Source organism: Pleurodeles waltl, chromosome 5, assembly GCF_031143425.1.
Source record: "Pleurodeles waltl isolate 20211129_DDA chromosome 5, aPleWal1.hap1.20221129, whole genome shotgun sequence".
In the NCBI taxonomy this organism is placed as follows: domain Eukaryota; kingdom Metazoa; phylum Chordata; class Amphibia; order Caudata; family Salamandridae; genus Pleurodeles; species Pleurodeles waltl.
Genome location: NC_090444.1, coordinates 1,398,579,583 through 1,398,651,671, shown reverse-complemented (window position 1 = coordinate 1,398,651,671; position 72,089 = coordinate 1,398,579,583).

Sequence of the window (72,089 nt, the reverse complement as noted above, 5' to 3'; positions counted from 1 at the left end):
ATGAGGCCCATGGGCCCACTCACTGAGGCCCATGGGCGGACTATCGAACGCACCTTCGGCCTCCTGAAGGCCAGGTTCAGGTGCCTCCATATGACAGGTGGTTCCCTATTCTACTCACCAAGGAAGGTGTGCCAGATCATCATCGCCTGCTCTATGCTTCACAATCTTGCTTTGCGACGCCAGGTGCCTTTTCTGTAGGAGGATGGTCCAGATGACGGTGTTGTGGCAGCTGTGGAGCCTTTGGACAGTGATGAGGAGGAAGCAGAGGAAGAAAACATTGACCACAGGGACTCAGTCATACAGCAATATTTCCAGTGACATACAGGTGAGAACACTTTCTTGACTACTACATTTACTTTCACACTTCTACCTTTATCCTGTCTGTCAATTTCAAGCAGTATTTGGTAACTGAGTTGTACATTTCCATAACGGTTTCACAGGTGTATTTACCAACGTGTGTCATCTACTTGCATCCTTCATGGACTTGTGATGTGTGACATAGGTATGTTGACATTACATTTTCGAATGGATTTTGTCATTGTCATAGCTAATACACATTTTCAAAATCACAGACTGACTCCAGAGATTTTTGTGCTTCAAGGGTGTTTATTGAAGTGCTAATTATTGGAGGGGGTGGTAAAATAGTGATGGGTGATGGTGGAGGAATGTCCATGGCAGAGTCCAGTCTATTAGTCTCACAGGTGCACTGTCCATTTGGGCATAGGAAGTGGAGCTGGGGCAGTTACAATATGGACAGGGTTACAAAGAGGGACAGTGGGATGACAATCAGGGTGGTCTCATTTCTTGGCGGGTGTCTTGCCATCGTGCTCTGTCCTGTTCCTGGATCTCAGGGACCACTTGCGGGGTGGTTCTCCATCTGCAGGGGGTGGGGTGCTGGTGTGGTGGTCCTGTGGCGGAGCGTCCTGTCCACTAGCGCCGGCGGAGGTGGTGGGCAGTTCTTCGTCCATGCTAGTGTCAGGGACCCCTTGGAGTGCCACGGTGTCCCTCATGGTGTTCTGTATGTCCTTCAGCACCCCTACGATGGTGCCCAGGGCGGAGCTGATGGTTATGAGTTCCTCCCTGAACCCCAAATACTGTACCTTCTGCAGGCGCTGGGTCTTCTGAAACTTGGCCAGGACCGTATCCATCGTCTCCGGGGAGTGGTGGTATGTTCCCATGATGGAGGAGAGGGCCTCGTGGAGAGTGGATTCCCTTGGCCTGTCCGCCCCCTCTCGCACAGCAGCCCTCCCAGTTCCCCTGTGTTCCTGGGCCTCCGTCCCCTGGACCGTGTGCCCACTACAACTGCCCCCAGGTCCCCGTTGTTGTTGGGGTGGTGGGTTATCCTGGGTTCCCTGTAGTGGTGGACACACAGCTGATTGACGTGTCCTGGGTATGGAGGTATGGGCCCGCTGGGTGGGTGCTGTATTGGTGTTTCCAGAGGGTGGAAGGTCAGTGTTGGGCTGTTCCTGTGCGAGGGGAACCGACTGTCCCGAGGCCCACGATGGTCCGGGCTGGTCATCTGGATCCAGTTGGCCAGAGCTGCTGTCATCACTGTGGGCCTCTTCTGCAGATGGGGTAGAGATGTCTGGACCCTCCTGTCTGGTGACGTTAGGTAGTGGTCCTGCAGGGGTGTAAAAGCATGATTGTTGCATCTGTGTGTGTCATGGTGTGCAATGGGTGGGTGAGCGTGTACCCCAGTGCTAGCATTCCTGTGTGGGGGCTTGTGTGATGATGGTTAGGGGCTGTTATGGGTATGTGCAGTGGGCATGCTTTAGTGATGGGTGTCCATGCTTTGTTGTGTCATGCAAGGCTTGGTGTTGGGATGGGTGGTTTGTGTTATTAGTACATTAGTGAGGAGTTGGACTGATAGGGGAGGGGGTGAGGGTGGGGGTGTGTGGTGTGATAGCATGCAGGTAGGGTGGGGATATGATAGTTAAGATTTGACTTACCAGTGTCCATTCCTCCACTGACTCCTCCGAGGCCCTCTGGATGCATAATGGTCAAGACCTGCTCCTCCCATGTTGTTAATTGTGGGGGAGGAGGTGGGGGTCCGCCGCCAATCCACTGAACCGCGATGTTGTGCCTGGAGACCACGGAACGCACCTTCCCCCGTAGGTCATTCCACCTCGTCCTGATGTCCTCCCGATTTCTTGGGTGCTGTCCCACTGCGTTGACCCTGTCCACTATTCTTCGGCATAGCTCCATCTTCCTGGTAATGGAGGTGTGCTGCACCTGGGATCCAAATAGCTGGGGCTCTACCCATACGATTTCCTCCCCCATGACCCTGAGCTCCTCCTCCGAAAACCTGGGGTGTCTTTGCCGTGCCATGGGGTGGTGTAGGTGATGTGTGGGGTGGTGTATGTGGTGATGAGTGTGGTGATGTGTAGTGGTGTGTGGTGTTTTGTGCGTGGATGTTGTGTGGGTGATGGTGTTGTGTGCCTCTGTGTGGTGGGGTTGTCTATGTTGTGCTCTCTCTCTCGCCTTCGTCTATACTTTTTGGTCGTAGGGGTTTGTGGGTGATGTGGGTGTGTGTTTTTTATTGTAATGGGTGTGTGGGAGTGGTGTTTGTATGTGTATCAGGTGTGTGTAATTCGAATTGTCCAATGTGGCGGTGTTTTGGAGATGTGTGTGTATTTTGAGCGCGGCGGTGTGTACCGTCAATGGAATACCGCGGCGTGGATTTGTGGGTCGTAATAGCATGGGTGTGTTTCTGTTGGCGTGACGGTGTCGGGTTTGTTTTCGCCAGTTTATCACTGACCTTTGGTGTGGTGGATTTGTGTGGGTGTCTGAATTTCGGCAGATTCCGAGATGTGGGTCATAATGGCTGTGTCGGAATTCCGCGGCGGTGTATTGGCGGTCTTCTGCACGGCGGTAAGCGGCTTTTTACCGCCAATGTTGTAATGACCTCCCAGGTCCGTGAATTTCAGCGCCATGGACGGGCCTCCGGGTCATGGAGAGCCTTCCCACAGGGTGGGCCTACTTTGCCCACCACCAGCACAACCACCAATCCGAGCCAGGTGGTCCCACCCACAGCTGCCACTGTTGGTCTGCCATCTGCTGGACTTCCAGGCCCCAGCATTGCCACTGGTGCAGGACAGCCCACTAGGCCTTGCACCACACCCACACAGACCTCCTCCACCGGTACCCAGACTGCCACTGCTCCATCTGTTGACCCTGAAGCCTTCAACCAAATGGACCGTAAGATGGACAAAGTGCTGCGCAAGTTGAGCCACCTGAGCCGGGATGTGCGCCACATTAACCGGTGTGTTAAGTCCATTAGGAGGACCCTCCGGAGGGCCAACCTCTAGACTTTTTGATATGGACATGATTCCCTCCCCTCCCTCCTCTTTCCTTGTTCTTCTAGTTAGTGGGCTTAGGGGGCTTAGTGTTAGGTTAGTATAGGCTGTTAGTTTAGTTAGTGTTAGTGGGTGGGGGTGGGAGGTCCTGATTGTTTCTATTTTTACGTATTACATGTGTTGGGCTATGATGGGGTTCTTGTGTGTTTTAAAAGAAAAAAATCCAAAAAAACTAAAAACAATTACCCCCAAAAAAAATATTTGTATAGGATAGTATAGTATGTGTTTAGGTTAGTATGTGTTGTCCTCCATGTGTCCCGTCTCATAAGGGGGGGGAGGTTAGATGTTTAGAACGTTTCGTCACATGTGATAAGTAAGTGTAGCTTAGGTTAGTTAGGGACAGTTGTGGGTAATGAGTAGTCAGGGTAGATTAGGGTAGGTAAGATTTTTCACTCAGTTTCCTCATCTGTGATTAGCATTTAATAAATATTTGGTTAACCCTTAATAGTATGTGTTGAATGGTACTTGATCGTGGGTTTCGATTCAGTGTACATCAATTTTGTACTATTACATCTGTGTCCTATGCTACAAACAAATCCCAAATGAGCTGTACGATTGGCAGCTAGCCCAGAGCTACCTTGCAAAGTGTCGACCCTTCGTTGCAACCACCAATCACAGTTAATATGGATGACAATGTGTTTCTGTTGATAAGTGTGTTTTCAAAGTCACAAACAGTGCTTCCAGACTTGGTATTGGGGAAACAGTTTTAGGTCTGACTGCAGTGTGATGATCATGCACACCCTTATAAGATGAGTTCTCATTGGCAATCTTGTATTCTTTTCTTCATGACCCTCATACATCATTTGTGACACAGTTCGGCATGATTACCTATTTGTATGTTAACTCAGACACCTTCATTTGTGCAGTTTTTTTAGTGTTTACTTAGATTAGTGTGGCATGTTTATTGTCTTATTTTTGCATGTTTACAACATTTTGCGGCCACTATTTGATGACTTAGTTATCCCCTGAGGAAGCATTCTTCTGTCCAACACAGCATGGTGGTGGATGGTTTCTCACTTCATCCGATTTGTCCCTCAGGAAGGGCAGAGTATGATGCAATCATGGGCACTGTGCAGAATTCTCTGACTACATATTATCAGGACGGTTGTATTGACAAGCTACGTAATTTGACAGTAGGCACATTTCAGTTATCTACTGCACAGTTGATATGTCACATTACCCAGAGACAGATTTGTTGTGTAAGTGCTATTTATTGAAAAGTGCTGTAGTGCTATCTGTACATTGTCCATGAGTGTGAGTCTGTTATAGTGACATGTTACATTGTGATCCAACACAAGGGTTTACAGAAATGCTTTTGACATGCTGGGGGTGATGTTTCAGACAGTGCAGAGGGACAGGATTTGCCAATGAGTAGGAAAGAGACAATCACTGGGCTGGGTGACAAGATATACAGTGGTTTGCAGAACAGTGCTTGAGTAAAGTTGTTGCAAGACTGGTAAGTTACAAAGCTCAGGACCTTGGTAAATGTGGGCCATGTGGCAGGGACTAGTGCTTCCGGGTCATTTTCCTTGTGAATGTGATCTGTTCCATGTCTTCTTCTTCTGATGTGTGTGTTGCCTCCTCTGTCCTTGTTGTTGTTGGTTGTGAAGGGGCAACACACACCTCAATGTTAGAAGATGTGGAGTCGGAAATCCCGGTCGCTGCTCCCTGTGAAGGTCTTAAGGGCAGTACTGCAGCAAGGAGGGTCTGCTGGTTCTTGAGAATAGCAGCCACATCACGATGGTAGGCAGCCAGGTCGGCCCTGAGGGGGTCATGATTGCATTTGTGCATGCAGTGGAAGGTTTGGGGTGCGAGGTGTTGTGGCAACTCCCTTACTGCAGTGGTGAATTCCTTGACAGTTTCTTGTAGTCCTTGCAGTATGGATGTTAGGGCTTGCATAGCTGCTGCCTGATCTGCAGATGACATCATGCACAAACGCATCCCCTCAAGGCTGGCTGCCATAGTTTGCATCCCCACCCGCACCTCCTTGGCCAGCTCCCGCTGTACTCCAACTACAGTTCTCTCAAAGCTGGTGCCAGTGTCATCTGAGTCCTCAGCTGTATTGGAGCTGGCAGGTCTTACAATTGGGGTGGTGGGTGGATCCTCTGCGATGGCTGCTTGTTCTGTGCTCCTCCTTGTGACTGAAGGTGAGATCTGGAGGGTGTCAAGGAACTTTTGGATAGTCTCCTGGGGAATGTTTATCGGCTCGTCATCCATGTCATCAGGGAAATCTGGGACAGGCATATCTGCAGGAGATCCATCTTCCTCTGCAATGAAACAGGGTACAATTAGTGTGTCTGTGTTGTGGCAATTTTGATGTGACGTGCCTGCCTTTTGATGAATTCACTTTGTGATCTTATTTTGTGTAAATTTCTCCAGTCCTTCAGATGGGCATTCTTCCAGGCCTATGGCCCACCTGTGTGTCACATGTATGTTACTGAGTTATCAGACTTGTCAGCCTCAGTGCCTCTAGGTGTTGGTTTATGCCAAATAGAGAATTGCCACCTTCTTTTCCTACTCAACCCTCCGTCTACATCCATTCTCATGGTGAGACCTTTCACTGGCTGTGGATGTACTGATGGCCCTGGCAGCACACTTAACAATCTGGACCTGCCCCAATGTCTGATCTTTCACATCCACTTAAATGCAATTGACATGTGGCAAATCCTATGCATGGCAATGTTATGATCCGATATGGATGTTGACATTGGTAATGTGTCCTGCTGATGATGGGGAATGTGTGTTACATTGGATTGCCCTGATAATTGTATCAGTGTCCTATTTCCTCCTCTGACTGTGCAGGTGTATTTCAGTGATCAGTTACATGTGTCCCCCCTCAATGCTGTTGTCTGAGCAGTATGACATTTGTGATGTTGCATTGTTACCCAGGCACAGGATGGACCCAGACATATGCAGTATGGGTGTTTCCTTAGTGCTGTGTAGCTCCTATTGTTGTTTACATTGGCTGATGTTTGCGACAACTATGGGCATTGACATTTGAGAGTTCTGGGGCCTTTGTCTTGTTTCTGGGGATTGTTGTAGTTGTCATCCTCACCCCCTAATTTAGGTGTGTATGATCTATGGGGAGGTTACTGCCATTGGCTACTTGAGCTGCACACAGAGCAGAGGTGGTAGTGGGAACTGTTGTCACAGTTACATTCCATTTGTCGGTATGGCTAGAGGTTGTTAATAGGGCCCTAGTTAATGTAAGGGGTATGGTGGCTGACGTGTGCCGGGATGTCAGTTTGACGGTGTGGCCTTCCCTCCGGGCATGGCTTTCCCTTTGCTCCATCGTTGGCATGACAGCATGCCCCCATGGGACTGTTGTTGGTGTTGTGTAATGGTGTGCCCCAGGTCTTCTCAGAACGGGCCATGCCCCCATGCCGTGCCCCTTTACCCATGCCACTCCATGTATTAGATGACTTCCATGCATTTAGTGGTCGGTATCCCCCCCCGCTCACAGTTGACATTAGGGCATTTTTGTTTCCCATGCGTCTTACCCTGCATGTGCGTTGTCTCCTGGTAGTCTGCGCTGTCCTGTCCTTGAATCCCTGTGACGATCTCCTCAGGGATGACGGCTGCGACCATCTCCTCCATGTGGTCCAGGGCCTCCTGGTGTGCTGGACTCCCACCTCCAGTGTGCAGTGCTGCCTTCCTGTTCCTGGCCATCTTTTCCTTGGTCCTGCGCTTGCAGTCATGCCAGCGTTTCTTGCACTCGATGACTGTTCTGCGTACTTCAGCCACACTGTTAATCTTGTCGACAATTTGTTGCCATGTTGCCTCTCTCCTACTGATTGGCAATTTAGAGGTGACAAACATTTGGTGCTGGTGTTCCGTCACCTCTTTAACCAGAATTTCCTGCTCCTCTGCACTAAAGCGACACTTTCTTTTCTTCTTAAAAGTGTCCTGGTTCTTGTGTGGGTCCTCCTGGCTGGTTCCTGGTGTGCTGTCATCTTCCTGTGGTCTGTAGTGGCATCTGGGATCCATTTTGGCTGTCCTCTGGTGTAATGGTGGTGTTTGCGGGTTTTCATGACGCTATTGCGTCAAAAAATGGCGCATATCCGGTTTGCGGGGTCGTAATTCGACCGACAGTCATTTCTGCTGCGTTAACGTTGTTTTTCTTTACGACTTGACGCTGCGGTGTGCGTCAAAAATAATGACTCCCACCTGTGGTTTGCGCCGCCGTGCGTCAAAGTATAAATATGACGCCTGCACGGCGCCGCGCAGTTTTGCATCACAAAGTATAAATATGGGCCTTCATTTATTTTCCAATGAATTTTGCGTCTTCAATAAGATATTTTGTTCTGATTTTATGCAATTTAATTTGTGTGTGAATTAACAGGAATGGTCACTTTAAAAACTAGTTTTATTCTTTATTGCAATGCCCTCGTAGTTACTTTATAAATAGGGCTGCAGGTTTCATGGTGTTTTTTTATATTTCTGTCTGCATTTATCTGTATTTACTTTTTGCTAATCCGTGTTAATCCATGTTTATTTTAGTTTTTTTAAAGATTAAACTGTAACAAGTATAATTCCACTTGTACTTGATTAATAAATACTAGAGTGCATGACAGGACTCCTACCTAAAGTAAATAAATTAATGGATGTATATGAAAACATGCATATTTTACAATAATTTTGTGCACATCTATATATTGTTAAGTCTCTCTCTCTTTTTTAACTACCTTCCTTGTCAATCAGCACAGCAATAGGCTTGTCAGTCATGATCAACAACATTAAGGGCCGTATTTATACTCCGTTTGCGCCGAATTTGCGTCGTTTTTTTCGACGCAAATTCGACGCTAAACTAACGCCAACTAACGCCATATTTATACTATGGCGTTAGAGGCGAATAGCGCCAAAGTTCCCGGAATGTGCGTCATTTTTTAGCGTGAACCCCTTCCTTGCGTTAATGATATGCAAGGGAGGCGTTCCCGTCTAAAAAATGACTCCCAGGCCTTTACGTGGTATTTATACTCCCGGGCAAAAGAGACGCCCGGGAGTGGGCGTGGCTAAAAACGGCGCATTTGCGCCGCTTTTTAACGCCTGGGTCAGGCATGGCGTTAAGGGACAAGTGGGCTCAAAATGAGCCCAGAGTGCCCTCCCCTGCCCCCAGGGAACCCCCCTGCCACCCTTGCCCACCCCAGGAGGACACCCAAGGCTGGAGGGACCCACCCCAGGGACATTCAGGTAAGTTCAGGTAAGTATTTTTTTATTTTTTTTTAATAATTTTTTTTGGCATAGGGGGGCCTGATTTGTGCCCCCCTACATGCCACTATGCCCAATGACCATGCCCAGGGGACAGAAGTCCCCTGGGCATGGCCATTGGGCAAGGGGGCATGACTCCTATCTTTACAATGATAGGAGTCATGTTGATGGGGGATGGGCGTCGTTAAAAAATGGCGCAAGTCGGGTTAAGACGATTTTTTCGACGTAACCTGACTTGCCCCATTTTAAGACGCCCATACGCCATTTTCCCCCTACGCCGGCGCTGTCTGGTCTACGTGGTTTTTTCCCACGCAAACCAGGCAGCGCCGGTCTGATTGCGCCGTCTAACGCCATTCCATAAATACGGCGCCCGCATGGCGCTTCAGAATGGCGTTAGACGGCGCAAAACTTTTTGACGCTAAACTGCGTTAGCGCAGTTTAGCGTCAAAAAGTATAAATATGGGCCTAAGAATCATTGAAAATATATCCTTATTTCAGTTTTCAATCATATACTACAAAATAAAAATAGACAAGAAAACAGATGGTTTTCTGTTTTCACTTATCTGTAAAAAGCAGTAAAAATGGAAAACTGGGGCAATTTAAATAAACAACTCCTGTATGGTGTATAGGCGTGGATTTCGATCTTGGGAGACTCGTGGCCTAATCAGGTGTAGGGTCATTCCAGCCATGAAAGCAAAACAAAAAGAAGGGAAGTGCGAGAGAGGAACTGAGCCATAATGGGTATATATTTCTTCTTTGTCCTCTATGTGAGTTTCTGCATTTTTCCTTTTTACAGTATCCATGCAACATTGTCATGAAGTGGCGGCTTCATGATAGGTGTGCGTAATCTTACAGACCTAGATTATAAACTGAAATGCAATGTTGTCAAAATGTAGGCATGAGAAATGCTGGGGTACAGGTTTGTGACATATACGGGGAAAATAAATCCAAAGGCAGAAGTTGTACTCCTAGGGTAGCGCAGCCTATTGTATGCAAGTTTCAATTGAGTTTTTTTATGAAAGAAGATTGGCAACAAAACTGAACATTAATTGAGTTCAGAGCAAAATAACATTTATTTTTAGCTTTCCATGGAGGAATGACTTTTCCTACAAGAGGGATTGATAGAGGGCCCGATTCCCAAAATGCATTTTGTACTCCCTAAAGTGGTACTCAACTATTACTACTTACTAGAAAATGTAATTTACAAACCTATGGCTGTGGCTCCCACCTCTGCTTCTCTTACCTTTTGGTGGAGATCATCGTCATGGTGTAAGTATTGTATTTTGTAGTAAATGTGTGAGGAACCAGGGGAAGTAGTGAAAAATGTGGAATAATTACTCAACAATGGGTGTGCTTAAATGAAAATTAAGGAGATACTTATGATGAACATACTAACACAAAACTCACACTGACAAAAAGTAGGACCAATGCAATTTACAAATTACACTTTTAAAGTTAGTAGAGTAATGTAATCCAACTCATATTTAAATGCAGCATTTTGTCTTTCTTTCAGTGCTTGTCGAAAACAAAATGCTTTCATAATGACTTTGCCAATCTTAGACCATAAATCTGCACACCTAACAAGCTCACCCTCACAGGCCCATCCTTGATGGGAGTATCTACCAATGAAACCTCTCCAGTGTGTGAAAATAAACATGGTAAATGCCTAGTGTATACTGTCAATTTACTATTAAAGATAAGCACATCTGGAACGCATGTTTTTAGGTTAATTAAAATGTGCTTTTCATTTACGATTCGAATATAATACTACACATTGTTGCATAAAATACATTTTAAAAACTAGCACATTATCTCCATCAAACAGCACACATTTCTGATAGTATTAACAGACTTAGCTGCGGTCTAAACAGAGGCGACCCCCCTTTAGGACAGAGAAGCATTTCCCCCATCTGCCAGTACAGCAAACGTAAAAATAAATTGTAATAAAATGAATTGCCATTTTATTTTTCACTTCTCACAGCCTGAGCAGTGTTTGGGGGTGGGGAATTGCTGCTGACTGGTAGCAGGAGAATGTTGCTCACTCCACCAGTTTACACTGCACACGGCAGTTTGGCCAGTTGTCTTGAGCCAGCCAACCTCACATGTGCAGTGTAAACCTCTCCACTCAGCTGTCTGAGACAGCTAGGTGGAGAGCAGGCAGAGACTCTTGGGACCATATTTATACTTATTTAGCGCCAAATTTGTATCATTTTTTGACGAAAAAGCGGCGCAAACTTACAAAATACAATTGTATTTTGTAAGTTTGCGCTGCTTTTGCGTCAAAAAGCGGCGCAAATGCGGCGCTAAAAAAGTATAAATATGGGCCTTAGTGCCAAAGCATTGAGGCAGCCCGCTCCAGCCAATCCTGGTACTGCTTTCATGCTGCTCATCTGCAGCATGAAAGCAGCACCCTGATTTGGAGAGAGGAACTGCCTGAGGCTCCAGGAAGGGGCATTGCGCTGACTGGGCAAAGACGAGGATGAGGAGCAGGAGAGTGGGTAAGTACATTTTTCTTTTTTGACCCACTGACGGTCATCATGAGAAACTCACATTGCCTTCAGCTTTAATTCCAGAGCTGTCAGTCACAGCGTGTTATTATAATGAGCCATGATTAAGAGCTTTGAAATTTGAGCTGAAAGGCACTGTAATTGTTTTTACCATGCCTGCCACTTGACTACGGCTCGACGACCCTCCACTGTTGAGGGTCAAGAGCTGCCACTGAGTCTCAAATAACGTAAATGTTTTTAAAGATTACTAAATCAATGGATACATCTTGTAATAGATAAATACATAATCAGTAATGTGTAGCAAGGCCCTGCATTGCCATATTGGGTTTAGGTGACATATATAAACAACTTGGCTTTCACTTTCGTGGTTTGTAAATGTCACCACAACCTATTGATGGCAATATACCATATTAAATTGTAATCTGTAAGGTAGTGTGTGTGCGCGCTTGTTTGTGTGTGTGTGTGTGCACATGTGTACACTCACATCAATACCTTTTTTTGGTTTGAAATAAATCATAAAATAACAGCTATAACAAACATGATACAGTACAATTAAAAAGCCATTAACAAAACCTAAAGGTTCAGATGTTAACATTTGTGAAAAGGTCAGTACTGGCCTGACCTGTGTGAAATTTACATTTTTCTAACAAAGGTATAGTAAACCTAGGGCCTCATTTACAAGGAAATGATGCAACGTGGAGCTGCAAACCAGCTTTCTACTCGCACTGCATAATTATGAAAGTGCAGAGATGCATCGTATTCACAGAAATACGATGCATCCCTGTACTTTCCTCAGTGTTGGCGCATAAACTGCTGCCTAGCACTAATGCAGCCATCCTTGCACCATAATGCAAGGGTGCCTGCATTGCAAGGACAATGTTTATTTGCAGGAAGGGATACCTTCCTGCATATAAACAATTATTATTGGTGTTTTCCTCATAAGGTATGTGCTGCAGAAAGAGGAAAAATGGAGAGAAATAATGTTATTTCTCCTTTTTGTGCCACTTTAACACCACCCCTTAGGTGGTGTAGGAATCTGACATCTCCTGCATTCCCAGCCTTGTACATCTAGGAATGCATCAGATTCCGTCAGGTTCCATGGGTGTTGCGTGGGAAAACCCACAGCAGCACCCATGGAACATCCCTTTTACAGAGAGTTATACATGAAAGGGGGCCGTATTTACAAGGCCATGAAAAGCCATGCAAGGTGGCTTTGTGTGGCCTTGTAAATATGGGCTAGCACACTGCCCTACTGGAGAGTAAAAAGAAAATGACGGTCTGGTGGTGTGGTGTGCCGCTAGGGCCTTGTGAATGAAGCCCCTAGTTAGTAGATCAGCAAAAATTCACAAAACATAATAAAATGCAACATATCTTGGTCTAAGAACGAAAGGCAACCACAGGCCCCCAGACATTTGACCTGAATCCACCCTCTGGGACAGGCCAAAGGACAGTGTCTCAAATTCAATCTGAACCCAGTTAAAAGAAATCAGGGGTTCGCACTGCTCACAAAAATTAGGACGATGCCTGTATACAATTGCTGAAAGACATTCAGCAAAATACATTTTTGTCACAGTTTTTATTGGTTTACTCCCCAGTTTCAGAGCAAAATCGATAATTGAGGCAAGTGGCCTTACTAATGAGTATTCTTAGAGGACAAATGTTGCAAACATGTTCCTTTATGATTGAACTGTATGTTCAAGTATGAGAAAATTGTGAGTCTAGTGATCTCATTGCCTTGTACCTAGACCTGGGGCCAGCAACCATGATGTATGATTCGCGAAACGAAGTGGCTAGGTCAGGTGAAGGGGATTCATGAAGCTTACAAAAGTCTTGACGAAATGCTCAAATCTGAGAGCTGTTTCTGCTATCAATACCACTTAACCTGCATAGAGGGGGATAGGAATATATTGCCCAGTTGTGGGCTATACGGCTGTTTTCTAAGCAGCAGATCTTCTAGTTGAATGATGTATAGTGTTAATAAAAATGGGGCCAAAATGCGCCCTTGCTCCAAAGCCCTTGTTACAAGAGCCATCTATGCTAAATCTTATCGTCGCGGTGAAGTACATGTGTAGGTCTGCTAGAAAATACACTAGATGCTGGTCTAACCCCAGAGGAATCATCAAAGGCCACAGTCGATGTAGACCCTGTCAAAAGCTGACGAAATGTCCATAAAGGCCATATGTAGACTGCCTCACTTAGCCAGTGTGTATTTATTTATCAGTAAATGTAAATGTAAACATTAACCAAGGGTGCTCCACCCAGACCTAAAACCAGATTACAGGTCTGAAATAACATAAAATTCATCATCTCAAGTCATAAGCTTGGCTAAAACAACTAAAACTTGGGCTATAGAATCTATAAGCAAAATAGGCCTCTAGCAGCAGGGCCATTTCTAGTCCCTTTTCTGATACATTTGGGCAATAACTGAGTGAAACACAAAAATAAGGATCCCTTTTCTTGCAGCTGCATAATATTTTTGTAATTCGAGGTGGCCACAAGGTAATATTCATATTATATGTACGTCAGAAGGGACTCCATCTGGACCTGGTAGTTATGCTTTGGGTGTACTTTATGATATGGCTGGGAGCGGGGATCTTATCATGCAGTACACTCACAAAAACCATCTTGGGTCCAGTCAGGCTTGTTTACTTAACCTCAAGCTCAACCCTGGCTAGCTATGGCTGCAAGCAGTAAGGCTTGGCGAAGGAACCAGAGGCCTCATTTACAAGTCCCTTCTGTCGCAGCTGCATCATTTTTCTGACACAGCAGCAGTGCTAGCAGTGCTCTACACTGCTCCATATTTACAAACTGATGCACTGGGCCCCAGGCGTCAGTTTGTAAAGCGCCCTGTATAACATACTTTTGCCAGGTATAATGTATGCAAGGTAGGCATTCTCACAGAAAAAGCCATGTAGAACAGACACAGTGAAATTTACAACTTTTCACTGCGTCACTCTACGACTTCACTGTGTCAAAATGTTACCACCTGCTCAGACCAGGCTTAAAATTGATGCAGGACTTTTTACAATCAGACTCTCCTTGCGTTGCTGGAGTTGCATTAGTTTAATGACGCAACTACAGCAATGCGTCACTTTAGCACTCTGTGAACTACTGATGCATCTGTGAAGATGTGCACAATGAAGGTCTGCATTGTAAATACAACACATCCATGGTGTTGTAAAGGGAAGTGTGGCAGGCGCAAGAAATATAATGCATTGATGACAATGCGTCAGTTTCTTGTAAATTAAGCCCTATTTGTAAATAATTTTAACAGCATCAAACAACGGAATAAGAAAGTGATGAAAAAAGAAAGTGACACAAAAATAAGTTATAAAAAAATGATCATATTTGTATGAATTTTACAATCTGTTACAATCAAAATCCACCAGAGGGTTCCAAAGAAATTAATTTTTAAATAATTAAATAACTTTTATATCAAACGCACACAAGCATTGGCCAAAAAACATTTGTGAACTTTTGAAAAGTTTGAAAGAGTTAATCCAGCAACTCCAACCCAAGTTAGGTGACCAATTCCAACAGGTCTAGGAGGCCAGTAAGGATACGTTGGACAGTTAACTGGCCACCAGAGCTTTTTAAAGCAAAATCCAAACTTTACAGGGCAACCACCATAGATGGCAATGGAGTGGTTCTGACGCTGGGAGGTGGAGGCAAAGAATGCTCAAGGATGCTCCTGAATCTGTACGGTCAACATGGGTAAGTTCCGGGTGATTCCTCAGTCCATGGGTGTGGTGGGGCGACTTTGACCATGGATCTTGGGGTCTCACAAAGTCCTCTTTGCACTGGTAGAAGGGCTTCTGTGACAGGCCTTTGATTCTTGCGACACAGCAGTCAGGCTGCAAACCTTTGGTGGGGGCTAGTGATAAATCCAAAATCAGACAACACCCATGAGTCTAGCAGACATGGGTGCAACTTTTGGCTATCTTGGATAAGTCTCTTGAAGGGCCAGGTGTCCAGTAGTGGCAAAACGTCTGTGAGGGCTACCAACATGGCAGTTTGGGCTGTTCCATCTTTAATGTCCCTGGAGTCACTGCTTCGACCTGCGGCTGGGAATTAACTATTCCCAGAGCCAGGAGCCATGGAAGTGATCCAAACTTTACTAGCCCAAAGTGCAGCAGCTGCAGTCCTTCCAATGATGCAACCTTTCTTTGTGCGCTTCCAACACCAGCAGGATGGTCCTACTTTGGTCCTTTCTCCAAATCCACAGTGTACTGAGGACCAGGGTACCAGAGGTGCCATATTTATCCCAGAAAAGTACCCCAAGGGGACACCGCAGTCACTAGCCAATGGGCCAGTGGGTTTCTTTCTCTTAGGTGATGAAGTTTCTGTCTGGTGTGGCATCTGGCTATTCCGGAGTGCAACATTCTTGCCCCTTCTAAGATGGCACAACCCTTTCTTGATCGTTGAAAGCATGATAGCCCACCCCAGAGGTGTGGCTACCTAATGGTGCAACACCTTCATGAGAAAACCAGTTCTGACACTGGGTTTCCCTCCCTGTCTCCAACCTGTCTACATGAAAAAAGGAAACCTGTTTGGGAGTCTTATCACACTTTGTCCTTTGAAGGTGGCATCTCCTTTGAAGCTCACCTTTTGGGTTAACACCCGAGTGGCCATCCTGGGGGGGAAAGTCACACCTCACTCCGCAGCAACTTCTTTTGTTCCTGAGCCTGGGAGTTGTTCACATGTCTTCCAAGGTGGTCAGAAAGCTATCTGTGTACCAGGACCTTTGTGAGGTCACTGGACTAGCTGCAGCACAGAGTGGCAACTTTGTAAAAGTTACTAAACGTAAAAAGTGACAGAAATGTCAACTGGACAATCAAGTCACAATTAATGGCATGATCAATTTGATACCTTACATAACCCAGTTAGCTGGTCCCATTCAGGAGGTAGCCGGGTTGGAGCGCCAACCGGTAATCCTGTGTTAGCCAATGGGGCTACCAAATTTATCTACAGCAAAATGACAATTTGGAAGTCTTGCTATTAAAATATCAGAAACATATGTCTTACTTAACAAAATACAGCTCCCTGCCATAGGGCTCTAGAGGCCTTCCTTAGGCGTGACATATATATATAGTTAAGAGATAGGATGGCTTTGAAATGAATGATAATGACCAAGTTGAACTGGCAGTGTGACACTGCCTTACCAGTCTGCATTGGCAGGCTGGGGGGCCATGTTTTCACTTTGTCACACACAGGGTGGCACAACCAGTGCTCCGTACCTGAGGAACCACTCTGTCTTACATGCCCTGGGTTCCATATATTAGCGACTTATAAGTTAGTACTTGTCACTGAGGGCTGGATAGCAGGCCTTAGTGCACTCTCAGAGTAAAAAAATACACCAGCTAATAGTCCAAATGGGGGCAAAAAGTGGGGGAAGCCCTGCAAAAGCCTGTTTCCTTACACAGGTGCTTTTGCCTTTAATCAAAAGCTTTGGCAACTTCCTCAAAATGAAACAAGTGAGAGACTCTCACCTCTCTACATAAACTATCAGGGGTTGGTGAATCAGAGATCCCTTTAAAAGTATTGATGCAAATATCCAGCAGGATGTGCCAGCACAAGGTGTTCACTTCCTCCTTGGCAAAGACGGGATGATTTATTGTCTTTCAAAATAAAGAGCTTTGGTTGTAAGTACTGGTCTGCAAAAGCTAGTACCAAGATTCCCCTCTCAGATGTTTTTCCACTCTTTTAGGTCTTTTTGTATTTCTTAAAACAGGCTACAACTTCACTTTTTACTTTTGTTTTTCCTATAAGGCCTTCAATAAAGTGTGATGCTCTCTTGGACAGTTTTTGTTGAACCATCTATATAGTGGAGAAGGATTGTCAGAGCGTTGGCATGTTAGCGCCACCTTTATCTTTTCCCACATATGCTTGGACTTAGCCGAGGTCAGGGAAAGCTGAACAGTATTATAGTCACTGTTCTCTTTCCAAATTACCTTAAAAGAGTAAAATAAGGACTACAAGGACAGCTGATACAATATATAATAATCAGTTAATAGTTGATTGCCTTCTCCCTATTGTGGAGTCCTCTGGATCAATGGTAGGCCCACTCCGCAGCCTGCGCACAATAAAGAAAATGGAGGCACACTTATTTCGTGGTCGGTATAACTGGCCTTTGGCGCCAAGCCCCTGGCCCTTTTATTCACTATGCCCCTTACGTCCGGGACATTCCATTGTGCCCTCCCCACTAGGGGTAGAGCACCTAACTCAGTGGGACATCACCCCTCCGTCCTTGGAGCAGTCCCACAACACAAAATTCCTTCTCCACCAACAAACAGAGCAAAAGAACATAAACTAAGTGGCAATCTCACACATAAAGTCATTTGATAACTCTCCAGGGATTTATGGCAAACAAAACACCCCCCATCTGGGTGACACACATCAGGGCTGGCAGTGTGGCCATGTGTAGAGAAAATGCTTGCTAGCTCTGCCTAGATCTCTACAAAGTCTCTGCACATGGTGGAAGCAGGAGGACGGGGTGGGTTGCATTGTCCCCCTCTCTTCCTTGGAGGTTCAGTGTTCCCCGGACTGGGGGTCAGCATGTCTTAAGAGGTGGCCTCTCCATCTGTATTCTGAGCCAAGAGTGATGCATCCAGACTCACTCCGGACTGAAAAGGTCTAGGTCCCTCCCTTGATGAGACCTCAGTCTCAGCAGGTGAAAAGGAGACTATCTCCAACCTGTCACTCCCCGCCAAGGATTCTGTCTCAGCTTTCACAGCGATCTCGGGTAGGGGTTGACGATATAGTTTGAAAAACAATACTTTCCTTGTCATGAGTTCCAGACCCCTCCGGGCCGTGATCAAAGTTCCTTTCATCTTGATGATAGTCCATGGTTTTGGTTCGAATGGGAGTTAGAATTTTCCCCCAGATGACTGTTCTTAACAAGCACCCTGTCACCCACTTGCAGACTTTGGGGATGGGCACTTCTCCTCCTGGACATACGATCATTGTGGACCTGTTGCTTGTTCATCTCCCTTGCCACCTGGTCCTGAAGCTCCGTGGATTCTTCACGGTAGGGAATGGTATCTCCTACCGACTGCTGAATGCATACCAAGCTAGGGATGGCTTAGGTGGTGGCATGGGGGGTGAGTCTGTACTCCCACAGGAATGCAAACAGGACACAGTCAAGGTTCTTTACTTGAGCCACATCAATGTGGAGAACCTTATTGAGGGTCTTCATAAAACGTTCAGCCTCTTCATTGGCCACCTTCCGAAAAGTGGTACCCAAAGAATGCAATGTCTGATTGCAGAAACGCACACTTCTCTCTGTGTAGTGTGAGCCCATTCTCGTGTGGGCATTGGAATGTGGCCCACAGCCTTTTAAGCTGCTCCTCAATGGTAAGGGCATGTACCAGTATGTCATCGCTCACGTTGATGACCCCTTCCAGGTCACTTAGCACTCCTCTTATTGTGTCCTGGAACACTTCTGCAGCGCTTGACACCCAGAAGCGGAGTTGCTTGTATCTCCACAGTCCAACATGCATCGAGAATGTCGTCATGGCTCTTGACTCTGGAGCAAGCAGCAGCTGGTGGTACCCCGCTCTGACGTCCATCCTGGAGAACAAACAAGACCAGCTGACCTCTGTCACGATGTCGTCCACGGCTGGAGTGAGGTGACGCTCCTGCCGGATAGCCAGATTGGGCAGGCGCATATCCACACAGATCATCACCTCGCCAGGTTGATGGGCTTACTCGTCACAACAATCGGCGAGACCCATGGTGTTGGTCCCTCTACTCACTCGATGATGTCGGCTTCTTCCAGCCTGCGCAGCTCCTCCTTCACCTTGGGCCGCAGGTGGAAAACGATACGCCAATGTTTCAACGCCACAGGTTGAATAGAGGTGTCAATGTGCAAACTTACAAGTCACACCTTGAGACACCCACTTCCTTCAAACAGTGATGAGTACTCATTCACCAGTTCTTCGAGGACTCCTAGGTGTTCCTCCGCAGTACAGCAGCTCAACAGCATTTCTGACCCTGCCATTGTGACGTAAACCTTGGCTCGAGTGGATTTGGTGTTGTGGATAATGTCTGTCGTTAAAACTCCTGTCAATGGGAGTGGGGTTGAGGACTCAAACGCATACACTTGCACTGTGATGGGGCGAAGTGTTGGGTGGATGGACAATGTTTGGAGCACCGTTTGTGGCAATAGATTGATAGAGGCTCTGTGACAATAAGAGCTGAGACCTGCTGACCCGCAAGCCTGACATTGCACCCCAGAACTCGTTTCTGTGTGGGGTCACCAGGTTGCGTCGTGTGGATGACATGAATAATCCCTTCCATATCACCATCATCGTCAATGTTGCTTGCCTCCTCCTGGTAAGGAAGCACCTGGGCAGTATGGACCATTTTGTTCTTGTTGGACTTTGGCACCAGCATAGACCGGCATACTTTGGCGAAACAGCAAAGCTTTTGGCAATTTGTGCATTGTTTTTGCTGGGGTGGACACTTGCCATGGTGTGGGTATGGGCCTCCGTAGGTGTAGCAGGTGCGGGTAGTGCTTGACAGTTTGAGTCTGTCCTTTTTCTTTGTCCCGGTGCCCTGGGTGACCACATTCACCGGTTCCGGCTTCACCAGTTTTTGCAACACAGATTCTATGTGCGCTGCACGCACCTGGGATAGTTCCTTCGAGCAACCCATGGTGAGAATATCTGCCATGGACATGCCTGGGACCTGCAGGATGTGCTCTCGCAGCTTAGTTGACAGCACCCTTGAATGAATTGCGCTCATACCTCGTCATCTGTGTCTGGCAGGGTGCAGGTGCTGGCTAGGTCCTCGAGACAGGTGTAGAAGCTATCTACTGACTCCTCAGGGAGTTGCTGGGCCTGACGAAGAAGAAACCTCTCGTAGTCCGGTTGGTGAGGGGTTCGCAGTAGGCACTGAGGGCATGCTTTAAGGGTTAATAGGAGTAGGGCGGGCCTTGTTCCACTGCTGCCTTGCTGATTTTGTGGATTGCGGCACCTCCTAGATGGAGGAGCATGGGCCGGCGTCGGTCAGGGTCTAGTGCCACCACTGCAAAGTAAGTCTCTAACCTCTCAACCCACGTTTTCCACCTCGCGGCCTGGGCTGACGGGGGTCCATCTACCACAAATGGTTCTAGCGCCGAATTGAAGGCCTGGTGGTGAGAGGTGTGCAGAGGGCTGTAGTTGTTTTTCTTTTGCCAAACTGTGAAGAAATGCACTTACCCAGCTCACTCTCCCTGTTTATTCAATCAATCAATCAATCAGGTATTTGTAAAGTGCACTACTGACCTGTGAGGGTCTCAAGGCCCTGAGGAGGGGAGGGGGGAGAAGGCAGGGGGGAGGTGCTGCTACTGCTCGAACAGCCAGGTCTTGAGAAGTTTCCTGAAGGTAAGGATGTCTTTGATCTGGTGCAGGTGGGTGGGAAGAGTGTTCCACGTTTTGGTGGTGAGGTGCGAGAATGATCTACCACTGTTTGTAGTTCTGCAGACGAGTGGGACGGTGGCGAGGTCGGCGGAGTGGAGATGCCGGGTCGGGGTGTAGAAGGAGAGTCGTCTGTTGAGGTATTCTGGTCGGTGTTGTGCAGTGCTTTGTGAGCGTGGATGAGGAGTTTGACGGAGATTCTCTTGTTGACTGGGAGCCATTGCAGGGTTTTCAGGTGGTCTGTGATGTGGCAGTGACAGGGGATGTCCAGTATAAGGCGTGCGGAGCCTGGGTGCTGTAGGTGAGATGATTGGTGCTAGTTTATGTATGCCTGCCCTGGGCCTGCTCACCTTGTAGATAGAGCTGCTACAGTGGCCCAGCCAGAGTCCTCGAAGTGTATGATTCCGAGGACTCCACAGACTGACAAAGAGGGCCATGACAGCCCACATCTGCTGTCTGGCGAGCGGCAGCTCGCTACGAGTGCCACATTTCTCCAGCCTCCGTCCTCGACCTCATGTGCTCATGTGTGCGCCGCCGTACGGCTGCACTGCCTATTGGACGCTTTGGGACTTGGCACTTCCAAAAAATGGGCCTAACTAGGTCTCTGTAGCCAGCCAGCACTCCATCACCGTGGCCTGAGCATTTGACTTTGTCCCACTATGGCACGACCTCCAAAATATCCCTGCTTGCTTCTAAGCACTATTTTACAGTTTAATCTAGTTTGCTTTTTGAACTTGTTGTATTTATGAAATCATACTTTATTTTCCTAAACCAGTGTGGATTTATTTTGTATGGTGTTTTCACTGTTTTACTATTTGAAGTGTTGCACAAATACTTTACACAGAGGGATGGATGGTGTTCTCTGTGGCTGTTGGGATGGAGAATACCTTGACTATTTTGAAGAATTCCTATGTGTGGTTGGCCGGCGTGTCGATGTCTGCTGTAATGACTTCTTTCTTGACTTTAATTCTCTACATTTTGGCCTGTCAGTGATCCAGGGATGGTATCTCTGTCAATATTAAACTGCAGGCCTTAGTAACGCCAATAAGCACCAAATGCTGAACATTTTTGTTGACATTTTCGGCATGAGAGAAGCCAAATAATGCAAGCGTGATCTCGGAAGGTATTGTGAGTTGGCAAAATCTGTGAGCTCCTGGAACACCTTCTCCCAAAAATTGTGAAGAGCTAGGCATTAAATGGGGCCAATACCATGCCCGTTTAATTGGCAATGAAAACATTGGTCGAGGATTGCGCTAACCATTTTATGTAATCCGTGAGGGCTGTAATATGCCAACCACCTAGATAAAAAGGCCATCCTTTTAAAATTTGCAGCACACTGGGATTTATAGCCCATTTCTGAGATATAACTCCATTACCTCTTAATGATCAGTGGTTTGAAGGATTTTTTCCAGCATTTCATCTATCAAGTAGGATTAGGTATTCTTGTGTAATGCCCAATACTAATTACCCACACTAATTTACTTTTTACTAAAAGATGAATCACTGCTTACGTCTCTTTACTCATATCTGAAGATGCTGCAGAAAGCAGGCTGAATATCTGTCTACAGCTAAACATTAGTCCTCCAGCTTTATCCCCTAAACGTAGGGTTATCTCATCCCATGTTAAGCATCTTCTGCCCACAAAAAAAGCCACTTAGCCTGGTGAATCCCTTTTCTTCCAACTTTCTAGAGTGGTTTTATAAAGGGTGAGGCCTAGAAATTGGCAGTCTTCTAACAATGTAAAATTATGACAGTTTGGGATCCGCCAAGCTTCACAGAATTTCTTCATGTGATCTTTGAGAGCATTGAGTGACATATATCTTGTTCTTTTGTGATGTTTTGTTATCTTCTAAAAAGTACGGCACATCAATTGCAGACTTATTGACCATGCGGGTCAAAATAAACTTATCAAAAGTATCTGCTTCTACTATTGTTTGCGCTATACTGTCTAAAAGAGCAGCTTGGCAGCGGTGGTTCCTCCTAAGGAGCGAGGAGTATCGCCCTGCCTGCTGCAAATAAATTAAATGGCTTAATGAATGCTGTTTCATTTTCCTCGCACTGTGTATATCACCAGCATGACAGCATTGGGCGGGGCTGCATCCTGCAATTGCAGGATGACTGCCAACCCGACATGAGCATTGTGACCCAGCAATCCCCCTGGTGTGAAACAGCCGGGGGATTGCTGGTACAGGTTCCCTGTCTCAAAATTAGTGCTGGGTTAGCCTGTTTCTACCCATCCTGGAGGCGGCTTTCATGCTGAACAAAGCATGAGAGCAGCTCCAGCATTGGTTGGAATCTTGTTCTACTGAGCAGGAAATAAGTCCTTCCATTCCTGCTCAGTGGACGCTGGGGGAGTTATTACCTGCACGCCACCGCTGCAGCTTGGTAGTACGTTTGGCAATGGCGTAGTGCAAGCCCCCTCTGTGATTTGATTTATCTAGTTGTAGCACTGATATTTTAGTCCTGGCATGCTTATTATTCCTTGTGGTTTTTTTTTAAAATAATTGGCAGAATTCTTTAAAACATGACCCTTTTATTGTGCTAGGTAGCGTAGTCAGTAGAAATAGGACTAATGGAAGAATCAACATGTTTATCACGGCCACCCTACCTGTTAAGGGGGGAGGAACTCCATCTGTCTTAAAGCATTTTCATCTTTAAAAATCTTGCTTTATAATTCAAATAGCACAATTGAGAGTATTTATTGGTAACATAAATACCTAGATACCAGAGTGTTGAGGTGAGTATTCTTGCTGAAGATGTCGAGGGAGATCGATAGGTGATGAGTTGAGCAGTAAGATTTCTGTTTTAGCTTGGTTCACCTTCTACCATCCACCCCTGTAAATTCAGTGATCGCATTCATCATATTTTGGATGTTCTCTATATCAGCTTTTAAGTAGAGTATAATGCCATTGGCAAAGAGTTTGATCTTAGACATTCCGATTAATGGTGGGGCTATTGTTTCATCATTACCAATATTTATTGTTAATGGCTTAATGAATATAGTAAACAGCATTGGGGACATGGGCAACCCTTACGAGTCCCATATTAGTTTTCACCCTACCTGCTTCTTTCGAATTGATAATTACTCAGCACCTTCATATTCTTCTGAGATCATATTTCTTTCATCTTTTTCTAAAGGTTTTCTTATCCAATGTTTAATGTACTCTGCCACATGATCCAGTGGCCACCAATCTTTACCTCTCAGGTGTTGAATATCTATGGGGGTCAAATAATTTCTCACCTAGACGATCAACTATTGACCTCTTTCTTTTTTCTTTACTTTAAAAAATGTCATTCAATTCTTCCTCTAAATTATCTTTATAATTTAGGTCTAGAATATACTGTTCCAAACTGTGGCGTTTGCCACTTTGATTCGAATCTTCATCATATGCAGTGCTGGACTGCCCATTCTGTGAGTCATTCTTGACATCTATTTTTTGTGAGCCTCTTGGGAGTCCTTTCTGTGAGCTGCTTGGAATATGCAATTTCTGAGTGCTTTCTCCTGCTTTCTGCCTCATGTTCACTGCTTTCTCCAGTCTTTCCCCCCATTTTTCTTAGTGCTTTCCCCTGCTTTCTACCTTGTTTTCACTGCTTCCTCCATCCTTTCTCTCTGCTTTTCTGAGTTTTCTCCTGCCTTCTGCCTAATTTTCACTGCTTTCTTCCTCCTTTCCCTCCATTATTGAATGCTGTCTCCTGCTTTCTGTCTCATTTTTCCTGCTTTCTCCCTCCTCTCCCCCATTTTTCTGAGTGCTTTCTCCTGCTTTCTGCCTCGTTTTCATTGTTTTTTTCCTCCTTTCCTCCTGCTTTTCTGAGTGCTTTCTGCTCCATTTTCACTGCTTTCTCCCTCCTTTCACTCTGTTTTTCTGAGTGCTTTATCCTGCTTTCTGTCTCGTTTTCACTATTTTATCCCTCCTTTCCCCTATTTTTCTGAGTACTTTCTCCTGCTTTTTGCCTCCTTTCTTTCTCTGTCCATTCCTTTTTTCCCCATTCCTGTCCCGCCTGTTTTCCTGCCACCCCCTAGCCCTGTCCACCACCTCCCAGAACCCCTTCCTCCTCCCAGAACCTACTTAATAGAGGCCGCAGCACAACCCCATTGAGCATGTCCCAGCCCAGCTCTCCCTTGCTGCTGCATCGTTCTCTCCTGTTTGCTGCCTCGTTCTCACTATCTTCTCCTCTTCTCCCCCTATTTTTAGGAGTACTTTCTCCTGTTTTTTGCCTCGTTTTCACTGCTTTCTCCTTCCTTTCACTCTGTTTTTGTAACTGCTTTCTCCTGCTGTCTGCCTCATTTTCACTGCTTTCTCCCTCCACCCCCCCATTCTTCTGACTGCTTTCTCCTTCCTGTCTCATTTCACTTTCTCTCTCTTTCGCTCTGATTTTCTGAGTGCTTTCTCCTTCCATCTGGCTCATTTTCGCTGCTTTCTCCCCATTTATCTGAGTACGTTCTTCTGCTTTTTGCCTCCTTTCTTTCTCTGATCGTTCTTTTTTCTATTCTTGCTCCCACCTGCTGCCCATTTTCTCACCTCCCGCCTAGCCCCACCCACTGCCTCCCAGTGCCTCTTCCTCCTCCCAGGACCTACTTAATGGAGGACACAGTGTGGACATGCTGCTGGCGCACCACTGGTGCACCAAAGACAAGCCTGTCTGACCCCCCATGCCTGGACGGCGCCTAGCACAAGGACCTCTGGCACTTCCACCCCACGAAGATACACCACAACTGACCTCCGAGCCTTGGACCTCAGATGCACCAATAACCAATGCTGACGCCCATCCACGCATACCATCAGAGGACCGTTCTCCTGCCAACACTGCACCTCACCTTCAGCACCGAAGCAACCAACGCATCTGACACATCGACCGAGACCACCACGAACAACTCCAGTGCATCCTACTCAACGCACTTTCAGTAGTTAAACATGCTACCGAGGTCTGAGACACAATTTCCTCCCACACCCCAGAAGTCATCTTCCTCACAGAAACCTGGCTCAACCCGCTTCCACACCAGATATTCCCACTGCCATCCCCAAAGGTTACAAGATAACACACCAGGACCAAACCAACAAGCATGAAGGCGGAATAGCAATTATCTTCAGGGACAACATCCTCTGCACGACATCCCCTGACAACCGACACCAGTAATTGTGCTCCTAAACTTCCAACTCCACAAAGACAGAAAAAGCACCATCAGAGGCGCCCTTGCCTACATACCGCCAGGACCACACCCCAGCTTCTGCAACACCATCCTGGAACTCATCGCCTTGCAAGCAATCAACTCTGAGCACTACATATTCCTAGGGGGTATCTATCCATGAAGGAAGAAGTTGACGCAGTCTCATTTGCCTGCTTCCACACCCGTTGCGTGCTCAGCAAGATGTTCAGGAGGCTCCCAGCAGACACCAGAAGGACCGTCGCGGAGGCCCCCATCTCCAGCAGACTGGACTATGGAAACAAAGTCTATGTAGAAATCAAAGCACCCCTCCTGAAGAGACTCCCGAAAATACAGAACTCAGCAGCAAGATTCTTGCTCAACCTCCCCAGAAGGACCCATATCACACCACATTCTCAAAAAACTACACTGGCTCCTGATTCAGAAGAGATGCCAGTTCAAGATGCTGACCCACACCTACAAGGCCCTGCACAACGAAGTACCAGCATACATCAACAAATGCCTGACCTTTCACCAACAGACCAGACACCTCCGATCAGCATCCCTCTCCTTTGCAGACACCCAACAGTGGAGTACGCTCCTGCACACCTGGCAGCCAAGGCTTGGAACAACCTCCCCCTTCATCTCAGGACTGCACCGTCACTCCAGCCATTCTGAAGAGAACTAAAGACCTGGACGTTCAAATGATCATTCCTCCATGCAGCAACATACATCTCCCATGCCTTGAGACCCTCACAGGTGAGTTGCTGCGCTCTATAAATGTTTGATCAATTGATTAATTTAATATAATATATATTTTGTAAATTTGCCAAATATCGGTGTAGGAGGCTGGCCTGGTTTGTAGTAGGTACCTTGGGTACTTCCACCTTGTTCCAGGTCCAGTTATCCCTTATTAGTGAAGTAGTAGTGTTCTAGCAGCTTAGGCTGATAGAGGTAGCTATAGCAGAGCAGCTTAGACTGAACTAGGAGACATGCAAAGCTCATGCAACACCTCTTATAGTTACACAGTACTTCTACACAAGTAAAGACAATACTCAGGGGGTGATTCTAACCCTGGCGGTCGGTGTTAAAGTGGCGGCCAACCCGCCAACAGGCTGGCGGTCCAAAAAATGGAATTCTGACCCTGGCGGGAACCGCCAACACAGCCCGCCAACTTAACACTCCGACCACCGCGGCGGTACAGACAAACAGCGCGGCGGTCACCGCCAACAGGCAGGCGGCAGACAATGTACCGCCCACACTATCATAACTCACCAATCCGCCACCTTTTCCGGGGCGGGAGCACCGCCGATAAAAACACGGCGGAAACAGACTACGAACGGGAAAACGCTCACCAAAACACACTCCACGAGTACGGAGGACAGCATGGAACCCGAATTAAACATCCTACCTGCTCTCGTCTACCTTCTCATCTACCACGAGTACGAAGTCCGGCGCAGACGACAACGGTGAGTACTGCACCTACGACACACGGGAGGGGGAGGACGAAAGGTTACGGGCACACACATATGCGACCCCCCCCCCAATCATGTACTCACCAATGCAGAGCACCAAGTCACAGTGACACCACCCAAACACCCCTGAAAAATGCTAGGACATAATCATATTTGGAATAAATATTTATGTACCAAAAAGCTCCAGAAAATTAGCGTACAACCATGAAAGATATCCACAACAAAACAAATGACATACACATCAGTGTATAACTGAAGTACCAAGTCCTGCACATCCTACGAATTCAGCATGTCCGTGGGCCAAAGTCTTGAGAAACAAGGGCAAAGCCCACACAGGAGACCTGAGTCCTTTGGAGAGAACACTGCAGGGGCATCAGATGTAAAAACTACAGGCACCTCAGGGGGAAGGGAAGGGGGGGCACCACAGCCACATGAGTCCACGACGCCAGATCCACGAGGAGCCACCATGCCCACGGGACCATCCTGGGGAGTGCAAAGCCACAGTCTCTCAAGTCTCTGCAGTGGGTGGATTGCCCACTGGACCATCCTGGGGAGTGCAAAGCCACAGTCTCTCAATGTCTCTACAGTGGGTGGGCTGCCCACTGGGCCATCCTGGGGAGTGCAAAGCCACAGTCTCTCAAGTCTCTGCAGTGGGTGGATTGCCCACTGGACCATCCTGGGGAGTGCAAAGCCACAGTCCATCAGGTGGATGACAGTCTCCACTGGTCAAGGAGGAGGCATGGTGGGCACAATGACCCATCAACGGTGCTTGAGACGGCGGTGCCCTGTTCAGCGGTGCTTGAGACGGCGGGGCCCAGCGGAGCGGTGCTTGAGAGGAAGGGCCCAGCGGAGCGGTGCTTGAGAGGAAGGGCCCAGCGGAGCGGTGCTTGAGACGGCGGGGCCCAGCGGAGCGGTGCTTGAGAGGAAGGGCCCAGCGGAGCGGTGCTTGAGACGGCGGGGCCCAGCGGAGCGGTGCTTGAGAGGAAGGGCCCAGCGGAGCGGTGCTTGAGAGGAAGGGCCCAGCGGAGCGGTGCTTGAGACGGCGGGGCCCAGCGGAGCGGTGCTTGAGAGGAAGGGCCCAGCGGAGCGGTGCTTGAGAGGAAGGGCCCAGCGGAGCGGTCCTTGAGACGGCGGGGCCCAGCGGAGTGGTGCTTGAGAGGAAGGGCCCAGCGGAGCGGTGCTTGAGAGGAAGGGCCCAGCGGAGCGGTGCTTGAGAGGAAGGGCCCAGCGGAGCGGTGCTTGAGACGGCGGGGCCCAGCGGAGCGGTGCTTGACAGGAAGGGCCCTGCGGAGCGGTGCTTGAAATGAAGGGCCCAGCGGAGCGGTGCTTGAGACGGCGGGGCCCAGCGGAGCGGTGCTTGACAGGAAGGGCCCAGCGGAGCGGTGCTTGAGAGGAAGGGCCCAGCGGAGCGGTGCTTGAGAGGAAGGGCCCAGCGGAGCGGTGCTTGAGACGGCGGGGCCCAGCGGAGCGGTGCTTGACAGGAAGGGCCCAGCGGAGCGGTGCTTGAAATGAAGGGCCCAGCGGAGCGGTGCTTGAGACGGCGGGGCCCAGCGGAGCGGTGCTTGACAGGAAGGGCCCAGCGGAGCGGTGCTTGAAATGAAGGGCCCAGCGGAGCGGTGCTTGAGACGGCGGGGCCCAGCGGAGCGGTGCTTGACAGGAAGGGCCCAGCGGAGCGGTGCTTGACAGGAAGGGCCCAGCGGAGCGGTGCTTGAGACGGCGGGGCCCTGTTCAGCGGTGCCTATCTCCACGGCGGGGCCCTGTTCAGCGGTGCTCTTCTGCACCGCGGGCCCTGTTCAGCGGTGCCTATCTCCACGGCGGGGCCCTGTTCAGCGGTACTCTTCTGCACCGCGGGCCCTGTTCAGCGGTGCCTATCTCCACGGCGGGGCCCTGTTCAGCGGTGCTCTTCTGCACCGCGGGCCCTGTTCAGCGGTGCCTATCTCCACGGCGGGGCCCTGTTCAGCGGTACTCTTCTGCACCGCGGGCCCTGTTCAGCGGTGCCTATCTCCACGGCGGGGCCCTGTTCAGCGGTGCTCTTCTGCACCGCGGGCCCTGTTCAGCGGTGCCTATCTCCACGGCGGGGCCCTGTTCAGCGGTGCTCTTCTGCACCGCGGGCCCTGTTCAGCGGTGCCCATCCAGCAGGTCAAGGGAGCCAGACCTGGCCTGGACTCCCTGTTCAGTCGCACTCGGACCGTGACGTTTCTGGACCCTTCGGGGACGGACTCCTGGCCTCCTTAGTGTCCTCCTTCCCAGCTGGGATGTGGCATGTGGGGTCCACCTTCTCCGCGCTCCTGCTGCCCTTCCGCTCCTTTGATGGGGCTCTCGGGCCCTTGCCTCCCCCAGATGGTGTGGGTGGTGAAGTGGCCGCACATTGCTTCTTGGGGGCAGCCCTGTCGGTCCTCGCACGGCGGTCCTTGGTTTTGCGGGTCCTCTTGCCGGGGGGATGGGCTGGACGTGTCCTTGCTGCTGATCGATGTGTCACTGCTGGCAAAGGGTGGGCTCCAGAACCCAGGCACAACAGTGACACCCGAAGCTGGGCTGGTGGTGGCTGCGGTGCTCTTGGGACTCTTTGAAGATGGATGGGGGAGGTCATCGGGGGAAAGAGGTTAAGGTTAGCCAGGAAAAGTTTTTTAGGGCCAAGGTAAAGGGTAGGAGAAGTGGAGATGGAAGTGGAGGTAGAGGAGGTGGTTGTAGGAGAGTCAGGTGTGCTGTCATTGGGTGAAGGTGCTGGTGCTGTAGGCTGTCGTGAGGTGGATGGCTGTTGGGTGGGTGGCTGCCTGCGTTTGTGTGTCTTGGAAGAGGGGGTGACAGACACAGTGGGAGAGGACACAGGGGACGTGTACATGGCAGTGGGGGTGGTGACTGCACGAGTGTGGACTGTACTGGAGGGTGAGGTGGTGATGGAAGCACTGGCTGATGTTGGGGTGCATGCAGGTGTGAGTGTAGACGTCACAGGGAGGGAGGAGGGAGACGAGGAGGAGGGGGACACAGGGGTGGCAGTGGCTGTTGGCATGTCTGCATCTGGGTGTTGCTCGGGTGAGTGTTTGCGGGATCTGTGGTGCTTGTGTTTGGATGAGCTGCTCTTGGGTGTTGAGGTGTGTGCAGGCTGGTCTGATGGTGTGGATGGGATAGGCTGAGGAACAGGAGACAGAGACAGGCTGGAGGCAGTCAGAAGAGGGAGGCTGGAAACAGGGACAATGGCTGCCGTCAGTGCTGAGGCCAGAGCAGTGAACGCTCGTTGATGGGCAGCCTGACCCGAATGAATGCCCTCCAGGTACGCATTGCTCTGTTGCACCTCCCTTTGCACACCCTGGATGGCATTCAGAAGGGTCGTCTGCCCAACAATGAGCGTCCTTACCAGGTCAATGAGCTCCGCACTGAGGGCAGCAGGGGCAACAGGGGCAGGGGCTGAGGTGCCTGGGGCGAAGGAGACGCGCGCCTTCCTGGGCGAACCGGCACGGAGCGAAGACTGAGGGGCTGCTGGGAGGGCGGGGCTGGTGCGCTGGGTGGCAGCTGTACCTGTAGAGGCGGGGGGCACGGATGTTGCCGCCACCCCTAGGGAGCTCCCATCCGAGGACGTGTCGCTTTCGCTGCTCTCACCAGCGGTCCCCGTCGTGGTGCTCCCCTCGCCCTCCGGATCACTGGTGCCCTCGGTGTCTGTTCCTGGGCCCACCTGGGCCTTGTGTCCTGCAGCTCCCTCGTGCTCCGATGCCATATCTCCTCCGCCTGATGATGCTAATGCACACATGCACAAGAAGATGAAGAGAAAGGGTGGGGGGAGAAAAAAGAAGACCAGGTTGAGTGCATGCAATGTCAACACCGTTGGCGGAGAGGACAGACACAGGTGCCTAATGCACTAAGCCGCGCATTCGGGGTACACTACTCAGTACTACTGACTAAGACAACAGGCCAAGAGACGTCAAACGCGCACATGGGAGATGCTGGACCTTCAATGGCTGTACTTGTCACCCTACAGAGGTGGGGGCCGGGGGCACAGGGCCATGCCTAAGGGAGAGGAGTACACTACAGAAAGCGCCCTGGCCTAATGTCACCCACAGCCCTCCTCCCCCACCCAGACGCCTCCACTGCGCAGAAAGATAGGAGAATGTGCTGATACTCACCCCCTTGTGTCTGCTGTGATGTCTTAAAGCGCCCATCCAATTCAGGGTAGGCCACCGCCAGGATCCGGGACATCAGGGGGGTCATGGTGCGACTGGCACCCCTCCTAGGTTGGGAGGCCATCCCCAGCAGTGTTTCTGCGGTCTTCCTTGTTCCGCGGCGGATGTCCTCCCACCTCTTGCGGCAGTGGGTGCCCCGTCTGTTGTGGACCCCCAAGGTCCGGACTTCCTTGGCGATGGCACGCCAAATCTCGATCTTCTGATGGGCGCTGACCTATTAGACATGTACAGGGTGGAAAGGAGGAAATCATCAATGGCCTGCATGTTAGATGTAATTGGCCCCCCCCACCCACTTTGCCATATGGCACATGCTCTCATCTGTCGGGCGTTGCACTCCTCATTCGCCCCCCACCCCACCAACTTACATCCACCCCAATCCACACAGGCATAGCCCATTCCATTAGCACCCGGGGTACTCACTTGTTGGTCTGGAGGACCGTAGAGTAGCGCATACTGGGGGAGGACCCCATCCACGAGCTTGTCCAATTCTTCAGACGTGAAGGCAGGGGCCCTTTCCCCAGTCACAGCAGCCATTGTATCTTCCAGACCGAGGTCACAGCAGCACTTGCAGTATAGGTCCTCTCCTGTGGATGATCAGGTCTCGAGTGATTAAGCAGATAGAAAATGGCGGTCACGTCCGCGGCGGTGCGTACCGCGGCGGTGCGTACCGCGACCGCCGGCGCACTTCGTTATTGGCTCCTGAAACCCATAGGCTTCAATGTTAACCAATGCGGCTTTGCGCCGCGGTCTTCGACCGCCTACCGCCACGGTGTGCCCCGCCAGCGCAGTGACCTCACATCCCATTGTCCCACTTCACAGGTCAGGCAGCCGCCATTTCAAGGGCCCACATGGCTTAATTTTGACTGCGACACACAGGCCTAGGCCTTGCATTGCCACACATACACGCCTTTCAACCCATTGCCATTCTTTAACTGTGCAAGCTGTCTGTACGTACCTGTGGTTTGGCTGACTCTGTGCTCCATGTTGTCCTTCCTAGGCACCGTCCGCTGGGACTTGGGATGAGAAGGAGGAATCCTCGCGTGTACCGACCGCTGGTGGACCTGTCGACAATGGAAGAACGCCATATAATCCTTCGATACCGACTTGACCGTGCCACTATCCATGAACTGTGTGCCCAGCTGGAGCCAGCCCTGATGTCCCTCATCCGCCAACCCACAGGGATTCCCCCTCTGGTGCAGGTTTTGTCAGTCCTCCATTTTTTGGCCAGTGGGTCATTCCAGACCACAGTGGCCATGTCATCTGGAATGTCTCAGCCTATGTTTTCAAAGATTTTGAGCAGAGTGTTGTCTGCCCTGATGAAACTCATGCGGAGCTACATCATTTTCCCCGAGGAGGGTGACTTGCCCACAGTGAAGGGTGATTTCTATGCCCTTGGACATATCCCCAACATCATTGGTGCCATTGATGGGACCCATGTGGCTTTGGTACCCCCAAAAGACGATGAGCAGGTGTACCGAAACAGAAAGAATTATCATTCGATGAATGTCCAGGTGGTCTGTTTGGCTGACCAGTACATCTCCCATGTAAATGCCAAGTTCCCAGGGTCAGTGCATGACGCGTATGTGATGCGAAATAGCAGCATCCCCTATGTGATGGAGCAGCTACAGAGACAACGTGTGTGGCTAATAGGTGACTCTGGTTACCCCAACCTGCCGTGGCTACTGACCCCAGTAAGGAATCCCCGGACAAGGGCAGAGGAACGCTACAATGAGGCCCATGGGCGTACAAGGAGGGTGATTCAGCGAACCTTTGGCCTCCTGAAGGCCAGGTTTAGGTGCCTGCATATGACTGGTGGATCCCTAATGTACTCACCAAAGAAGGTGTGCCATATCATCGTGGCGTGCTGTATGCTTCACAACCTGGCTTTGCGACGCCAGGTGCCTTTCCTGCAGGAGGATGGTCCAGATGGTGGTGTTGTAGAAGCCGTGGAGCCTGTGGAGAGTTAAGAGGAGGAAGACTCTGAGGACGACACAGACAATAGGGACAGAGTGATACAACAGTATTTCCAGTAACACCCAGGTAAGAATCACCCACGCCATTTCACAATTGCTTCTAGCCTCCTGCATCTGTACTTTCTGTAGTTCCCCACAGATGTTTTTTATTAATTTATGCCTTTCCCTTCCCTTCTCAGTGCTGTCTGACTCAGTACCTGACTTCTGCTTGGTTCGCCCATGAAATACAGCGTATTGACATTGGTATGTTGTCATGACTAATTGACAGAACAGAAATTGAACAGTAATATGTTATCCCTTTGTTAATAATACAGCATGAGTCAAAACAGGTTTGTGTGCAAAATGTGATTTATTTACAGTGCTAGATACCGGTACATGTGATTCTAAGGGTGATGGGTGGGGGTGGAGGAATATCCATGGCAGAGTCCAGTTCTCAGTCTCACAGGTGCATTGTTCTTTTGCCTGTGGAAGGATGGAGCATAGGCAGTTCATGGTTGGACAGGGTGGCAATGTGGGACAGTGGGAAGACTTGAGGGGGTATGTCCTGCTGGCGGGGGTCTTGACATCCTACTCTGTCTTTTTCTTTGGTCTCAGGCTCCTCTTACGGGGTGGTTGTTCTTCAGCAGGAGGTGGGGTTCTGGGGGGCTGTCGAGGTGTTGGGACCTCCTGTCCAGTAGCGCCGGCGGAGGTGGTAGGCTGTTCCTGGTCCGGCCTAGTGACAGGGGCCCTGTGTGGTGCACCATGGTCCCGCAACGCGTCCTCTATCCTGTGGAGGGCCAGGACGATGGTCCCCATTGCGGTCCCGATGATTCTCAGCTCCTCCCTGAACCCCATGTAGCGTTCCTCCTGCTGTGCCTGGATCTCAGTGAACCTGGCCAGTACCGTCGCCATCGTTTCTTGGGAGTGGTGGTAGGCCCCCATGAGGGTGGTGAGGGCCTCTTGGAGAGTGGGTTCCCTGGGCCTCTCCTCCCCCCCCTGTCGCACAGCAGCCCTCCGAGCTGCCCGGTTTCCCCCGGCCTCTGTCCCCTGGCCGGTGTGCCCGCTCCCACTGCCCCCAGGTCCCTGTTGTTGTTGGGGTGTCGGGTTAGCCTGGGTGCCCTGTAGTGGCAGACACACCGCTGATTGAGCTGTCCTAGAGACAGAGGCATGGGCCCGCTGGGTGGGAGCTGTGCTGGTGTCGGCAGAGGGGGTCGGGTCTGGTGTGGCCTGTGTCTGGGTGAGGGGAACCGACTGCCCAGAGGTCCCCGATGGTCCGGGCTGGTCATCAGGTTCACTGTCGACAGAGCTGCTATCCTCAGTGTGGGCCTGTTCCGGTGGTGGGATGGACACTTCTGGACCCTCCTGGCTGGTGTGTTGTCGTTCGGGTCCTGCATGGGGTAAGAGAGTTTGGTTATTGTTTCTGTGTGTGCAATAGCATGCGTGTTGTGGGTGCCCTTGTCCCCCAGTGCAGGCATTCCCTGGAGGGAGGTGTTGTGAGGGTATTTAGTGGGGGGGAGGGGTTAGTGCAGTGGTCATGCTTAGGTGATGGGTGCCCATGGTTTGTGTTGGCATGCAGGAGTTGGTGTTGGGATGGGTGGGTTGTGCTGGTGAGACATTGTCAGGAAGGATGTGTTCTGGGGGGTTGGGGGTGAGGGTGGGGGTGTGGGTTGGCATGCTGGTGGGGTGTGGGGGATATAGTAGTTGAGATGGGACTTACCAGAGTCCATTCCTCCGGCTACTCCTGCGAGGCCCTGAGGATGCAGGATGGTCAAGACCTCTTGCTCCCACGATGTAAATTCGGGAGGGGTGGGTGGGGGTCCGCCGCCAGTCTTCTGGACCGCGATGTTGTGCCTGGAGACCATCGACCGGACCTTCCCCCGTAGGTCGTTCCATCTTTTGCGGATGTCCTCCCTATTCCTGGGATGCTGTCCCACCGCGTTGACCCTGTCCACGATCCGCTGCCATAGCTCCACCTTCCTGGCTATACTGGTGTGCTGCACCTGCGAGCCGAAGAGCTGGGGTTCCACTCTTAGGATTTCCTCCACCATGACCCGGAGTTCTTGGTCCGAAAATCGTGGATGCCTTTGGGGTGCCATGGGGTGGTGTGGGTGAGGTGTGGGGTGGTGTATGTGATGAGGAGTGTGTTGGTGAGTGGTGCTTTGTGCTACTATGTGGTGTGTGTGATGGTGTAGTGTGCCTCAGTGTGTCTTGCTTTGGATTGTCTGCTGTGTCTCTCTCTCCTTCTCTCAGTAATTGGGGTCGCAGGGGTTTGTGGGTGATGTGGGTGTGTGTTTTATAGTTGGTTGATTGTGTGGGAGTGGTGTGTGTATGTGTATCAGGTGTGTGTTTTTCAAATTGTCCAATTGTCCAATGTGGCTGTGTTTTGGTGATGTGTGTGTATTCTGACCGCGGCGGTGTGTAGCGCCAATGGAATACCGCGTTTGAATGACCGCCGTGTGGATTCGTGGGTCGTAATGGCATGGGCGTATTTCTGTTGGCGTGACGGTGGAGGTTTTGGTCATCTCCAGTTTATCGCTGCCCGCCGATGTGGCGGGCTGCAGTGGAGGACGGATTTTTGGAGGTTTGGCCCTTGTGGGTCAGAATGACCGTGGCGGTTGACCGCGGCCGCGGCGGCGTTATGGCGGTCTTCTGACCGGCGGTAAGGGCATTTTACCGCCGAGGTCAGAATCACCCCCTCAGTGTTACCAAAAATAAAGGTAGTTTATTTGGGTGACACAGTACCAAAAATATCTTAGAGGCAATGCTCCTTCTGGAGGTAAGTATTATACACAATATATACACCAGACACCAAAATAAGGCAAGTAATTAGACATAGGATAGTGCAAACCATAGGAAAGCTATAGAATGCAATGGGAGAAAATAGGTCTAAGGGCAACACAAACCATATACTAAAAAAGTGAAATGCGAATCACAAATTCCCCCCTGAGACAAGTGTAGTGTGTGCAGAATTGCTGGGAGAGTAAGAATACAGTCAAGGTAAGTAAATCACCCAACCCCAGAGCCCAGAAAAGCAGGAGTAAAGTACTGCAAGTTTGCTTAGGACACACTACACCTCGTGATTGGAATTATTGCAGTAACCAACCAAGTCTGCAAACAACAACTGTGGATTCCTGGACCTGAAGACTTGCAAAAGAAGGGGACCAAGTCCAGAAGTCGAAAGACGTACCAGAAGGACAGGAGCCCCTGTCAACCCAGAAGAGGGTGCAAAAGAAGAGTCTCTGGTTAAGACTGCAGAAATGCACCCCAGGTAGATGCCAGCAGGTTTCTGCAGGATGCAATGGATCTCCCACGACGTGAAGATGGATACAGATGTGATTTCGTGTTGGAAGTCTCCAACAAGCCCTGGTTACGACAAAGTTGCATTTTGTGTCTAAATGGGCGCCTCGACTCTGTGTAAGGAGGAAGAGGGGGCTCTCAGCACTATAGAGAGCTCTCAGGATGGCAGACAGCACCCACGGGAGTCCCAGGACACGGAGACAAAGGAGGTACAAAACGCGGTTGGTGCAGCACCACAAAGAAGGGTCCCATGCCACCAGAGGTCAACTCAGCGAGTTGAGCATTGCAGGATAGAGTGCTGGGGACCTGGGCCAGGCTATGCATGAAGGAATTTTGCAAATGGTGCACAGAGGCCTCAGGAGGTGAAGAAGACGCAGTGCACAGGGGTACTGTCGCTCTCAGAGAAGGCAAGGTCTTACCTCCTTTAAAATTGCATCAGCAGGACCTCAAGACAGTCTGTGTCGATGGGGTCCACCCTCTGTGTTTCTAGGAGCACACTCATTGCTGTGAGAGGAGTCCAGGAGTACCGGTCGTCGACTTGGAAGGTGCCTGCATGAGCAGGGGAGTGACTCCGTCCCCCCACAGCAGATTTCTTTGGTCCTTCTGGCGCAGGATGAAGACAGGGAGTCCTCAGAGCGTGCACACCATGGAAACGGTTGCAGTTGCTGGCTGGAGCTGAAATTGCAGAATAAAAGTATCCCTTGTGGATACTTTGTTGTTGTTACAGCGGTTCCTGGAGCAGGCTGCAGTTGATCCGAGGTCAGAGGATGAAGTAGTAGTTGCAGGGGATTCCTGCTGGAAACTTGCAAGTAGAATCTGAAGAGAACCCACAGGAGAGACTCTAAATAGCCCTGAGAGGGAGATTGGCTACCTTATCAGGTAAGGACCTATCAGGAGGGGTCTTTGACGTCTGCTGGCACTGGTCACTCACAGCCCTCCAGGGTGCCCCCACACCTTGTAAAGCAAGATGGCTGAAGTCTGGGACACACTGGAGGAGCTCTGGCCACCACCCCTAGGGTGGTAATGTACAGGGGAGTGGTCACTCCCCTTTCCTTTGTCCACTTTCATGCCAGAGCAGGGGACAAGGGGTCCCTGAACCGGTGTAGACTGGCTTATGCAAGGAGGGCACCATTTGTGCCCTTCAAAGCATTTCCAGAGGCTAGGGGAGGCTACCCCTCCCCAGCCTGTAACAGCTATTTCCAAAGGGAGAGGGTGTAACACCCTGCACCCAAGGGAAATGCTTTGTTCTGCCTTCCTGAGACTGAGCTACTCAGACCCCAGGAGGGAAGAACCCTGTCTGTGAGGTGGCAGCAGTTGTAGCTGCAGTGCAAGCCTCAGAGAGGTGGTTTGGCAATTCTGGGGTCCATGGTGGAGCCCCCAGGATGCAAGGAATTGGCTCCCCAATACCAGATTTGGAATGGGGGGACAATTACATGATCTTAGACACCTTACATGGCCATACTCGGAGTTACCATTGTGAAGCTACATATAGGTATTGACTCATATGGAGTGCACGTGTGTAATGGTGTCCCCGCACTCACATAATCCCGGGAAATGGCCCTGAACTATGTGGGGGCACCCTTGCTTTTGCAAGCGTGCCTACACACTTAGTAACTTTACACCTAACCTTCAGCAAGTGAAGGTTAGGCATATAGGTGACTTATAAGTTACTTAAGTGCAGTGAAAATGGCTGTGAAATAATGTGTGCATTATTTCACGCAGGCTGCAGTGGCAGTCCTGTGAAAGGGTTTGTCTGAGCTCCTTATGGGTGGAAAAAGAAATGCTGCAGCCTATAAGGATCTCCTGGAACCCCAATGCCCTGGGTACCTAGGCACCAAATACTAGGGACTTATAAGGGGGGTTCCAGTGTGCCGATTGAAATTTGTAAATGAAGTCACTAGCCTATAGTGACAAATTTAAAAGCATAGAGAGCATAAGCACTGAGGTTCTGGTTAGCAGAGCCTCAGTGACACAGCCAAGCACTACTGACAACACACACATTAGGCCACAAAGTATGAGCACTGGGGTCCTGGCTAGCAGTTTCCCAGTGAGACAGGCAAAACACACTGACATATAGGTTTTTATCTATGAACACTGGGGTCCTGGCTAGCAGGATCCCAGTGACACAGTAAAAACACACTGACACACACTCACAAACAGGCCAAAAGTGGGGCTAACCATGCTAGAAAGAGGTTACTTTCTCCCAATTGGTGAACTTCATTGTTAGACCTGGTAGCTTTTTAGCGTGTCTCCCCTGTCTTTTTGCCTTCTGATCTCTTGTTTTTATTGTATACTGGACTCTGTTTTTGCTGGTTTATTGTCTATGCTTACTTTACCACTGCTGGTCAGTGCTAAAGTGCAGGTGCTCCCTATGTAAATAGTATTGGTGATTGGTTTATCCATTACTGGCATATTTGAGTTACTGCTAAGTCCCTAGTACAGTGCGCTGGAGGTGCCCAGGGCCTGTAAATCAAATGCTACTAGTGGGCCTGCAGCACGGGTTGTGCCACCCACATTGGTAGCCCTGTAAACATGGCTCAGACCTGCCACTGCAGTATCTGTGCGTGTAGTTTCAGACTGCCAATTCGACTTGGGAAGTGTACCCACTTGCCAGGCCTAAACCTTCCCTTTTCTTTTCATAAATCTAAGGCACGCCTAAGGTAGGCCCTAGGTAGGCCTATGGGCAGGGTGCAGTGTATGCTAAAGGTGGGACATACATTGTTGTGTGTTACATGTCCTAACAGTGAAATTCTGCTAAATTCAGTCTTCACTGTTGCAAGGCCTAGCTCTCTCATAGGTTAACATGGGGGGCTGCCTTTAAATAACTTTAAAGTTCAACTTCCCTTTGAGAGCAGATAGAAATACAGAGATTAGGGTCTCTGAACTCACAATTTTAAAATACATCTTTTAGTGAAGTTGGTTTTTAGATTGTTAGTTTGAAAATGCCACTTTTAGAAAGCAAGCATTTTCTAGCTTAAACCATTCTGTGACTCTGCCTGTTTGTGGGTTCCCTGTCTGGGTCAGTTGGACAGGTGGGCTGTTTACACCTCTCCTCTAGACAGTGACACAAAGGGAGCTGGGGTGTAGCCTGCATATCCTGTTGAGCCATCTGAGCTAGAGTAGAGGGAGGAGTGGTCGCTTACACATGAAAGGACTGTGCCTGCCCTCACGCAGTGCAGCCTCCAACCCCCTGGTGTGTGTCTGGGACCTGGCCTGGACAAGGAAGGATCTTACAAACACTTGAGACTTTGCTTTGAAGTTTGCCAACTTCATAGACAGAAAGAGGTATACATATTGGACCCAAAACCCCAGACTTTTAGAATCTTTCTGGAATCAAGAGGAACCTCTGCCAAGGAGAAGAGCTGAAGAGCTAGAGGAGGAGTACTATCTCTTTGCTCTGTTGCTTTGCTGGACTGGCCTGCAGTTGCTGCTTCTACCTGAGAAGAGTGCAAAGGGTGACCTTTGTTGTGTTCTCCAATTGCTTGGAGTATAGCTTGCCTCCTGTTGGAAGTCTCAGGGACATCAAAGACTTCAGTTTCCTCGGCCTGCAGCACTGGAAACTCTGTGTTTTGTGCTGTTCAACTGGAGAAGCCACTGCGACGCCACCAATGACACCGCTGGCCTGCACCATGACCTGCCGGCGCCTCACGGAGCCGCACTGCCCCGCTTCGCACCACGACCCTGGTCTCACTGATGCCGTCATCGGACGACTTCACCGAGCCGCTGCTTGCACTGAGACCTGTGGGCCCGCACTCCATTGCCTGCTGACACCGCAGCCTGGGCATCCCCAACGACGCTGCTCCTGCTGACACCGGCGCCACTGCCTGCACTGTGCACTCTTCCGTTCCCATCCCGCACCGCAGCCCCGGTCCACCAACGCCAGCACCATTGACTCTAGTGTCATCACCAGGCATCACTGCCCACACTGTGGCCTGTGGACACCGCTCGTGAGGGTCACGAAGCACCGTCCTGTCCTGCACCACCGGCATCGTGACCTGTGAGCACCGCACGTCGTATTGTCCCGCTTCGCACCGCACCCCCGATGCCATCCACACCAGTGCTCCTGACTTCATCAGCCCGGAGTTCGATCTGCCACGCGTGTGTCATCAAGGGCCTGATGACTTGTGCACCGACTCTGGAACTGACACCGCAACGCCAGTGAGGCTGCTCTCCGGAGCTCACCGCGAGGATCATGATGCCCTGCAATTCCAAAGGTACTGTTTGCGGGTCTTCCTGACACCGTAGCTGGTCCATGATGCTGCAGCCGGCCTGAACTGTTGGTTTTGTTGATCATGACACCCTGGTAGCTCCAGGTGGAGCTATTGACTTCAAGGAACTATATTTTTGAGTCAATCGTGCAGAATTCATATATTTATTACAGTATGTTGGAATTTTATCGTATTTGGTCTTGTTTTATATAGATAAATATTGGCTCTTTTTTTAAAACTGGTATGGTGTCCTTTTGTAGTGTTTTCACTGTGTTACTGTGTGTTATGTGCAAATGCTTTACACATTGCTTCTGAGATAAGCCTGACTGCTCATGCCAAGCAGCCAAGGGGGTGATCAGGGGTTATCTGAGCGGGTATCTCCCTTATCCTGACTGGAGTGAGGGGACCTACTTGGACACAGTTCAAACCGTCTGCCAGCTAGAGACCCTATTTCTAACATTCGTTCAAATAATACTTTTGTACATAACAATTACACTCTAAACTAGTAAAAATACACCCATTAATTGGGTTCAACTAACCATCCTGTATCAAATATGTAAAACCTATATACATTTTAATAAAGAAATCCATAAAATACATCTTAATTCTTAAAAATCTATAATATACATTGGATCTTATATACTTATCTGCTCAGAAGTAGCAAGCAAAAGAGGAAGGGCATGGTGGACAGATGAATGTAAGAAGATTTGAGAGTTCTATTTATTGTGATGTAGTTCTAAAGATCTGATTCTGGAAACTTTGAAGTGTTGCTGTTCAGAACAGTGAATAAACCTCCTGTCTTGCCATAACATCGACTGCCCACAACCTCATAACCTAGTTTGATGAGATTTTACAACTGAATACTGAAACCCATGCAGCTGCAGTGTTTTTATATGACAAGAAGGCTTCAACTCAGTTGAATGAGAATTCATGTTTGTTGTGCTGGAGCATTTTCATCCTTCACAGGAATCAATTCCCTTCGAGGTCAACTGATCTTTGGACCCAACACAGGATGTGGTAGAACCACTAAAAATGGCAATACAAACCAAATTTAAATTACACACCATAACCAATGTGGCTGTGGAATGAAACCTTTAGTCAGAAATAAAGTAAGGGGTTTATCAAAAACTCAATCTCAAAATCATGTAGGCAATTTACAAGACAAGGTTGTAAAGATACAGAATCACCAAGGGATGTCCAAGGTGGCTAAATAAGTTCAGGCAGACTAACATTAACAAAACTAGGCATTCAAGAAGAATAATACAAATTATTAACAGGAATATTTGTGATATAGAAATCAACCGTTGCTCAGGATTCGCAATCATCAAATCAATTTCAATTTAGCAGTGTCATAATTTAGCTGATCACAGGGAAACCCCTACATTTGTCAAAACTGGAAAAAGACATGTGGGCAGAACATGTGGGCGCAAGATAAGAAGAACAAATTGGCAAAAGGAATTTAGAAAAGGGCAATCTTGGGCATCAAGCTACTATCTAAGGTGAGCAAACAATAGGTAAAAAGGGTAAGTGTCAGCATAACAGAAGCTCGATCAAGAGTCTTCTGAAGGGGATTGTTGGACCTGGCCCTTGTGGCAGGTTCACCCCCTGACTTTTTGCATAATTCCTCCTATTTTTTCTGTCCTCTTGCTGTTGGCTCTAGGGCTCTGAACACTTTATCACTGCTGATCAGTGCTAAAGTGCAGGTGCTCTCCCATCTAAAGTTGGTATGATTGGCTTATACCTAATTGGCATATTTAATTTACCCATAAGTCCCTTCTTCAGTGGTATCTCTATACCCAGAGCCTGTAAATTAAATGCTACTATTGGGCCTGCAGCGCTGCTCGCGCCACCCACTAAAGTAGCCTTTCAAACCTGTGTCAGGCCTGCTAGCGCAGGGCCTGTGTGCACAGTTTTCTGCCACAGGGACCTGGCTCCTAAATTTACTTGCCAGGCCCAGAACTCCCCTCCCCTTCTTTTGTAAAACCCTGTAGAAACTGAGTATAAGTACAGGGGAGTTTTCCCCACAATTTAGAGACACTTCGGAACTTACTTGAAACTGGACACAGAGTGCTCGAGGAACTAACCAGGAACCACCATGGACTGCTACTGCTGTGCTGACCTGTGACCTGCTTGGTCACTTAAGAGGAACTGCCACTTGCCTGCATTCACCTTGTGGTGGCCTGCTGCTGGGCTCTGCCCCCTGTTCTCCATTATTCCTTGTCCCCCAGGGGCTGGGTGCCATGGCCCTAGACCCCTGCAACAATCCCATAACACCTGGAGAGCGCTTTGCCAGCTGTTCCTGAAGTGCTGTCAAAGAGCCTTCTGTGTGGTGCATTTTGCACACTGAAATGTGCTTGCTGTGCTGTTGCGCACTTCGAGGAGCGCAGTATTTGTGGCCAAGGATTCACGCCGCAACCCGGGCTCTCTGAAAATGTCCGCAGCGCTCGTAATCGCTGTGTCGATGTCCAAAATCACAGTTGCGGCCCAGCATGAGTTTTTCTGAGAAGCACCGGAGTCGCGCTGTGGCGGGCACCAGCGAGTAAAGAAAAGGAGCTCCTACCGTGCCCCCGGGGCAAAGCGCACTCTGAGGAGCACCCTTTGGGCACAAGCAGGCACCTACTCAGGTGCCTGCCTTCAGCTGCAGCCCGGACGGGCCGCAGTGTACAGATTGAAGCCGGGCAGGGGGAATTAAGTCTCATCGGAGGTTTCCCCCATCCTCAACAAAGCCATCCTGTGTTTCCAGAGACCGCAGGTGGGGCGGAAGCCTCGCCGAAGGCCCCCCGCGCCGCCAGACTCATGTTTGTGACCCTATGTAGGCTAGTGGCAGGGTGTTGGCCAGTGAAGGCCGTGGGGGGCACCCAGAGATCGTGGGTCCCAGTAGGGGCCCGTTATTAAAGCGGAGGGTTGTGCGTGGCGCCACCCTCCTTCCTAAATTGTTTGGCTGACTTTGGCTCCCCCTTGTGAGGGCTGGTTGAGGCCCGGGGGGGCAGTGATCGCAGGCCCAAGGAGGGGCTGATCATTAATCTAGAGGGGGTGCGTGTTGACCCCACTTCCCCCAAGTCACTGGAGGGCCCCCGTTTTGCACAGAGGAGCGCCGGGGGTCCCTTTTGACCTTTCCTGGCACTGGAGGTGCCTTCATCGCAAACAGGTACTTTTAGAGGAAATACATAATTCAGATGTTCCTATTATGGACTGTATGCATTTTTATGCTAACCTGGTTGTGTTGTGATGTTTCATATATGTATGCTAATGTTCATTTTATGGGCATAACATGTTAATATGTTTTTCTGACTTGCCATATGTTTTATAATGTTCCTGATATGGGTGTTTATGATTTTTCTATGACAAGTGCTTTTATTTAGTAATGTGATTCCTGACTACTGCTTATGTTGCAGAATACTAAGTAACCTGTGTGTTATATGTGACTACTGCTAGTTTTGCAGAGTAACTAATGTGTAATGTTCTGACAACTGCTAAGGTAGCAGGATATTACTGACATGTTGTGTTCGGTCTAATAATTGTGTTGGTACGATACATTATATTTTCATATAACTTGGTGTTGTGTTTCCTTTGTGGTGGGGATAGTACGTCATGTGTGTTGTGTGTGTTGTGCAAACTCTTTACACATTGCCTCTGGGATAGGCCTGACTGCTCGTGCCAAGCTACCAAAGGAGTGAGCAGGGGTTATCTTGGACGTTTATTCCCTTGCTCTGATTAGAGTGGGTCGGTTCTTCCTGGCTTAGGTGCATACCCTAGCCAACCAGAAACCCCATTTCTTACATTGTTGGCAGTGGTGGGATAGGATTTGCGCTTGCACAATACCATTGTGACTCATTATTTCACTACAAAGTTTGCATTTAGACCATCACATGTTTTGCTTTTCTTAACGGTCTCTCTTTGGTCATTTTTACTGTTTTCAGTTTTCACGCTTGGATATTTGGATTGTTACACTTGTGTTTATTGTACTTTTTAAAAATGGGGCCAACATTTGATTTAGAAGACCTGCCATTTTACACGCAGGAGGAATTAGAGGGGGTTCTGTAGCGAGAGGGGGCTGCCAGTGGAAGGGGACCTCAGGAGATCTCTGAATTTTTTTGAAAGGTTTGTGACATATACCCAAGGGCTTAGGGGGTACTCAGAGGATCCTCAGTGTAGTGAGGGTTCCCAATGGGAGGGCTCCTCGACCTCATCCCCAAAGAGCGGTGGAGAGACTGATCAGGAGGATGAGAATGACCGGGCGGGGACGCCAGTTGACAGGGAAGGCCCCAGTGATAGGGAGTCCCTTGCTGGGTCCAGTGTAAGAAACAGGGCTACCTCTCATTCCTTGTCGCCTGATGAGCTTAGAGACAGGCGGGAAGAGAGGGAGCTGAAGTTGCAGTTAGCGCACCTAGCTGTTGAGGAGAGAAGGGCTGAGGTGGAGAAGGCCTTAGTACAGGAGAGGATGGCAGAGGCAGAGAGGGCCTTTGCCAGAGAAAGACTCGGTGTTGAGCACAGTCTGAAGGTTCTGGACTCACAAGCGCTGCAGGTGGAGTCCAGTGGTGGCAGCAATGTAGAATGCTGTAGCAAAGATGTTCCACCCATAGATCTGGAACCTATGTTCCAAGAGGGGGGTGACATACGTCAGTAGTTAAAGGAATATGAAAGGGCTCTGGTAGATCGCAGGATCCCTGAGAAGGATTGGGTGACTGGCTTAGGAAGCTATATTCCTGAGGAGGGGAGGGATGCCCTACTGACTCTAGAAGGGAGTGACAGGGAGGGGTACTCCACGATGAAGAATGCACCGATTTTGAAGAATGTTTTTTCCCCTGAAGAATACAGAAAGAGGTCCAGGAGCGGAAAGAAACTGCCCCACCAGTCTTGGGAGGAGTTTGTGGAGGATTGCTGCACTGCACTAGATGGATGGGTGAAGGGTGGCACAGTAAACAATTTTGTAGAGCTGTTTAATCTGATTGTCAGAGAAAACCTGCTTCGTTGTTGTTTTTCAGGGTTACGCCAACACTTGTCTGTGTGTGAGCTCTCTGACCCCAGGGAGCTTGCAAAGGAGGTGGACCTCTGGTTATGTCCCAGAGGGTCTGGTGTGGCATTAGGGGGTGTTCCTAATGAAAGTGGTCTAGGTGTTTCCCAACCAGGTGTGGTGGGAAAGGTTTGTGTCCCATGTAGGTCCCAGTGTAATTGGAGAGAGGTTCGGGATCCCATGTCTTGTCTCAGAAGAGAGGGAGTGGGCTGTGTCCCAGGATGTCAGAGACCAGTTCTCATAGCCTGGTTGGTTCCATGATTGGACACCAGCATGGGAGCCTAGCCTGCCCCGTTGGACAAGCTGCTCAGAGGGATCCCATTTTGCCAGTAGGACTTGGTCGGATGGCTGGTGATAGCGTTCCACCGGTCCTGTTGTCTGGTAGTATCACTCCAGAGTGGAGGAGGCAGAAATCAAGGCATAGGGTTGAGAGGGGGCTGCGGGCCTCAGTGGAGAACCTGGAGGGTCAGGGGACAGCTCTGAGAGCAGAGCCCCCCAGGAATGACCTTGGTGAGACCATTTCTGGGCTAGGGGGAATCCAGACTCTGTCAGATGAGCAGAGGTCAGAAGGCCTGCGCCAGCCAGACTCTTGTGTGGCCCTTGGGGAAGGTGTTTCCCTTGTGGGGGGTAGGTGTGCCCCACAGGAAGTCCTGGTGTGCCAGGCAATGGTTCAACTGCAGGGTGACTCTGGGTTGGATGATCAGGTTCAGGGGGTAAACTCTGACCTGATGGGGAGTAGGTGTGCTCCCAAGGAAGTCCTGGTGCGCCAGGCAGTGGTTCAAATGCAAGGTGATGACTCTGGGTTGGATGATCAGGTTCAGGGGGTAAATTCTGACCTGATGGGGAGTAGGTGTGCTCCCAAGGAAGTCCTGGTGCGCCAGGCAGTGGTTCAAATGCAAGGTGATGATTCTGGGTTGGATGATCAGGTTCAGAGGGTAAACTCTGACCTGATGGGGAGTAAGTGTGCTCCCAAGGAAGTCCTGGTTCGCTGGGCAATGGTCCAGTCTAAGGGTATTGTCCCTGGACTGGATAGACAAGTTCAGGGGGTAAACTCTGACCTTGTTGGGGGGCGGCTAGTGCGCTCACCCCGTGTGGAACTTCTGATGGCCTCTCCGAAGGTGGGGAGACACGGAATTCTGGAAGTGGGGTCCAGGGAGGGGAAAGCTCACCCCGGAACCCGGTGCAACCCAAGGATATCGTCCCTAGGTTGGGTAGTCAGTCGCCAGGTAGTGATCCTGGGCTGGCGAAAGAGTTGTGCAGGACTGCTGTACCCAGCACCCCAGCAGTTATGGATTCTGGTGATACCCCTCCTAGGAGAGGAGGGAGGGATTTCTATTTCTCAGCAAGACGTCTTAGAGCGGCAAGGCAGAAAGGAAGATACCTCTCCAGGGGGCACAGCATGCTGGGTTCTTCATCAGCAAAGCATCTGTTCACAGGACATCTGGAAATCTCTGACAGCCTCTGTCGGGAATCTGACCAAAGTCCAACTGGCCATCGGTCTATTGAAGTTCATATGGCATTCTGATTCACCAAAGGAGTCAGTCTACATTGCGTTAAAGGGTCATCATTCAATAAAAATTGATCACACGACTCCAAATTGCAACATCAATAAATCTTCCCAGGTCTGTCATGGGAACACCTTCCATCCATGGTCTCAGCGCAAATTTGAAACATTTGTACATAATAGCAGTCCATGTTCCAGCATTTTCAACATTAAAAGACATTTTTCCATTTCTCTTTATGTCTAAAACAATAGAGGTCTATTACCAAAGCTTGCTTTCTTATGGAACAAAGTCTGAAAGAAAGCTTGTGTTAGGCAATGAATCAGCATTTCCTGCACAGTCCTGACAAACAGGATTAAGAGGCCTCACTTAAGCCAACGCAAATGAATCATAGCAATACATTTAATTAATACGTTTTAAGAAACATTTTATAGACAAATTTATGAAATCAACATTAATAATACTTCACTAAAATGTGTGTTAGATTCACTTTAAATGGAAAAAGGAAAAAACTCTGGTAATGCATTTCAATTGACATAACGCAGAACCGCAGTTCTCTATTTTTAAAAATTCAATTTTGTTTCAATACATTCTATTAGTCTAAAGTCTAAATTATATTATAGTATCAATGCAATCTATCTAACATTTGAATTTATTCAAATACCACCTATGTCGAACTCTACATTATAAACAAATGCACAATAAAATGACTTCTTAATGCAGCTTCTACATTCAAACCATTAGTAATTTGATAAACATAATGCATAGACTGTCACGTACAGATGACTTCTGTGACATGAGAAACTGCCCTACAATCTCAACTACTTCAATCCCACTTTGATGGCAAATCAAGCCATCACAAAATACCCCAGCTTCCATTTTTAATGAGACAGCTCAAAACTTAAGAATTTTATTCAGGCAAGGTCTTGTGAAGTCCTCTAACTGCTTGATGTTGTGTCTCCTAGTCTCCATTTCAATCTGCTCCATTCTCTGCCAACTTTTGGCCCTTCTCTCTTTCAACTTCTTGTATAGTTTGTAGAATCCAACTGCAATTAACGCACTTACAACTATGATCAATAGGGGTCTCAAAATCGTTCCCACAATACTCCCTTGTATATTTCCAAACCACTTTCCAATGGCTGTACAAACACTACTTATTGCATACCATGTACCCATTTGCAATGCACTTTTTTTTATCTCTTTACTACTACCAGGTATGTAAAATTGTTGTGCATGTAACTTCTTGCAAACTCCGCCTTCTTTTGTGCTGAGAATGTCTAACGTAAGGTGATTTTACAAAACCATTGATCTCACAGCAACCATTTCTGTATTCATTAACAATATAGCTTGTGCAGTGTCTGTAGATAATGTATCAACTATTGTTGACAGCTTTCTAATCTTGATATTGTCCGAGATAACACCTACTGATGGAACTATGGCACCAAAAATGTTTCCTACAATCTCAGATGCACCAACTCCGTTTGACTCTGGAGTTTTATTCCTTCCCCAAAATGGATCACTAAAATGGTCCACCTGATAAATCTTTGGAAAAACTACTCCAAGGTAACATGTACCATACCTGCCTGTCAGCAGTTTGCAATAGGCATTGTTCCCATATATTAAATAAACACCTGGTACGTCGGAGTCTTGACCATTTAACATAAAAGTCCAAACAGTCTTAAACATAAATACATGCTTACATTCGCTAGTTCCTACAAATTGTAAGTCAGTCTTTGATCTAGGTCTATATATACATCACTTCCCTACATGTCGCCAATCAACAGCTAGGAAACCTTGATTTCGAACCACTGAATATGTTGTATCCTTTTCCCAAGACTGTAAAATTGCTTCTTTTTCAATTTTTGCTTTCATTGCTCCTCTTCCCTCCTCAACTTGTCCAATTCATTTCTTTTCTACTTGGCTAACAATGCATGTTAAATTGTTCTTGTGGGCATACACTGTACCAAATGTCACTGTAGGCTCAAAGAATCCTCTTGTTGATGTTCTTTGTTTTTTCAATGTTACTCAAATGTTTCATGATGGGGACAATTGAAAACACCAGATCATAATTAGATTTGAAGTATTGATAATACTCCTGCTGATAAAGCAGTGTTAGTAACAAGCTGCAGGAAATTCCATCGTTTAGGGGTAAACTATGATATGTGATTCCCTCACTTACTGATGAAGGCAAATGTGTACAAACGTAGCAGCCTCTAGCTTCCATGGTGTCAATGTATTCATACAGCAGTTTGTAATAGACATTTTCTGATAAATCATTTCTGGAACCATCAGAGTATAAGTATTTCTCATCATTGTAAAGTGGATCCTGATCTGCAATGGAATTGGCTAAAATCAGGACAATTGTGGGTTACAGAAATTGGGTCTGAGGACTGCCTCAAAGTACAGTCAATCTGAGCGATGTTTTATACATTTCTCACAGTACCATAAAACATTTTAGGTGTTCTTTTTAGGTAAGGCATGGGAGCCGTTGTTAATAAGGTCCTAATAAATGCATGTGGGCCTCGACCTTTGTGGGCACAATATAGGCCAGTGGGTAACATGTCCAGATGTCCGGTCTGAGCGGTGCATGATCGCTGCATGTTATTGTGTGTATCGTGTTCTGATCGGCTGAGTGTTCCTAACTTCATGTAGCATCTGACTTTATGGTGTTTTGGGAATGCGCGCATCTCTCTGGCCATGTGTGTTTAATTGAGCCCAATCTCCTGGGACCATTGTGTTGTTGCTGTACCTATCTGTGGGATTGATCTGAGTTTCCTGTTTGTGCGTTTGTCTGCCTGCTATGTGCTGCCCCACCTGTGAGCTATCAGTCAGTAACCTCTGGCCTAAGTCTCAGAGCCTGCCTGACCACATATTTTTGGGTTAGGTTTGATAGAGAGTTAATGATGGGTGAATTCGATAATAGTGACGTGATTTTGTTTCTATATGTAAATGTATCATTGTGCACATCAAAATTTTCAATATTAACAACTCCATAAGTTCTTTAACTTCAGTTTAAAAGTCCAAATTCAAAAATCAAAAATGAAAAGCGGCTTTAATGTATCACTGTCTCTTTTCAGTCCTTTTTATTTGTGATCAAAGCAAAAATCAATAATATTCACTTTCAATGTGCAAATTATTCACAAAGTTCCTCGATCTTCTAAGAAGTTCATAAAGAGTTTTCTCTACGTGCAAATGTTCAAAAGCTTCTACTAAAGGTTCAAATGTATCTAATAAAGACACACTAATCACTGATAATTACTTCCAGAAAGAAACAAAAGGTGACATATTGTTTCTCCCAGTCATTGGCTGCAAAATATGTCCATTCAAGTGCTGAGTACTTTCGGCTTGGCATTCTTTTTCTCTTTGACCACCTGTTTACTCAGCTCTCAGCATGACCATCACTTCGACTCGACTCTTCAGTTTTTTTTTCAGGAATAGTTGGAGGCACTTGTATAGCTGGCACAGTCTGCTCTTTAGGCCAATTGTCTCCTGGTTCAGCTCTATTACTTACAGCAACTGGTCCTTCATCAGCATCCGAGCTAGCATATGTCAACTGATTCTGGCTCGACCCTTCTCTACCATTCACTGTTGTCAACTTGCTCAGAACCCCATCTGCCTTTGCTGTAACAGCCACTTGTCCAGTCCCAACAGCTTCCCTCACACTCATTGTAACCGACCCTTCTGGTACAGGTGCTGTTTCATCTAGGGGACCTGGAACTTTGTGAGTGGGGCTCCCAGGCACCTAGTTTGGTAGACCTGCAGGCATCACAGCTGTAGTGGTTACCAAAACTACATGGTGAGGTCCTTTCCAACATGGTTCAAAACACATTTTCCTAATGTGCTTCTTGATCATGACCCAGTCGCCTAGACTTAGGTCCTGACACAGCTTCTGCTGCAGCTGTGCTGTAGCTTCTCAAACCTGATGAGACAAAGGACAAGCCACGTCAGCCAGTCCTTTGCAATAATCCAGCACCAAGTCATCTGTAATGTTCACAAACACATTTGCAGGCACTGCTGGTAATCTCATGGCTCTCCCTCTGATAATCTCATAAGGGGACAATCCAGTCTTTCTGTCAGGTGTCCTTCGCATACTTGTCAAGACAAGAGGCAACACGTCTGGCCATTTCAGTGTGGTGGATGCACATACTTTCACCAATCTGGACTTTAGAGTTCCATCAATCTGTTCTAAAAGTCCTGAAGCCTCAGGTCTGTACCTGCAATGAAATCTCTGCTCAACATGTAATGCCGCACACAACATTTTTAGGACCTCGCTGTTGAAATGAGTTCCTCGGTCTGATTCTAGAGAAGTCAGGAAACCTAATTGTGTTATTAACTCTCTAAGTGAAAGGTTTGCTACTGTGAGACAACCATTTCTCCTAGTGGGGTAGGCTTCAATCCAGTGTGAACAAATACAGACAATGACCAAGACATATCTCAATCCATTGCATACTGACAGCTCGATAAAATCCAGCTACATTCTGTTAAACAGTCCTTCTGATCTACCAATGTGAGTCAGTGTAACAATTGAGCATTTCCCTACATTCATCTGTGGGCATGTAACATCTGTGACACACAGCTTCTGCGATCACTCTGAATTTGCGGTTAAACCATGTTTGTCTGAATGTTCTGATCATTACGTCCCATGTGTGCCTGTCCATGGTAATGTCTAGCCACATGGGACAGTAAGCTATTTGGCTACACTGCTCTTCCATCACTTGAAACCCAAACATCATCTTCATTTCTCTTTACACATCCTGCTCTGACCCAACTTTCCTGCTCTTCTGTCACTTCTTCCTGCAATCCCTCCACTTTTTCCCATGTACCAACAGAAGTTAACAGGAAATTCTGCCTTGTGTCAGCTTGTGTATCACTGGACCACTCTCTATTGAAGGAGGTACAAATAAGGGCACAATATCTGGCAACTTCATCCGCATAAGTACTGCTAAGGTTACATAATCAGTAGACTTTCTGTGAGCCATACACTTTACAGTGGCAATTTTTGCAGGCAACTGTAATGCATTCAACAGATTGTAAATATTATCACTGATCCGCATAGAGGATCCAGAGGAGGTCATGAGTCCTCTCTGGGGCCACAACTGTTTGAAATCATGAAAACCATACTGACTATCAGTAAATATTGTCACTTTAAGCTGTTCAGAAACACAGCATGCTCTCTGGAAAGCGACCAATTCGGCTACTTGGGCAGAGAAGACTCCCCAAAGCCAGGAGGCCTCTATCACACCTGAGACTGTACAAATGGCATAAGCATCTCTCAGGGTACAATCTTCATCTCTTAAACAGTAGCCATCAACACACAGGACATAGTCATTTTCATCTAAAGAGACATCTTGAATGTCAGGATTTGGTTTGGTGCACAATTAAGTCACATCAAGACAGTCATGTTCAACCTCATCCTTGCGGTCACTTGCTTTTTCAACAGAATTTGACAGTAATGTAGCAGGATTTAAAATGGTACATTTGAAATTTACATTTGGTGGGGGAAGTACAACCTGCTCATAGTGGGTCATACATGCACTTGTTAAGTATGGGATTTTGTACCGGTCAACAAAATTTCCACTGAGTGGAGAATTAAAACGTTCAAGGGATGGCCCATAACAATGCCTTCACACTGTTCAATGATGACTCTCAGAACAATGACGGCCTTTAAACAACCAGGCAGCATTGGCGCTCCAGGATTAAGTGTAGCAGAAAAATAAGCCACAGGCTTGTTTGCATTCCCTGCAGCTGTGTCAAAACTGAGAGACCACATCCATCCCTCTCACAGTAAAATAAAGAAAACCACTTGTTATAATCAGGCATTCCCAGAGCTGGAACTCAGCATAGGCTTTCTCTCAGCTCTGTGAAGACATGTGTACAGTTGTCATCCAATGGTACAGGATCGGACACAACCTTGTGTATAAGTCTCTGTACTCTGTAAAGGTTTGGCCAAATGGGAAAAATTTGGAATCCACTAACAACAGTAGCCAACTATTCCCAGAAACATTCTGACTTCTTTCTGTGTGGCAGGGGGATCAGTCTTCATTATTGTTGAGATTCTCTCTTGTGACACTTTTCTCACACCTTCCTCAATATAGGGACCTACATACAGAACTTCTTTCTTGTAAAACTGCTATTTTGTTAGGGAAACTTTATGACCCTTTTCTCCTAAATGATTCCTGAGAGCAATTGTATCTCTTCTGCATGCTTTTCAGGTGTTTGACGCAACTAACAGATAATCTATTTACTGGACTAAGACTGAATGATAGAGCATTTTGAGGGACTCCAGATTCTTTTCCAAGAGTTGGTTGAAAATGGATGGTGTATACAGTATACCCTGTGGTGTTAATAATGGATTAATCAATGACTATCTTCATTTGCTATATGGAATTATATTTATAGCTCCATGACAACTATTCACATTTTTACCAAGAATAGAATGTTTTTTTATTGTTTTATGGTACTCAGAGAAATGTATAAAAACCTACTGCAAACTGAAGTGCAGTGAGAGACAGTCCTCAGACCCCAGTTATCTCACTGCTCTTGCATCCGTAATGTTTGATTAAACCAACTGTCCCTGTTTTGCCAGATACCTCTTGGCTTTTGTTTTTTAAGATAAATTCTCATTCGAGCAACAGCGAGACTCAACATCATGCCAAAACATGACTGCCGAATTTCAACGCGAAGAGGAATTGGCTTTCCTCATGCAATGGTATGGAGAAGAACTCTTGGAAATGGCCCATTACAGTAAACCATTCTGCTTCACAGGGAATTTGGAATAAAATTGATGCAGGATTCGGTACCACAGAGCAACATGGAAAAACAATCTCGTTCACGTTTCTCAGGTCTTGAACTATGCTATACTTTCCATTGTGCTTCCAGAGTCCTGCAATGGGTGAGTTACATGGACTTCCCAAAATCTTTTTCAGGATTCCTTGCTCAAACAGATAATTAATCAAAGGGATAATTCCAGCAATTGTCTCTGGTGAAATATTACTGCATTTGGCTTCACTGTTATTCTAATGGGTGTAGCTCCTTTGATGAATCCTATTTCTTTTCCTTAAAAATCCCAAACCCCAGGTGTTACTGTTTGTTTCAAATATTCAGGCAATTCATTACATGTCATCATTGGATACAATGTAGCACTCGGGTACTGCTCTACAATTTCACGGGCAAAAAGAACAGATGCAAATCAGTCTTGACCCTTCTCCCCATGGGAACAGTCCAGCCCAAACTTACAAGCCAGGTCCTCCCTGGACCAGAAAACAAGCATCCTTGGACCGGTTTCAGTGTAACACCCCACTTCAATAATGGGGTAAACACAGATCTTTGTGACTGGGGGTGATGATCTTCTACTTTATTAGAGACCCTGATACAAATCTTTCTCCCCTCCTCATAAGATTATATGATTTGGTGGCCTATCAGGCCTCAGAATAATTGGGACAAATCCTTTATTTTTCCACTGACAGTATCCACTAGAATTTATTTTAAATTGGACACTCAACTCTGTCCATTTCTTGGGCAAAAGAGTGCATAGAGATAGTTATTATTGACACTAATTATGAATTGGCTACTAATAATTTATCAGATAATATCAAAAGGTGGATAAGACTCCTGTTGCCCCTTGGTGGTAGAACTGCTATCATGAAAATGGTAGTTCTGCCTCAGCTGCTTTATTATTAAGAATATCAATTGCTTTGAACAGTGCATTTTTCTGTAGCTTACAACAACTGATGATTAGTGTGGAAAAACTGTGCTGATTGCAGAAGTCCCCTAACTTTTTGCCACCATTTTCACTTATACTGGTGTTTTTCTGACTCTGATGGTGCCTTGGGCACTGCTAAATAGTCCAAGTGCCCATGCTCTGATTAAAATAGATATGCAAATTAGGCAAATTATGATAGGTTCTACCAACCTATGTATAAGTCCCTAGTATATGTTAGGGCGGGTAGGCTTAAGGACCCCAGCATAGGTAGTATCCCCACAGGCACACTGCTGTGGTGCCCTGTGTATTTATTAAGCCTTGCTGGCTGCTTTTAAGTTAAAGTTAACCCTAAATTTTACTTTGGAATTAAACGTACTTCCAAAGACCCAAGCTACCTTAATTGTTTACATATAATGCACCCCTGAGGTAGGCCCTAAGTGTCCCCAGGGTTGGGTGCAATGTAACTATAAGCAGCAACTTTATAAAAGATGTTTTACAAGCCCTGGTGAGGGAAAAATAGCTACATTTGTTTTTCCTCATTGTAGTGATTGGGCTCCATAGGCTAACATGGCAAGATTTTATTTTGCAATAATAAAGCCTTATTTTCCATAGAAAGAAGCTAAATATGGCATGTTCAGTATCAAATTAAAAGTTATAATAAATCCAACAACTTGCCGCTGTTGACTTTACTATAACTTGTACCTAGAAAGAGTTTTAAAACTCTTACTAAAAGTTACCAACTTCAGCCCTGTAATGCCCCTCTCTGATTGATCAGCCTCTGGCAGTCTGAGCCAGGCTGCCTTGATGAGATGTGAAGTAGCCTGGGCTGAAACAAAGGAAGCATTCGGTGGGAAAAGATCTGCCTCAGCAGATGGTGGAACAGGAAGCGGGGAGAGCAGCCAAATTGGCCTTCAAAAGAGGAAAGAACATTTGGGACAGCAACTGTACTTCCCCAATTTCCTGCAAAACCAGACAAGCCAGGTGCCCCCTGATTAGTTTGACCGGGCTGGAAAGGGGTGTGTCAAGGAAAACCTAGCCACACCAGTGGTTGGACTCAGCCAGACCTAACCTCTGAGAATTAATTTTTACTATCTTGGATGTTTGGAAAATGTTGCTCCCTGTGATTTTGTCACACTTCCTAGGAAGTGGTCATTCAAGAGGGTGGTGGCCTGCACGTGACTGGACTGCACGTCTCCCCCCCCCCACCCGCTTACCACCAAGGAGCAGGGATAAGTATGGCAGAGCTGCACCATACCTCAGATCCCCACAGGAACGAAACAAGAAGACAAAGGACTGCCCTGCTGGACCACTGGCCTGCACCTGGACCCTGCCCTCAGCAGGACTGCACCAGCTGCACACTTGGGTTTCACCACTAAAAGGACTTTGCCTGGCTTCTACTCCTTCAAGAAGGGACTCCCTGTATGCTACATATAGGAAACAGTTGACCAGAGTCCCCTGCATCAAGCCCTGAAGAAACTGACCAGCTGACCAGTGGTCAGCTTTGGATTTGAGCAAGGTGCATTCTGGGAGTTGGCATCTGTTAGAAGTAGGGTCTTTGGTTGGCAGTCAGATTACCCCCTGTCCAAGCAAGGACCCTCACTCTAGTCAGGGTAAATCACACACAATCGAAATTATCCTGTGCCCACCCACTGGTAGCTTGCCACTGAGCAGTCAGGCTTAACTTAGAAGGCAATGTGTAAAGTATTTGTGCAATAAATCATGCAATAACACAGTGGAAACACCACAAAAATACACCACATTGGTTTAGATAAATATAGAATATTTATCTGGCTAAAATAAGGTCAAAACGATCAAGATTTGATAAGTACACGTTGAAATATCACTTCAGAGAATGATGAAAAGAGTCTTAAGTTCTTAAAAGCAATAAGTGTCTCTTGCAAGCACAAAGTACCTGGTTTGCGTCTAAATTATCTGCAAGGGAGTGCAAAGTAGGGGATGTGTGGAAAACAGGGAGGTGTGGGTCAGTTTCTCCGGGTGCGCAAAGACAATGCGTCAAAATTGTTCACACAGCCAGGGCCTTGGGTCGATTTTCCAGTGCGTGGACTTGGATCCTCTTTGGGTTGCAGGGTATTTGGATGTCCTGGGGACGATGCAGGGAAACCCTTGGCATGCAGGATGAAGTCACAGAAGCTGCATCAATCAGGTAGGCGGTGCAGGGAAATTTCTGTCGCACAGCAGGCGCTGTGTCAATTCTTCTCACAGGAAGTCGGGCTACGTCGTTCCAGCTCGGCTATGCGTTGATCCAGTGGGCCGCGCCTCGAAGTTCCGGTCACAGCGCTGGCGCTGCGTCGATCTCCACTCGGGGAGCCAGGCTGCGTTGTTCCGGTTCGGCGTGCAATGATTTTCTCACCGCAATGCAGGCTGTGCGTCGTGTCCACCATGCTGTGCTTTGAAATTTCGCCGTACACAAAGTTCTTTGCACAGATGAAATCTTTTTGGCGCGGAGACTTCAGAAAACAGGAGGCAAGCTCAATCCAAGCCCTTGGAGAGCACTTCTCAGCAGAGCCAGAGGGCAGCAAGCCAGCAGTCCTTTTCAGCAAAGCAGTCAGGTGAGTCCTTTGGGCAGCCAGGCAGCTTCTCTTGGCAGATTGCAGGTTCTCGTTCAGAGTTTCTTCACCAGTGGCATCTTGTCCAGAAGAGTCTGAGTTGTTAAGGTCAGAGGCCCTGTTTAAATACCCAAATGTGCCTTTGAAATGGGGGAGACTTCAAAGAGTGGGTTAGAAGTGCACAGGGCCCCCTTTCAGGTCCATCCTGTCTGCCAGGGTCCTAGTAGGGGGTTTGGCAGTCCATTGTGTGAGGGCAGGCCACTGTCGTTTGACATGTACGTGTCAGGCCCTCCACCCTCCCAGCCCAGGAAGATCCATTCAGTATGCAGTTTGTGCAGGTGTGACTGAGCATCCTGTGTTTGGGGTTGTCTGAGTGAAATGCACAAGGGAGCTGTCACTTAACCCAGCCAGACGTGGATTGTAAGGCACAGAAGGATTTAAGTGCAGAGAAATGCTCACTTTTTAAAGGTGGCATAGTAATATTACATCCAACTTCACCAGTCAGCAGGATTTTGTATTACCATTTTGGCCATACTAAATATGACCTTGTTACTCCTTTCAGATCAGAATCTACCACTCAAACAGTATATGAGGGTAGCCCTAATGTTAGCCTATGAAAGGAGCAGGCCTTAGAGCAGTGTAAAACAAATTTAGGAGTTTTACACTACCAGGACATATACACCACACAGGAACATGTCCTGCCTTTTGCCTACATAGCACTCTGCCCTATAGGTTACCTAGGGCCTATCCTAGGGGTGACTTATATGTAGAAAAAGGGGAGTTTAAGGCTTGGCAAGCACTTTTAAATGCCAAGTCGAATTGGCAGTGACTGCACACTCACGCCTTGCAATGGCAGGCCTGAGACATGATTAGGGGGTACTCATGTGGGTGGCACAATCAGTGCTGAAGGCCCACTAGTAGCTTTTAATCTACAGGCCCTGGGCACATGTAGTGCACTTTTACTAGGGACTTATAAGTAAATTGAATAAGCCATTTGGGTATGAGCCAGTGTCACCAGGTTTTAAGGGAAACAGCATATACACTTTAGCACTGGTTTGCAGTGGTAAAGTGCACAGAGTCCTAAAACCAGCAAAAACAGTGTCAAAAAGTGGAGGGAGGCAGACAAAACGTTGAGGGTGACCACCCTAAGGCTGTCAGGTCTAACAGAGTCCTAACCCCCAAGGAGCAACGTAGAGATTCTGGCACCTTGGAGTGAATTGTGGACACCTAAAGAACCTTAGATGAACTTCTGGAAAAAGGTCCAGATGTTTGGAGAAGTTTGAAGCAACTTTGGAAAAAAAGCTCCATAAGTGGACCTACCCGAAGTCGTGAGTGAAGCCAGCCAACGTCAACTGCAACCTGGCCTGACTTGCAGGTTTGTCCTGCTGAAAACCTCCGGAGCCCCAGACTCCTAGGATTTCACCAGGGGCTCATGGAAGGGCAATCTGACAACATTGAATCAAAATCGGCTTGCTGTGGATGGTCATCCAATGTCGGAGAAAAAAAGGTTCAAAAACGTTTCTAAGTCCGAACGTAAAAAGTTGACTGAGGCTTTCCGTGCAGTGGATCTGAGGAGGGCTCTAGGAAGGTCGGCTTCAATTTCAACTAGGTCCACGCAATTGAATACGGAGCACCCCTGTGTTGTCCCCTGCGCTGGCACTAAATTGAGCTGCCAGCGCCAACCCAGGCATCCTGGCGCCATCGTGCAAGGATGTCTGCGTTGAGGCGTGTGAATGTTTATGTGTGAGAAGGTGTCCCTTCTTGCATAGAAAAAATCACTAATGGTGATTTGGTACTTCTGTGTGTGCTGCAGAATGGGTAGACAGATGAATGAATGGACATGGGTGCCTCCATGGATGCTTAGACAGGCAGATGGATGGGTTGATGGATGAATGGATGGAAGGGACAGGTGACTGGGTGGATGGATGAACGAATATGGGTAAACAGAAGAATCTTTGTGGGTGTCTGGATCAATGGATGGATGGGTGGTTCTTAGGGGATGCAAAGACAGTGAGATGGAAGAATGGATGGGTGGGTGGGTGCTTGGACGATGGACAAATCAGAGTGGATGGATCTGGGCTCAATGGATGGATCCTGCAGGGTGCATGGATGGATCAATGGGTGCTTGAATGGATTGATGGATGGATGGGTGCTTGGCTGGATAGATCTGTGTAAATGGATGGATCTTTGTGGGTGGATAGCTGGATAGTCAGATGAGTAGATCTTGTTGGATGCATAGATGGATATACAGAAGGATGGATGAATGGGTGCTTGGATGGATGGATAGATCTAGGTGAGTGTATTGGATCTTTTCGTAGCTGGATGTGTGGATCTTGCTGGATACATAGATGGATAAATCAATGAAATGATGGACGAGGGGTGCTTGGATGGATGGATAGACCGAAAGTTGCATGGATGCATCTTGAGAGTGCATAGATGGATGATGGATAGATCAGGGTTGATGGATGGATCTTAGTAAGTGGATGGATGGATCTTGCTGGGTGCATGGATGGACTGATAGATCGGTGATGCATGCTTGGATGGGTTGATGGATGGATGGCTCAATGGGTGTTTGAATGGATTAATCTGTGTAAATGGATGGATCTTGGTGGGTGGATAGCTAGATGGACTGAGATGGGTTGATAAGTGGATCTTAGTTGGTAAATAGATGGATATACAGAAGGATGGGTGGGTGGGTGCGTGGATGGATGAGTAGAGCTGGATGGATGGATCTTGGTGGATGCATGAATGGATGACTGGAGAGTTAATGAATTGTTCAGCAATATACTGTGAATATAATAATCACCTTTCTGTGAACCATTGTATTACATGAGCTTCAGCTTGCTGTAGCAGACTACGTTTGAGGGCTTCTGGCTTGGACTTTGATTTAAAGAAGCTGCTGATACCTATAGGAAGGTCTGTACGCAAAACCTGAGGTAGTTTCAAAGCCTAGGAGGTCTTTATTTAGGCACACAAACATGCTCTTTAGGCTTCTTGTGATACAATCTAAGTGAGCATCGGACAGTGGTAAGGTGAAAGTACAATGCTACCACATGATTAAAACGTTACATGAGTTGTTCGCCTAAAGTGACACACCCAAAATAGGCCTCATCTCTTCCTTGTAAAATGCTCTTGCTCCCAACTCTGCAATATTTCTGCTGCATCGAATAGGAAGGTAGACTTTAGCTAAGACCCTGTTGGCATTTACCAGCCAGTAAATACTTTGTAAAAAAAACTCAAATTAGCAAAGGGGAAACGAAGGACTGCCGTAGATTGCATTATGCTAAAAATATCAGGTCCAGCTTTAGAATTACTTTTTGGCTGTCAGTGTAGCTCTTGAACTCGTTACACACTGTCTGTAAATTGAGCCTAATGTCCATAGTCTGTTATTTTAATGCTGTTTTTTCAAAGCCAGTCATGCTGCTTACTACATCCTCCAAATGCCACCATCGACAGAGGCCACAGTATGTATGCTGGCCTTGTATTGGGTAATGTGCCGGCCAGAAAATCCTACACTCTACACGGTATGCTGTCTGCCCAACGACCTTACATGTGCACACTAGTTGTGTATTACTGGTTTCCTACACTGACTTTGGCCAATTGATGACCTCTTTTCCTGGGATTCACTACACTTGTTTTTGATCTTTGTTCTTCCAAAGAGCCAATTGACCTATGCAGTGATGATTGAATCTAGGCCGCAGCCTAGGCCTACCCTGGCCAGATCAATCGGAACGCAGTACAAATGACCCAGCTCCTGCCCTCCCTCCACAAGCATCACCAACAATGCACTGCCGAAGTTTGCCAATGTGTGACATTCACAATTTGATACCAAGGGCAGTAGTCTGCATTGTGATGAGAGAGCATGTGCCACCTATTTTGCATGACGTGGACTGGCTGCCAGTTGAAAAGAGGAATAATTGTAAGGCTCCAGGGCACTTGCATGCTTGTGAACAGACTTAAGACGAAAAAACTCCCCATCCATGCCTGGATGTCAGGCAGTTGTGAAAACATTATAAATTATGCTGACAATGACTGCCATTATGGTTGTGACCTCTCCGGTGTGTATAGAAAGTAAAGTCTCCATTGATATGTAAAGTTGTTTATTAAAGTTAGTGATAAATGCCCTCATACGATTATTTAATGATATGCTTTAGGGCTCTGCAAAAGAGGCATCTGGACATAAACTGGGGGTAACTTGGAGGGCGTAGCATCAAGAAAAGAGCAAGTTTCCTTTTCAAATGTGCACTAATTCAAGTACCATCATTCATAGTAAAGGGATAGTAGCATTTGACAACTGTCTCTTCTGCGGAGTACTGCTATGTATTATGCAAACAAAAGACCAAAACCCTATTTTGACCTTTACTTGTATCAAATGTCTGTTTATTTACTTTCACATTATTGAACCTAGTCTGACCTGACCTACTCTAATGTATCTGTAAAACGGACATTCTGTCCTGAATTGTTTACCTGAATATTGACTCTTTGTGTCCTGAATTTTTTACAGTCACTGTCCAGAATTTGCCTCAGTGCTAGGTGGCCGCCCTATACACAAAAGCTCATGCTTGGTAATTATTACAATACTGTCACATATCCTGGACCGATTCTTCATCAATATATTTTCAACTGATTTAAAGCAATTCGATTCTTTTTTGGTGCTTATGGCACTTTCCTTTTGCGCAGTGCAAAACTTAAAATATAGATATTACAACAGTATTAAATCTGCCAAGCTTGTTCCATGGATGAGGAGAAACAAGAAAAAAAGAGGCAACTGTTGTTTCCTTCAGATTGGGCGGTGTCCCCCAACAGTCTCTTAGGAAAGAGATAACTCTTAAATGTCTGAGTTCTGATAACAAGAAGAGCAGATTTTGTTCTGGCTTGTGATGCCAGAATTTCTCAAAGGTTGCAGAAGTTTATGTTTTAGAATTGCCTTGTCTAGTGGACAAAGAACAATGTGTTCCAACGATTCCCACTATGCATTTAACAGGTGCCTCTGTGGCTCTTAGTGCGTCCCACGTTTTCTTATTTTCTGCTGTGTGAAGGAGGCTGTTTCATGTTTTCAAGAACAATTCCTCTGAGATCTTAGTGCTAGTATCTAAGAGCTAGTACAGCGATCGTTATAAGAGACTTTTCCATAGGATTTTACAGGTTGCTCCGAGGCTCCTGAATTTCTTTTGTATGCAGCCTGCACATATTTATTTTGACCAAGCTTATTTGTGTTGTCTTATTAAGTGGAACTTTGTGTCTAGGCTGAAGAATCTCTACAATGCAGAAGCTCATTACTTCTTTACGAATTTCCTGAATGGTGTTTTGCAGGGTTTGGTCCATAAGTTTTTTCTGCCAGCATTTGTCAAATAAGTTGTTCTTCGTGCTTGTTCTTTCTCTTATTAGTGTACGTTACAGGTAGTAGACATATTCACTCTTTGATGCTTGCTTATTCTTTATCGGCCTGTAGGGTAGTAATGGATAAACTTTGGGGGATCCATATAATCTGTCTCCATATCTTAATTTCAGGCCTCAATATTCAGCCACTTGGAGGCCATGAGCACACGTGGCCTGCAAGTGACCATGTACTGTTTGTGGTCATTTTTATGCCATGATAGTATAGGCATAAACGGCAGCAACATGTTGTGGCTTTTTCTTGTTAAAGAAGCCATGTTCAGGTTAGGTTCTCTACTTCTACATAACCATCACCTTGATTTTTTTAAATTTATAATCAGTTAATTTGGCAAATACTAGATTTCTGCAACCTTGGTACTCTGGCCAAGAGGTCTGAGTCATCTGCATAAAGTAGTCTTGGGGATTTTCTTGCCCTGTCTTTGGGACATCGTTGGTTGGCTTGGCTAGAATGTCGCAGAGGTCATTGATGTGTAAATTATAGCAAGCCAGGATCAGCCAACAGCATTGTTAACACCGTAATTGCAGTTCGAGGTACTTATCATTTCCCCATTTAGAGCAATCCTAACTCGGCCCGAGTTGTCCGTATAGAGCTTCAGGATTGTTGACCTGATTTGTCTTAATGTATTCATAGATTGATCATTAAAGGTTATGGCCCCAAGTACATTTAATTTTTCTTACAAACACAACATAATCCTTGTATGGCTCTTTCTTCATGGTTATCAGCTCTTGCCCATTAAATTCAGCAAAGTCACCTGGAGATTCAGACTAATAACCCTTTACCAGTGGGCGTAGGAATCCACGTCAGCATTTATTAGTTAAGCACATTAGTCCAGTAAACAGGGCTCTCTTGCTTTTAAAAAAATGGAAATTCAGCAACACTCCGCAACTTTACCTTACTAATAGACCAGAACCATTTGAGGGTGGACTCTCCAAATGAGGAGACCTAACTTTTATCCAAAAATTGATGAATAGTTGATTTTCCTCGACATATTTTGAGAGGATATGAATAAGTGATCACCGGCATAAGACAGCACTAGTGTTTTTGTGATTTTAACCAGGTTCGAACTGCCCATTCTGCTACATTGGCTTTCGGCTGGTAGGCTGTGAGCTGGGGTGCTGGTTACACATATGGATGGGCTGCAGTGACTCATACATGCATTTGTGGGTCAATTATCATTACAACCTCATGTCGTATGGAGATAGTTTTAACATGTTTGCCAGGCTGATTTCAACTCTGGTCCTGATCTTAACCAAGGCAGATTAGTGCTTTTATAGAAAAGGTACCCACAAAAATCCCCCTTTGAAAATATTAAGGCGCTAAGACACTAGAATGCAGCACTGTCTATGCAGAGAGAATTTTCATGGGGTCTTCTTCCTGCTTCTTTTCTCTAGTAGCCAATTTCACAGTGGTAGGGGCATAGTGAACCAACTGCAGAGGAGAAAAAAATAATTATTTTGTTAAAAAACACATGTATCTGGAGTTCTAGGATCTAAATTATAACTAAACTCTATCTGAATATAAATCTAACACCACCATTTACAGATGCACTGTCACCAGCATGTTTGATGTCTTTGCAGCCATATGGTTGTCTTTCATTAATAGTCTTTATAGCTCGCCTGTATGCTAATTTAATCATGTGATAGGAGCCTGTTGCTTTGCCTGCCTGTTACAATGCCTATCATACTTTCCAAACTTTAATTTGTGATTATTAAAGACTGTAGTGTTGACACTGTCTCAAAGCCCAATACGCAAGTACTCCAGTTCAATTTTGTGTCTGAGCACTAGAAAAAAATACAGAACCCTCTAGCCCCCTCTTGCCAGGCTTGCCACACTGGGTACTGAGGGGCATATTTATACTCCGTCTGCGCCGAATTTTTGACGCACATTCAGCGCAAACGTTGCCCCGTATTTAAACTTTGACGCCCGAGCCCGCAGACAACAAAATTCCGCCGGGTGCGTAATTTTTGGGATGCGGCAACCCGCCTTGCGTTAATCATATGCAAGGTAGGCGTTCCCGTCCAAAAAAATGACTTAAACGGCCGTGCGTCGTATTTATGCTTTTGGGCAAAAATTATGCACGGCCGGGAGGTGGAGCCGGAAAATGACGCACAGCCCGATTTGCGTCAAAATTTAACGCCTGGGTCAGGGCAGGCGTTAAAATGGGGCAAACACACCTGTATTTAATCAGAACACACAGAACAAACAGCAGAGCAGCAGTGCTGCAACAGGCAGCCATGGAGGTGATTCTAATCCAGCGTGCACGCAGACGCAGAGCCCAGCAGCAACAACAGCAGCTACACCAACACCAGCAGGGACCCCAAAGGCAGCGCAGAAGGCATGAGAGGATATTCCGCCCCAGAACCACCTTTCTGGGCCTCAGGGAACACGACATCATCCAGAGGTACCGGTTGAACTGGCAGGCCATTCAGCAGCTGCTGCGCAACATTGAACCGCAGTTGGCCCCCACTTTGCTGACACCCCGCACCATCCCAACAGAAACCAAGCTGCTTGCCGTACTTCATATGCTGGCAAGTGGCTCTTTTCAAACAACTGGTGCCCTGGTTGCAGGAATATCACAACCATCATTCTCCGCCTTTTTGCCCAAAGTACTGGATGCCATCATTGGACTGACACCCCGCCACATCTGCTTCCCTAACACACTGTAGAAGCAGCAGGAAACAAAACAGGGGTTCTACCTCATCAGTGGCTTCCCACATGTCCTTGGTGCAATCGACTGCACACATGTACGCCTTGTGCCACCTGCTGCAACTGAACACCTCTACCGCAACAGGAAGCACACACATTCCATCAACGTGCAGGCCATAGTCGATCACCAGGGATTGATCACCAACATCGTGGCTAAATATCCTGGGAGTGTACATGACTCATTCATCTTCCGTCACTGCACCATCAATGAACACTTCCAGGATGGACGGTATGGCAATGGAGTACTTGTTGGTAAGTACAACAACCTACTTATATACACACTGCACAGCAACCCTCTAGGACACACAACACATACACCACAACAGCAACATGTGAACAGGAACACACTGAGGTCGTGACATCACTAGCCATGTTTCTTAGGTCACCATTGAACCTGTCACACATCGGAAATTACTGTACAGCCTAATGTTAAGACATCAAAGATCACAACGTGTGGAGTGGGTTGCCCAAATGTCACATTGCAAAATGTAAGTGTCCCAATGACCTTTACATTAATCCATTGCATAAGTCTAAAGGTATGGGATGTCCATGGTACATTGATATGAACGTGTTAACAACACTGTCAATTTTAACTGTGTATGGAACTATCATCTCACCCCCAGTGAAGACACACGGACACTTGTACTTAACAAGAAATATAGCCATGCTTCACGTATTGATTATTTTTTAGTGGATGATAGGTTGTTGGAAAATGTTGATAGGATTGAATATTTACCCCCGCATTTATCAGACCATGCAGCGGTAATGCTGCATTTGACGCTCCCACAGAGAAGAGTGTTTAAGAGGTGGACACTGGAGCGCGTACTATTGTTGGATGAGGATGTTTTGGTGCAACTACGTAGAGAGACTGAAGATTTTTTTAAGGTCAACATAAGTTCAGCAACGTTATCAACGGTTTGGGACTCCTTTAAGGCTATAATACGTGGGGAAATTAGGAGTATCGCATGTCATAAACACAAAATAGTCAGAGATGAAATAAATATGTTAGAGCAGGAAATGTTAGTAAAATGTGAGAAATTGGTTGGTAAAGGAGAAGGGGCCCAGGAGGAAGTTGGAAGAGCAGAAATGGCTGACTTAAGAACACGAATAGCAAAAATTTTACAGGCACGTATGGTTAGGAAATGGGAGGTTAGCAAATTAAAACATTTTGAATATGGGGAGAGTTCAGGGAAACTACTTGCCTGGAAAGCTAAAACAGATCAAGTTAGGGGCCATATCAAGGAGATAGTGGTTGAAGATACTGGTGTTAAACTATTTCATACGGAAGACATTGAACGAGGGTTTCAAGACTTTTTCACATTTTTGTACACAGAGCAGGCAGAGGTGCGAGAAGAAATGGTGGAGAATTGGTTAGTTCAGGATATATTACCAGAAATTTCGCAGCAGAATCAGGAATTCCTTAATGGCCCTATTACGGTGGAGGAAGTGCGGGCAGCCTTAGCTAAGGGTAAGGAAGGGAAAGCCACGGGCCCAGATGGCATTTCGGTGGAGTTGTATAAAGCATTAGGTGATGTAATTGTCCCATTCTTGGCTGAGTTATTTGGCAGAGTCTTTTTTAATGAGATACGTATGCCGGCTTCGTGGAATGAAGCAGTCATTACATTGATACCGAAACCCGGGAAAAACCCAGCTTATTGCTCTTCTTATAGACCTATTTCATTATTGAACAGTGACTATAAGCTGTTTACTAAAATAGTGGCAGACAGATTAAATAAGGTAGCAGATAGCTTAATCCATTCCGACCAGAAAGGCTTTTCGAAGGGGAGGTATTTGCATGAATTGACATATGAATTAATAGGAGCTATAGATATGGCAGTAGCGTTGGAATACCCCTTGGGGGTTATTGCGGTTGATGCTGCAAAAGCTTTTGACCAGGTAAACTGGGTCTACTTGAAATTTCTTTAAAAAAAAGCTAAACTGGGAAATAACCTCTGTGGGGTAGTGAATCAGATATATAGGGCTCCTATAGCTAGAATATTAGTGAATGGGAACCTTACTGGGCCGATAGCTATAGCCAGGGGCACTAGACAGGGTTGTCCGCTATCCCCTGTACTATTCAACTTATACATGGAACCATTTGCGAGGAAAATTCAGCAGAATACGATGATCACTCCTTTTAGTTGTCAGGGCTGGGAAAGGAAGCTCGCTTTGTATGCTGACGACCTTTTGTTATATACAGATAATTTAGAGATTGCATTTCCCGAGATCCTTAAACTGGCCGAGGAGTTCGGTAAGGTGTCTGGTTATCAAGTGAATGTGGAAAAAACAGAGATCATGGCTTGGAATATGGAGTATAAATCTGCTTATTGTAAAAAGGAAATTAGATATTTGGGAATTTTGATACCTCAAGATATTAACCAGTTAGCGGAGAGGAACCAGGAAAAATTGCTGGCAGAATGTAAGAGTTTATTACAAGGTTGGATACATCTTCCCTTAACGATAATAGGCCGAGTAAATCTGGTAAAAATGGCTATTCCTCCGAAATGGAACTTTTTGTTTTCTACCTCCCCACTTCCATTGCAGAAAATATATATAGAAAAAATGCAGCGCCTCATAAGCAATTTTATTTGGAGATCTAAGGGTGTTAGAATCTCTCAGAAGAAGTTACGTCGGCGTAAGGTTCAGGGCGGTTTGGCACTACCTGAGTTGCAATATTATGCGTGGGCCTTTCTTTTGAAAATTTTTAGACTCTTGTCTCTTGCGTCAGACTCCACGACAACGGGTTTAGGGCCATATTTGTACTCTGTTTGCGCCGGAATTGCGTAGTTTTTTTTTACGCAATTCCGACGCAAAACTAACTCCATATTTATACTTTGGCGTTAGACGCGTCTAGCGCCAAAGTCCATGGAGTTTGCGTAATTTTTTTGCGTGGACACCTACTTTGCGTTAATGAGATGCAAGGTAGGCGTTCCCGTCTAAAAAATTGACTCTGAGGCATGTGCGCCGTATTTACACTCCAGGGCAAAATTCACGCCCGGGAGTGGGCGGGTCAAAAAAAATGACGTACGGACGCTTTTGCGCCATTTTTTAGCGCCTGGACAAGGCAGGTGTTAAAGGACCTGTGGGCTCGGAAGGAGCCCAGAGGTGCCCTCCCATGCCCCCAGGGACACCCCCTGCCACCCTTGCCCACCCCAGGAGGACACCCAAGGCTGGAGGGACCCATCCCAGGGACATTAAGGTAAGTTCCGGTAAGTACATTTTTAAAAACATTTTGGTGGCATAGGGGGGCCTGATTTGTGCCCCCCTACATGCCTCTATGCCCAATGACCATGCCCAGGGGACAGAAGTCCCCTGGGCATGGCCATTGGGCAAGGGGGCATGACTCCTGTCTTTGCTAAGACAGGAGTAATTTCTATGGGGGTTGGGAGTCGAAAAAAATGGCGCAAATCGGGTTGAGGCGAAAAATTTGCCTCAGCCTGACTTGCCCCATTTTTTGGCGCCCAAGCTCCATATCCCCCTATGCCGGCGCTGCCTGGTGTAGACATTTTTTTTCACGCACACCAGGCAGCACCGGCGGCTAACGCCGGCTAACGTCATTGATTAAATACGGCGCCCGCATGGCGCTTCAGAATGGCGTTAGCCAGCGCTAATTTTTTTGACGCAAAACTGCGTTAGCGCAGTTTTGCGTCAAAAAGTATAAATATGGCCCTTAATGTTTAAGATAATGGCCTCTAGAATTAACGGTGCTTCAACCAACCTTATGTTTAAATTTGGGGACCCTAAATTTTTCAAAAAGATAAGGTTGAAAATTATGCGAGGGCTGGCAGAAAGTTGGTATCATATCAGGCAATCTGCGAAACTTACCTACTACAACATTGACGCACCTATTTGGGACTCCCCGGGAACCCCGGAATGTTTTTGAGATGTTTTGGCATTACCGATAAGACAAGCGGGATTAGAATATTGGGGAGATTTGTTTTCGGAAGGGATTTTTCTCTCTTGGGAGGAATTGCAGTCAAAGACGGGTGGTTCTTTGTCCAGATGGAAATTTTTACAAATAAAAAAATGGGCTATGGGGATTAAGGAAGGTGTTGGTATGTCTAATCCATTGAGTGAGATCACCCCGAGCCCACTAGGAGGTTCCCACGGAGTGTCTACCTGGTATTGGGGGATCCTGGAAGGGGTGGATGGCGAGTTCGTATTACCCAGCGATTTGTGGAGGAAGTTTTTTCCAGAAGAGGCAGCTAAAAGGTGGTGGGAAGAGTCATTAAAAATGCTTTTTGGTATTGTGAAACCAGCCACTCTTAGGAAAAATCATTATTTTACAATACATAGAGTGTATATTTCCCCTGAGAAACTATCTAAAATGAAAGGAGGGCAGGAGGTGAGATGTCCAAAATGTGGTCTAATGCAAGCAACTGATATTCACGTTTTGGGAATGTCCTGATATTTGACACTTTTGGGAATGGGTATGCGAAACAATCTCAGGTATATTGAATCGGGGAATTGAACCCTCTCTCCAGTTAATAATTTTTGGGCAAGTTCAAGATCAGCAGGGGCGGCCAGGTCGGGACATTACTGCAGATAAGAAGTTTGTATTTTATGCAATACTGTTGGGGAGGCGGGAAATTTGCAGAAAATGGACTTTAAAAACCCCCCCAAACCACTCAAAATGGCCCAGGGATGTTTTTTGTACAGCAGAATTGGATCAAAGGATGGGGGGGAAAGGAAAGGATGCGGGGGACTTTTTGGGTGTCATTAATGAACTGGAAATCAGGAGATTGATGTATAGATGTTTGTGTAATTAATGTTGAAATGGAATTGTATTTATGACATCTGTCCAATGATTTTACACCCTGCTCTGAAATCCTCATAGAACTGGGACAGTCTGAGGATTGTTTGAGAGTAATAAGCAATCCATGTCCGAGAAAAAAAAACTTCCTGCGTTCCGGTTGAAAAGAAAAGGAGGTTTGCATATGGCCTAGGGTGAATGAGGAAAAAAAAAAAACACTGTCAATTTTAACCTGAGTATGGAACTATCATCTCACCCCCAGTGAAGACACACAGACACCTGTATCACAAGTCACAATGCTAGGGAGGGCACACTGTACTGCACTGCAAATCCCAAAACATACTGCTGACAAACGGTTAGCAGACAAACACTTGTTCAGCCAAGGAAACAACACAATGCAGATGGTACATCCTACAAGCCTAGGATGCTACATTATAACACAAAAGAGTCACAGACAACACAAGACAACTACTGCCATGAAAGGTCATTTCAATAGGGCCAGCTACATCAACATGATCCCAATCTCTTGCAGCTGATCAGGGGTATGGCATCCAGCCATGGATTATGACACCATTTAGCAACCCAAGTACTGCTGCAGAGCGTGCCTACAACGACTCACATAGGAGGACACGCAGCATTGTCGAAAGGACCTTCGGCATCCTCAAGTCAAGGTTCCGGTGCCTCGACATCACTGGTGGCAGCCTTCTATATTCCCCGGAGATGGTCTGTAGGATCATCCTAACATGTGCAATATTGCACAACATTTGCATCAAAAGAAACATTCCCCTCCTGGAACCAGAGCCACACATGCCTGAAAAGGAGGAAGAGGAGGATGGTGGCCTGCAACATGAGGGGGAACTAAAGAACACGGCCGCTGGTATATGCAGGCAGCAACAGATCGTCAACAATTTCTTTTGAATATAATCACCTTCACCACTTTAGTTAACTAATTTAAATAAACACCTATTATATTCACCATATCATGGTCTGGCTATTCATTTTTGCACACCTTCATCTCTACATTGCTGATATACTGATTAGGACACTGAACATCCCAAAGCGAATGTGATGCCTAACATACAATGGTCACATACACACACACTGTTAATGACATATATCATGTACATTTCTCCTTTGAAGGCCAATAGCAGAGGACCACAACTATTTCACACATACATGTTGAAATCAAGGTCCAACACAGCATATGGCACACAACTAAGACACCATCACTCAATAAGGGGAAAACAAGCCTCATACATGAGGCAGTTAATGTGCTTTTGCATCAGTAACAGGAATGTCTGACCAGAACCTTGACAGCAGTTAGTCCAACTGCATCCAATATTTGCAAGGACTATCTGTGACCAGAGTTCCATAGAAGCAGAACATAGACAGCGCAAGTGCCACACATATGAGCAGCATTGCACACATGACATTCCATGTACATGTCAGCCCATTTCCTAACTCCTGACACACCCATGCACCTGCTCACAACCCACCTGTCGGAAGAGGTCCCTGGAATACTAAGATGTGTACCCTGATATTCCATCCTTTACACACACAGACCAACATTAGCAATCCAGTGTGCTACACCCTTTCCTATGGTATGCCATTGTCATAGAACATCTGACTGCATGGACGTCAGGTTAATTTATACACTGTCTTCTAGTTTCAAAGCCCTGTTAGCACCTGTAGATTGCTTCCTGTGTGAAAATGTCTGTTGGCCCTTAG